The 72,089-nt window shown below is 35.1% G+C and overlaps 6 protein-coding genes and 1 pseudogene across 6 annotated transcripts in view; all 7 read left to right on the top strand.

Moving 5' to 3' along the window:
• Nucleotides 1–2,985: 2,985 nt before the first annotated feature.
• LOC115990605 lies at nucleotides 2,986–5,674 on the top strand (annotated as a pseudogene).
• Nucleotides 5,675–27,873: 22,199 nt separating this feature from the next.
• Nucleotides 27,874–28,732, top strand: LOC115993063 (germin-like protein subfamily 1 member 16). Its single transcript, XM_031117343.1, has 2 exons — nucleotides 27,874–27,997; nucleotides 28,191–28,732. Exons 1-2 carry the CDS (start codon nucleotides 27,874–27,876, stop codon nucleotides 28,730–28,732), a joined length of 666 nt encoding a protein of 221 aa, XP_030973203.1.
• A 5,688-nt stretch (nucleotides 28,733–34,420) lies between these two features.
• Nucleotides 34,421–35,112, top strand: LOC115990604 (secreted RxLR effector protein 161-like). Its single transcript, XM_031114420.1, has one exon. It carries the CDS (start codon nucleotides 34,465–34,467, stop codon nucleotides 35,110–35,112), a length of 648 nt encoding a protein of 215 aa, XP_030970280.1. The 5' UTR covers nucleotides 34,421–34,464.
• Nucleotides 35,113–46,969: 11,857 nt separating this feature from the next.
• Nucleotides 46,970–48,283, top strand: LOC115990603. Its single transcript, XM_031114419.1, has one exon. The coding sequence runs from the start codon at nucleotides 46,970–46,972 to the stop codon at nucleotides 48,281–48,283; it is 1,314 nt and encodes a 437-aa protein (XP_030970279.1).
• A 10,028-nt stretch (nucleotides 48,284–58,311) lies between these two features.
• On the top strand, nucleotides 58,312–58,827 carry LOC115990602 (germin-like protein subfamily 1 member 7). The gene has a single exon (XM_031114417.1). It carries the CDS (start codon nucleotides 58,312–58,314, stop codon nucleotides 58,825–58,827), a length of 516 nt encoding a protein of 171 aa, XP_030970277.1.
• Nucleotides 58,828–63,748: 4,921 nt separating this feature from the next.
• On the top strand, nucleotides 63,749–64,408 carry LOC115990601 (uncharacterized protein At4g02000-like). The gene has a single exon (XM_031114416.1). It carries the CDS (start codon nucleotides 63,749–63,751, stop codon nucleotides 64,406–64,408), a length of 660 nt encoding a protein of 219 aa, XP_030970276.1.
• Nucleotides 64,409–71,821: 7,413 nt separating this feature from the next.
• LOC115992152 (WD repeat-containing protein 53) overlaps nucleotides 71,822–72,089 on the top strand; it is a 6,621-nt gene continuing 6,353 nt past the window's right edge. Inside the window, exon 1 of the mRNA XM_031116228.1 lies at nucleotides 71,822–72,047. Within this exon, the coding sequence (XP_030972088.1) occupies nucleotides 71,940–72,047 (108 nt within the window). The 5' untranslated portion in view covers nucleotides 71,822–71,939. The remainder of the gene's footprint in view (nucleotides 72,048–72,089) is intronic.

Below are 72,089 nucleotides of genomic sequence, written 5' to 3'. Positions count from 1 at the left end.
CAAATTCTCGATCCATCGAGGTATTTTTGCCATCGATAGATCCTCGACAATTCCTCGACAAATTCACTTCTATCGAGATTTAGTGCTCGACAGATCTCAACAGATACTTCGATTCATCAAGATGCATTTTCCTTATATAGTCTGAGCGCGAATCAAATTTCATTTTTCACTTCTCTCTCTCGTGCTCCAAACACATTTCTTTCACTCAAATCTCACTACCCACTACATTTTCGGCCTTTATCAAGTTTAGATCACTTGGTAAGCTTCCTAAATCCCTTCATTTTCATGCATTCATGCATTTTTGACCTAGTTTTTAGGGTTTTGAAAATTTTTGGGTTTTTGAGATTTTTTGTGAACTTGTTGGGTTGGGTGTTCTTGTTTTGATATTATATGCTTATGCATTGCATTCTCATTGCATTTTAACAATGTTTCATGCATTTAGAAGTATGTTTGATATTGTTGAATGTGTGCTAGTAGGATTGGATTGGGTTTTACCCATAATGCTTTTTAAATATTATGTCATGTTTATACATTTTTCATGCATACGTCTTTCCTTTCTTTTCTATTTCCTTGTTTTTGGTTGTGATTGTGCTCTCTCTCTCTCTCTCTCTTTCTCTCTCTCTCTCTCTCTCTCTCTCTCTCTCTCTCTCTCAGATAGGCTGCGCTATGGCACCCAAAGCACGTAAATCCACTCCGGCTTGGAATCCTTTTGGTTTTGGGTCTTCTTCTTCTTCTGATCCTATTCCCCCTCTTCATGTTCAGTTCCGTGATGAGAAGGCCTGAAAGGACTTCTTGGAGAACTTTCGAAAACATGGCGTTCATCCAAAGCGCTATGTTATTCTGTCGAACTTTTCTGACACTTCTCTCCTCGTCGTCATTTGGACTCAAGGCTGGGAATCTCTATGTGAGAGACCCTTGAGGTGTCCCATCGTGTTTATATAGGAGTTTTACTCCATATACACAATATCGATAACTCTGTACCTCGGTTTGCCACTACATTTCGAGGTACACGAATAGTAGTTACCCCGGATCTTATATCCGAGGCATTACATATTCCGCAGGTAGCGCATCTTAACTGCCCTGGTTGTGAGCGTCTTAGGATTGTGTCCAAAGACGAGCTTCTATCTCACTTTTATGAGACACCTTCCATATGGGGTAGGAAGCAAAACACCCCATGCTCGGACTTTGCAAAAGGTCCGAGATTCCTTAACATGGTGATGACATTTACTCTTACTCCATTGTCTCACTATAACTCTATCATTGAGTCTCATGCTTATTTTATTTTATCTCTTCTTGAGGACCTTTCTATAGACTTTCCCTCTCACTTCATCACATCTATCCTCGATATGTATCAAGCTACGGCGACCTATGATAAGCTCATCTTTCTTTCAGCTATCACGTGGATCCTTCGCCACTTTTCCATCCCTATTCCTGATTCTCCTTATTTCACCACTATGGGTGCCATCTGTTGACACCCCATTTTGCAACCCGTATTTAACCTCACATGGAGGGTAAAAGGGTAATTTCACCTTGAAAATATGCATCTTGATTCTAGTCACTATATCCTTAATCTCACCTCAATGGTTTCCCTCAGAATATTTTGAATTTGTGAATGAAGTTAATTTTCTCAGAAACTAGACATCTGGAGCTTCAATTTGAGCATAAGAACGAGACAATTCCGATCAGAATTGAGTCAAATATGATTATTCGAAATTGGCTCTACAGGCTATTACAACAGCTACAGGAAAACCGAATTTTGACTTGCTGCTCACTCCCACCAATCTTTTCATTTAATGCACTAGATTTCCCTTAAGGCTAAAATGAGGTTTAGGTTCATGATTTTTTGTCAACCCTCATTAAATGGTCATTCATTCATATTTCCTCCACCACTACTATATAAACCTCCCATCTTTTTCATTCCAAAACACACAAAAAACCCCATCTCTTTTCCTCTCTTGAGTTCTAAGAAGTTGAGTAGTCTTGTCATATCTTGGTCTTCTTGAGACTCAAGGTATTGAGTGAGACTTACTCTTCCTCTCCTAACTCTTCTTTTTCTCCACCTTTAGGATCTCTACCAAGAGTCTCCTCCTCCACTATATGGATTTTGCATGAAGGTATAATCTCCTTCCCTAACTTGTTTTTTGTGTTGTCATGATGAGAATTTAGGATTAAAGCATGATAATAACTATTTAAATTCTCTTGAGTATGTTTGAATGTTCTTAAATGTTCTTATGTGTTCTTCACATGTTCATGCATAACACTAGTTTTAATCTTAAATTCATATCAAAAATATGAAAAACATGTTTGTTTAATAATTCTTTCAAATCCTTCAATCTAGGATATCATAATCCACACACATTCACTATAATTTATTTTTCAATCCAAATGTAATGCTTAATAAATTGAATTATGGTTTATCACATACACACACATTAAATTCAACATGTAAATTGATTGACATATTGGATGATATAATATGAATGTTGGCCACTATAGTCTAGAAGACCAATTTCACCGAGCAAGGTGGGTGTCTAACAACTTCCCACCTTATAACATAGCCTTCGAGTTTAAATCAAGGGTTAGTAGATCAAATGCTTATCTATGTAATTTTTCAATTTCCAAATTATAACTAGGAAACAAAGTCACGTACTTTATTTTAGATTGTATCTAGGACCAAAGCCATGCAATTTACCTATGATCAATGTAAATTCAATTTCAAATTAATAAAATGAGGAATTTTTCAATTATGGTTTTCTTATTTTTTGAATAATTAAATAAGTGGCGACTCCATTATAAAACTCTTAATCTAAGGGGGGAAATATAATCAGTCGAACCTCTATTTTGAGAGGCAATAACACGACTTCACCCATTCATGTGGGTTTGGCCTAACATCTTATAAAATGGGCCAGGGGCGTGGTCTCTCACACCATCAGCGCCAGTTCTATTCGACAAAGTGAGGCTCAACTTCGACTGAAGCGGCCATGAATGGAGACGATCGATCACACAGATCCTATAGCTTCTTCTTCTTTGGCTCCTTCCACCTCTGCTCTTTCTTCTTCGGCAATTGGTGTGACCTTGATGGCCATCCTGGCACAGCTTCAGTGCATGGATGCTCGCCTTGACTCTTTCACTGATGAGATGTGTCAAATGAACACCCTTGTTGGTTGTATAGCACGACAACAAGCTCGCCTTGGTGGTTTCGCTCCCTCTCCCTCTCCTTCTCCAAAGGCTTCGGCAGATAAGGATGGTGATGATGGTGATGATGAGGATGACAATGCTAGCTTTTCCAATGATGACAAGATGATGACCTCTCAGTGACTTACCCTTTGTCATTCGTGACAAAAAAGTAAGTAGTTTTGGGTTTGAGAGTAGCCTTGTACTTAGGGAAAGAGTTAGTATAGGAAATTTTTGTTAGGGGGAGTGTTTATAGATCTTGAGGGATGTAGTAAGGTTCTTCTTTACTTTTCTTTTCTTTCTTTTTTTACATTAGCCTCATGTATACTGGTCTTGTGACCATTTATTAACATACATTGTACTTATCATTTCTCATATATAAGATGATGATGTATGTTTCTTCACCTATCTTTACATGTGTTGTTTCTTTTTTCTCTTTATACACATGTTTCTTTATGTATGCAATCCTTATTTTTTGTTTCACACAAGATGCCTTGATGAGTTTTGTTCAAGTGTTTTAGAAAGACGGGTTATGAAAGTCTACCATGCCATGAACTCCCTTCTTGCAAATTTTTTCAAGAGTTTGTGTTGGGGTTAGATTTATTTTGTAATTCACCAAGTGGTTATGAGTTTAGTGATTTAAGACTTCTCTCATGATTCATTTTTTTGTTGTGGTTTTGTTACAAAATTGCCAAAGGGTGAGATTGTTAGGGACATATTTTATGTAATTGGCTAATCCTTTGACCAAATGCACTTTACTTCTAATTAGGTAGATTGAGGATGGGTTTAATACTTCAAGAAGCAGATGTTCAAGTTCAGTATTGAACCCATGCAAATCTGACCAAGAAACAAGTGAAGAATGTGCTGCTCATTAAAGCTCGACAAAAGTCTCGACAGAATTCTTTCTATCGAGAATTACTGCTGAAGCTCGACACAAGCTGTATCTATCGAGAAATATGAAATCAGGTTTTCTAGATTTGATTACACGCGTATCCTTGAGTATTTGTGTAGGGTTTCTTTTCTCATAACCCTAAACATATATAAGAATTATTTTAAGAGCCATCACAAGATGATGCAAGGTGTTGCAAAAGAATAATCCATGCATATTGTGACCAGAAACAGAATTTGCTCTAGTTCATCATATTCTCTGTAGAAACTACTGTATCTTTACGCCAAGGGTTTTGTGACCAAGGAGCTTTCTGATCTTCACTGTTGATAAACTAAAGAACTTTGCAGCCAACATCTTCCTTAAGTTAGTGTGTTAGTCACGTACTGGGATCCGTGCATCATTAGTTAGTCACATACTGGGATTTGTGCATTGAACGAAAAGATTGCCGCTATAATAGAAGTCCTATTAGGTATAGGGGTAAGAGTTCAACTATAAGTTGGTATTAGGTACTGGGATTCCTTTTACTTGTAACCACTTGTGATTGATAATAGTGGATTCTCAGGAATGGTGACCTTAAATTCACCCAGTGGGGTTTTGCTTCGATGGTTTTCCCCATTCGTAAACGAATCACATGTGCTAAATTTATTTTCTGTTGTATTTAATTATTTTGGTAATTTGTTTGTGCTACCACGCTATTGCATGTTAAATTGACTTAATTTATTAACTTGGATAATTAATTAATTAATTTGCCAAAGAGGTCAATACATTTTTGGCCTATCAAAAGGTGTTTCTTTCCTTACAACTGTGGCCATTTTGGCCTTCGCATCCTTCTTTATTTTTGCCTTTGACCCTAGTCCTTTGCAAGACTTCTTTGTCGCAATTAACGACATCAAATCTGGTGGTATGTATAGATCACACTCTCATTATGATTAGCATTAGTAGTATTATCAATCAAGTTCTTTTGAATTTATTATAAGTTCTTACATTAAAAAAATTATCCCTCACGGTTTTTTTCCCCTCACATGACATGTTATTGTACATTGTTACATAAATGTCTTATTTGTGACAATAACTAACTTTTCTTTCTTTGTATAGTATCTGTGAATGGAAAATTTTGCAAGGACCCTGCAATTGTCTCAGCGAATGATTTTTTCTTCTCTGGACTTAATATTCCTAGAAACACTAGAAACAAATTTGGATCAAATGTCATTCTTTTGAATGTTGATAAATTTCCAGGTCTCAACACTCTAGGCATATCTTTGGCTCGCCTTGACTTTGCACCATATGGCTTGAATCCTCCTCACACTCACCCTCGCGGCACTAAGCTTTTGATATTCATTGAGGGTACTCTCTTAGTTGGATTTGTTACATTTGACCCAAACAAACTTTTCACCAAAGTTCTAAACAAGGGAGATGTCTTTGTATTCCCAATTGGTCTCATTCACTTCCATTTCAACATAGGGAAGATTGATGCTCTTACCTTTTCTAGTTTCAGTAGCCAAAATCCTGGATTGATCACCCTAGCAAATGCAGTCTTTGGATCCTCCCATCAATCCTGATGTTCTCATCAAGGCCTTCCAGCTAGACAAGAATGTAGTTGAATATCTTTAAAAAGCATTTGCGCCAAACTAGAATTCTAAAAAAATCTATGGAAAAATCTATGAAATAGTGATGGTGAACCACAATAAAGTTTAAATAAAGTTGCTTTTTTTTTCTTCTTGTAATGTCATGAAATAATTATTATCAAATAAAATGGTTTCTTATGATGCCTTTTATGTGTCATGGTATCATTTGCAAGACACAGGGGCGGCGTTATGTATGATTTAGGGTGGTCATAGGACCACCCTGAACTTTGAAAATAATAATTTTTATATCTTAGAAAAATCATTTTTAAATTAATATGGGTTGTTAATAACCCTAGAAAAAAAAAAAAAAAAAAAAAAAAACTTTACCGCCCTAAAAGAAACTTGAACATCTTAAATAAAAATATAAGCCCATTAAAAATAAAATTTGACCTCTCCAAAATTTTGGTCTGTTAAAATTGAACCAAAAAATTGTGAAAAATGCTATTTTCACAATATTTTCACTACAAATCTTAGGGGGTAGGTTGTTACCGGTGAGAAAAAAACAATTTTAGTGATATGTAAATTAGAACCAATAACAATTGCCAACTAGTATTTGTTGTGAAAATTTTGTAGACATAGCATTTTTAAAAATTTGTGCAAAACAAATAAATTAGCCTAAAAGCCCAAATCAAATGTTTAATTGTGATATTTTAATTTTTTTTTTCAAAATACGTATTTTAATGCTATTTTTTATATAATAATGCATATTTTCCAATAGCTAGTTGGTTAGTGCTTACTTTAGTCTTTAGCCGAATTTATTAGATTTATGTAATACATCTTGTACCATATTCACTAAACTAATATAATGTTTCAATATTTTATTGAACATGATTAATGTAACGGGTTAATGCCTAAGTTGAATATTTTGAATGAACTTATAGTTTACCCTTTATTCTTTTGTTAGAACTATTGACAAAATTCTTATAAGGAAATAACTTTTATTGCAAAATTTATCTTCTAGGCAAATTCATATTCACTTGAATAATCTTCTTTCAGATCCTAGGCTATAAAAATATGTCTCATCTTTTCATCCTAATGATAAAGAGAAAATAAAAAGAGCATATATACAAAGATGTTCTTGTCAACCTCTTTACCATGATTTCCCTAAAAAAAGAAATTAGTGGAGCATTGCATTGATTTAATCCTGATTAGTTTAAAGAATACAAAATATTGATTGGATCATAAAAAAGGATGATACATTTTTTTTTGAATTGTTACTTATTTAGGCACAATACTAGTAATTGAATGGGAGATCAGTAGTTTAATGATTACTTGGTGGTGTGTATTGAAAAAGATGTAACTAATAGTATAAATAATGAAGCTATCATACAAAAATTTCAAATATGAAAAACTCGTAGAATGAATTTTTAAAATTTTATGTATTTGAGATATTTTTTTATGTCAGTATATTCAAGTTTTATTTTTATTAAATTTTTAAGTTTCTTAATGACTACCTTGAAAACAATTCCTAGAGCCACCACTGGCAAGGCAGTTCAATTAGTGCGTGACTAAATTTTGATTACACCTTGGATCTAGGGCATTTAAAATCACAATTAATTGTACTATGAAATTTAAACTGAACAACATTGTATAAAGAATATACAGAATTTTTCATTTTTACAATTTGCAAGCCAAATTGAGGGCTAAATAGCACCTATTCTATGTCAAAAAAAAAAAAAAAAAAATATCCTAAAGGTAACATTGAAGAAATTTTTTATAAATTTTTTTTCCTATAATTTGATAGTTACAATGTGGGAGAAGGTTTGAATCTTAGACGTCTTCATTAGAATTATTAGGAGGTTTTAGTTAAGTTACAAACTTTTAGCATTAATAAAACATTTTTGGGTGTTTAAATAGTATAAGTAAGGAGGTTTGTGTTGTATTGGTACCAAAGAAATATGGAAAAAATATTATTCAAGGTAAAAAAATGTCATACTTAAGAGTATTCACATCAGCCTCCTCAAATATTTAGCTAAACTAACTCAAAAAACTTCATTTTTTCTAGTTTAGCTATCTATGTTTTATATAGATATACATCAACCTCAATACTCTATCACTATTATTCCAATTAAATATTATCTATTTCTTTATTTTTATTCATTCACATTTACAATCCATCCCAACCACCCAACAAAACAGTATACTATAAAATAATATGGGTTCGGTTAATGTATGCCCTTAGGGTACACATCAACCATCAATTTTAGGAAAGTTTTTATGGGAAATTAAAAAAAACTAACAAACTTTTTGTCAGTTTTTTCAATTTCTCATAAAAACTTTCGTAAAATTCCTGAGGTATGTGCTGGGGGGGTACGGTAGGAGGTAGAGAGAGAGAGAGAGAGAGAGAGAGAGAGAGAGAGAGAGAGAGAGAGAGAGAGAGAGAGAGAGTAAAAAAAGAGGAAGAGAGAGCATGAGTGAAAAAAATATATATAAATAATAATGAAAGACGATATAAGGTGCCTCGATAGGTTGAAAACCGAAAGGCAATCCATACAAAATTAGAGGAATCTCACTAGGTTGAGAACCTAGGAAAAAGTTAGGGATTATACCTGAAGAAGAAGAGGACTTCCTACAAAGAAGCTTGCTTCCTTCCTATGAAAGGCATCCAAACCATTAAGGGTTTCTACCAAGATCAAGCCCACCGAGTTACCTCTCTTTAGCTCATAAACCACCATGCACATCCGGAGTTCTACACAATATGACCTTTGGACCAAGAAGTACCTTGCAAGAGCACATAAGATAAAGGCACGAAGAAAGTATGATCGTGGCCTCTCATCTATGGGAATAACCAAGTTGGAAAAGTGTGCAAAAATCAAGCTAAGGTTGAGTTTGCCAAAGACACACTACCTATTTGCCGTAGCAAGAGGGACGCCTAACACAGCTTACAGCAAAGAGGGGAGATCCCCACCTATGGTAGGGAAGACGAGATTGTCAATCTCCAGGTCACCTATGATGGCACCAAATTCTTCGATAGTGGGGCATAGTTCTACTCCATTAAAGCGGAAAATGTGCCAAGTAGGGAGCTAATAGTTGGCAGTAGCACGAAGAAAAGGCTCATCCACCCTTATTTGATGGTATGGAAAGACATAAGAAAGACCATAGGGGGCGATGGAGTCCTTGAAATCAAGACCAAGCGTCCTAATCCAAGCCAAGACATTGAGTGCAAAGTTTTTTGCCATTGAGGGACCTTAGAAAAGTGCTCCTTGAGTTGAAAATACGTTGGTAAGGGTTTTGGGACCCAAACGGTTACTTTTATACTTAATTAGGGCGGCTAGGGTTTCCTTTAATTTGTAGCCCACGAACACAAGGTCAACCTTGTGCACGCAAAGTCAAAGCTGCATATGCAGGCCCATCCCCACGTACGCACAGAGCTTGGCATAAACTCATTCTCCCCTGTTTTAAGCATGGTTTTTCCACCCCAAGGCATCCCTAGGGTTCCTATAACCTAAAGGATCATTCAAGGCATATTTCAAGCACAAGATTTCAAGCATCAAAGAAGTAATATTGTATGGAAACATACAATTAACCATATATCTTGTACATTAAGTTCTAGTGCCAATTAAAAGCATAAATGTAAAAAGATGTTCTTTAAGTACAACCCTTTGCCTCAAACTGAATTCAAATGTCTGCTAAAAGAAAAAATAAATAAATAAAAGCAATAAAAGAAAGAAATATGTTTGTTGTATGCCTATGTGTCTTGACTGCAAGTAATTAATGGTGTCGCCTCTTCCTTGGTTGGTAGCTAAGAGTCGCCTCCGAATCCTCCTCATCTCCATAATCATCATCATCATCATCACCACCACTGCTTGGGTAGGCCGCCCTTCCAAGGCCGTACAAGCTCCTTGAATAGTTGGTCACCTCTAGCTTGAGATTCCTAGCCAACCATGCCAACTCCTCATGCTCTTGGATGGTAGATTGTAGTTCGAAGAAAGAAGGGTTAAGTGATCGAAAAAAAAAAAAAAAGAAAAAAAAAAGAAAAAGAAAAAAGAGAGAGAGACAACAAGAAGGAAAAAGAACAAAGGGAAAGAAGAACTCACCGCTCGGGTGTTTGGAGGAAAATGGTAGCCCATAACTTTGGGACTACAGAGCACAGTATGCTCTCAAGCAAAGCCATTAAAGCCGTAAGCATACACCATCCAAGGGAGATGTGGAGGATCAGTTGGCTCACTAGTAGCAAGCTCCTCCTACTACAAGTTTTCCACCATTGGAAGCCATGACAAACAAGGTAAAGGACAAGGAAAAGAAGAAGAAGAGATTGAGCATATACCTGAATAGTAAGGGAAGGTATAAGGCGGGTGATGCCCTAAAGCCCGCTCCTTCGAAAGGCTAGGTAATTTTCGAAGCAATGATGGCAGTAGCTTCCAAATCTAGAGAAGCAGGAAGGGGCTGATTAGCCCATTGAGTCCAATTGAACTATAATGATACAAGGTTAGAAGAAAAGTATCATAAGGGAAACGCATGAAGAAGTATGAAAATTAGAACTGTTAAACTTACCTCATCCAAAGTTAACCCAACAAGGTGGGCCCTCACTCGAGGGAATTCCCTCGAATTTAGATTGGTGCCTGGAGTTATGAGGTCGTACCTAACAATCCACCACTGCAAAAGGAAGCACAAGTTGCAGGATAGATACAAGATGGTATAGTTTGCAAAATGGTACAGTTTGCAAGATGACAGTTTGCAAGATAATACAGTTTGCAAGACTACAAGCTACAAATGATAATACAAGAGATGGAACGAGAACTAATCTCAAGGAGTTTCCAAGGCCCCACAAGCTGCCTCAAGGTGCCCAAGCTAAGAGTGTCGAGGAAAGAGTAAAGATAGGCAAGACATGCCTACCCCCAATTGGCCCTTCGTGCATCTGCAAAGTCTTTAAAGAGGGTCAACCACCTTAAGGATACCGTTTACCCACCATTAGTGAAGATATAAGCTCCCAAAAAATGTAGACAAAAAGCCCTAGCCATCCAAACGCACTCCTCCGTAGTCCTTTATAGGAGAAGCATGAAATTCGACACCAAGTCAAAGTAACGGATGGTCTCGGTGGGGTACTTTCTCCTCAACATGTCAAGACCCAGCTGGATGCCTGACACACCATCCAAATTAATGATGGCCCCTTCAAAGCTAAATCTGGTCATGCGGTGGAAGTCATAGGGAGTCACCATCATCTCCCGCTCAGCAATATGAAAGGTATGAGTAGTATCCTACCACCTTTCGATGAGGCATTGCACCAAAGTAGGACTTGCAGACTTTTCCTGCAGAAGGCTAAGGGTAGGCTCGAAGCCCGCTTCCTGGATGTAAGCCCTGGTTTCGGAAACAAGGAGATTGTACCACTCCACCACCTTATTAGTGCTTCCTCTACCAGCATAAGGGGATGAGGACTACAAAAGAAGAAGATAACATTAGATTCTTGATTCATGTGAAAATGATAAAATATGATGTTTTCGATGCAAGAATAAAGATTAAAAAAAAAAAGGATCCAGTGATGTTTAGATTCAAAAATGATAAAAAGAGGTGTTAGGATTACATATAGAAGTAAAACAGTGGAAAAAGAAGTGAAAATGGGCAGAGTAAGGCCTCTGTCAAGCGTCTCACATATGCGGGTCAAGGCCCATGTACATAGACAAGACCTCATGCATGCAGGCCAGAACCCATGTATGTAGAGCCTCAAGAACAAACCTGTGTACACAAGAATAAAGCTGTGTACAAATAAGACCAAGCTACATACGCAAGCTTGAGCCCACGCACGCAAAAGCACAGACAGAAAGTGTCCTTCGACATTTCAAGCATATATCATCCAAAATCAATCCTAAACATGTTCCTACCCCTCCTAATGTGTCAAGTTTTCATCTAAACCCATCCCACAACAAAACTCAAGCATTTACATGGCCCAAAAACACATAAAAACAGAAGATAAAAAAGAAACTTGAAAATGAGAAAAGTTTGAAAAGCTTACAAATTCAGCCATGGGGATGTGATTCTTTGGCCGGTGTATCAATGACGAAGACTCCGTCAATCTCACTGCTCCACTCCAGCAGGTGAGGAGAAATGCATTGGAGGAAAGGACATAGGAAGTCTTCTTGGCCTTGGGTGCCATTGAAGGAGATGAAGAGAGTCTAGAGAGAAAATGAGAGAATGAGGGAGTTTTGAGAGAATGGGAGAGAATCAGATGATGTGAGGAAAAGAGAGAAGGGGGAAGTTTTTGCAGAGAAAAAAGGGGAAGTTGAAGAGTTATGAAGAATGAGAAGAGATGAGGGAGATGAAGAGAATGGAGAAGAAAAAGAAACAATTGGTAACCGTTGGGAAAAATGAAGAGATGAGAACACTCCTGATGACTAAACTACGTGTAGTTTAGGCCTCCCCACTATACTATGTGTAGTTTAGTCATGAACAGTATAAAAAATTAAAAATAAAAAAAATAAACTCAAGATTGCCCCAATTAGGCACAAAGTCACCAAGGACACCCCAGTGAGCAATAAAGGAAGCAAAGGACTCTTCCCCCAATAAAGCATGTACATCCCAAAACCATTTCCAATAGATCACATAAACTCAAGAACACTATCTCCAGTAAGGAAGCAGAAGATTCTTTCCTAGTGGATCAAGCATATCTAGAACATCATCCTCATGGAGGAGGCAGAAGATTCTTCCCCGATGAACCCAAGTATATTTAAACAATCCCAAGTGTGGAAGTAGAAGATTTTTCCCCAGTGGATCAAGTACACCTAAAGTATCCCCAATGAAGAAGCAAAAGATTCTTCCTTAAAGTCTTCAGCATACCACAAAGGAAGCAGAAGATTCTTCCCCAGTGGATCACACATCTACAAAAGTTACACTACTCCTTAGTGAATCCATTTCTACTACTCCTCAGTGAGTTTCTCATCCCCAAGTAAGTCATGAAAGAAGTAGAAGATGCCTCCCCATACATACCTATTCCTCAGTGAGTTTTCACCACCCCTAGTGGATCCAACAATCAAGATTACTCGTACACATATCCACCAGAAATTGAACATGCAAGCATGGTAAAAAAGATAGAGATAGAGAAAGAGAAAGAGACCAAGGTCAACCCGAGGTAAAAGCCTCACCAAAAAAGGTAGAGAAAGAAGTGAAGAAGACAAGAGGAACAAGTTACTCGAAGAAGTTTGAGGCAAGAGCCCCGGATGGACACCACAGAGACTATATCCTTTTATTGTTTGTTGGGTTAGCTCGAAGAGCACCCTTGTTTGTTTTTCTTTTTTTTTTTAAGTGATTCTAGGATAGTAAGTCACTTGCTATTTTCTTGCAAGTGGCAAAACTGGTTCTGGGATCTTGAACATGTCGTTGCTCATTTCCTGAGCAACAAAGGTAGGACTTTGGACATATGAATCCTATGCAGCTCTCTAGAGTTGCATCCCGCCCCACGTATGCGTGATGTGTGTCATGTGCATGGGTTAGGCCCGAGCCATACGTCAAAACAAAATGTTTTTGTCTTTTATTATTTTGATTCCATTAGTGAAACTCACGAATCAAAAGAGGGGCATCTGTAGGCACCGCATTTTGTACCCCATACGAATCGAGCCCTCGTTCCCCAATGATGCCCAAACTTTAAGGCCCAAGGCTAGTGTAGAGCCCAATCAGATATTAAATTGACTTGAGGAGAGTTAAAATAGAAAATATAACCTTTTAAAGCAAAAATCTATTTTTGGAAATAGAATGACCAAAGTGGCCACCAGCCCACGTACGTGGGAAGTAGCTTGCATATGTGGGCCAAAGCATGCGTACGCAAGCACACTCCTATGTATGCAGCTAGGGTTTCAGAGACATAAAAAAGGCAAGTTTTTTGCAATAATGGCTGAGGTTTGGAATAAATCCCACATTGTCTGAGAGCTGTTTCAAACCCCATTTTTTCCACTATATTAAGCCTTACATGGTATATTTTCAAAACACACAAAACACCCTCAAGTCAATTTTGTTTGATTGGAACCTTTTCTAGCCCCAATCCTTTTATTTTAACATTGCTAATCACTTTTTTATTCAATTGTGATAGATTTGATTGAGGGGAACGACCAAAATCAGCTTATAAAGCTTCTCATTTGACGTATTGAGTCTAACTCTTTCTTTTCATTCCTTTTTCTTTTCAGTTTTAATCTTGTTTTCTTGCTTTATTTATACGTAAATATGTTTGTTTAGGTTAGTTTTATAGTTTTCTTTATATCCTGAGCATGTTTGGTTCTTAAAATTAGGGTTTTCATTTGTGCTATATTTTTCTACTTTGCTGTTTCTAGGTTAAGGTTTCAAGCAGAGCTGCGCATGCGTGCCTCATGCATGCGTACGTGGGCCTTCTCCTGCATACACAGGTGCTTAGCCTGCATACGTAGTCTTTGGTATACGTACGTAGGCCTACCTAGAGACCCTAGTTTAGTCTTCTGCTTTTGTCTTATTTTATTTTCTTATCTCACATGTTCCTGTTTAATTTTCTTTTTATGTATGTATGTATATGATGCCTCTATTTCACATGTTTTATTGTTATTTACCTTTGATATGCTAGATTAGGGTTTCATCTCTTGTTTCTTAGTTTGATACCATGAACATGCATTCACATGCCCATGCATGATACCATAGGTGCTGAGTTGCTGCAAGGTGAATAAAGGTAAGTCATATATTCACATGAACATGCATATGTGTTGTTATGTTTTGTTTGCTGGACATGTACATGTGTTGTTGTGTTGCGTTTTGTGTTTAATTGATAAATGATGTACTTGCTGCCATGATTAAGTTGTGCCTTATATATGACATGATAGGGTTTTCACATGTTAGATGAATGCTAGGTTTGTATATGTGTGGTTTGGTTTCTTATGTTTTATAGATGGATATGTATGTGTTTTGGGATGATGATGCCATTTTGTATGCTTAGATGTATGCTAGTGAATATGTGAGTTTAGGACATAAGTGTTGAACATGATTTTATTGAGTTTAAGACATAAGACACAATGATAGGAGGCCAATGTTAGGGTTGGGCGGTCTTAGGTGCCTAACACCTTCCCAAGAATGTACCTAAACTCTGAACTCATATCTCTGGTAGTAAGATCAATGGTCCTTCCTCGAAATGACGCTATATTCATGATTCCTAGACCATTGCAAAACTAGGTGGTGACTCCTCTGTTGTGTCCACAATAGCATGAAACACTATGGTTGATAACATTCTCTTAAAAAAATAATTGAAGTAATGAAATTTTTTGTTTATCAATTGGGATTTGATACAAAAACAAAATTGAAATCTACATTTAAAAGTACCTCATGCTTGTAATGCTAAAGTTTTGTATTATGTTTATGTATGTAGTGATGATAAAGTGGTCTTAAACTCTTATATATGCATTACTTATAGTCTTTTATTAATGTTAATGTTTCTACAACTTGTTGGATTTATTAATTGTAAAAGAAAAAAAAGTTATAGTGTCGCATCTATTAATTGTAAAAGAAAAATGTTATAGTGGAATTATATTGATTCACATGAGAACTTGTTGCATCTATCAATTGTAATAGCAAAAATGTTATGGTGGAAGTATATTAGATAACATGATGTTATAAGTTTAAAACTTTAAATCACAAATTTGCAAGTTCTCTTACCACTCATTCTCAATCTCTTGTACATAGTTGTAATGTTTGAATTTCCCCCTTTATTGAAGAAAATAATATGAATTAAGAGCTTTTTGTCTAATTCTATCCGGCATGTGATCTTTATACGCTTGTTTAGAAAATTCAAATTACTTCACATGATCATTAAGGGATGCAAATGAAAATAAGATTATTGTTTGCTTAAGCTATGATAGAATGTCATGGATATTTTTTTCCGGCCTCTTTTATTGGTTCTCTCAATTTTAGTGTGTAGTAAATACTCATGCACCAAAATTAAGAAATTTTTTTAATGAAACATGGTGCAAAATTAGACCACAATTGAAATTTATATGGATTTTCTTCAGAAAAGAATAGATTTGATGTTCTTATAAAAATTTATAGTTTATAGCATGTATCTAGAAATAAAAACCAATTGCTATCGCAAAATCTGAACATCCATAAACTTAAATACACAAATATATACAACAAATAGCATTACAAAACAAAATCATTAACAAACAAAAACTAAACTTAGCTAATATAACTATTATATGGCTCGATTGAGGTGAATAATCACTGTCTTTCTTACTTTTCAAAAACCAAAAGAGAAAAAATATTACATATATGAGTTGCTATTTATCTACTCCAACTTCTATTACATCCACGTACCTAAGTGTCAAACCACAAAAACTTTCATGGATACAATAGATAAAGCTAATACAAATAAAGTTTTAAGCCAAAATAAGATTACACATCATGAATTCTCTTAATTTTTTCAACTTCTCATTTATCAACATCCCAACCAAAGAGTATAATGAATATATATACTTATATATGCACAATTGAATTGAAATGAAAGAGAACAAACAGATAATTAGAGAATAATTTTCTAACTCAGCTAATAAAGTTAGAACTGAAACAATTTGAGGACAGTCATTAAAAATTGCAAACATGGATAACAAAAAAAAAAATGAAAATAATTAGATAAAGTTGAATACTTGTTTTCAGAAAAACAATACACGGATACACAAAATTAATTTAACCAAAATACCCAAAACAAAACTAAAAAGGTAACAACCTAAAAAGTCAAAAACCTTAATCAAACCAAATCCGTTAAAGTGATACACCATTACGTTCAAATCTCCTCCAAAACTAAATGAATGCCACAATTGCAAAAACAATCAAACTCTGAAATTTTTTTATTATAGTTGATGAATTTGCTGTGGTCAAAGAAGAATTAGAAGATGTAATTGGCCTCTTTCAATTCAAAGATGTTCCACCTATAGATGCCAACCTATAGGCCCAAATGAATGAGATGTTAAACAAACAATCAAACTCAGAAAGAAAGAAAAAAAAATTATGTTCATGACTTTGATTGGATGATTGGACAAATGCAATAAAAATATTGCATAATAAAATATCTTGATTGAAGAACAACTACCAGTTGTGTGAAGAAATCGACCGTGGCAAATTCTGATGGCTAGCTAATTCCCAAAGTGCATTCATCTCTCGAGACATTTGAGTTTTCTTCAATATAGTAAATTTGGGCTGAATCTACCACTGCTTTCATTTGTTTATAAAAGCAAAACCAAGAATTAATGGGGGGTTTTAGGAGTTGAGAAGACAACCAAGTGCAAACTGCCTAAACGTCAAGGTCATTAAGTCAAAAACATTGTATTGAGATTCAAAATATTGTATTGAGATTGTTGGAGAGTAAATGTTATGTTATTTTGTTCACCATCCTTATTGCACTTCCAAGACAAATCCATAAGTGATTTATTCATAATGGACACTTGGAAGGATAATTAAGTTGTTGTCCTCACATCTAACACTACAATTAAGATTTTTTTGGAACACATGGCGTAAAATGGGACTCTAATTTTAGATTCTAATTGGATTTTCTCTAAGTTTTTGCTTTAATTATATATATAGATATATAGATTTCAAATTCTAATTAAACACATAGAAGGATAATTATGGTATGGTCTTCACATAAATCTAGACACATGGCGCAAAATTGGACTCTAATTTAAAATTCTAATTTGACTTTATCTAAGCTTTACCTATTAATATATACTAGTATGTAACACGTGCTACCGCACGGGAATGGATATATTATTAATCATGAGTTTATTCATGTTTAAAAAACTCAGTTAAGTCTAAATTCATATTATTAACTAGAAAATTTCATTAACAAAACTTAGAAGTGTGTATATATATATATATATATATATATATATTTGTTGATGAGAATGAGTGGTGGGGTAAGATAGAGTAGATGAAAGGAGGAGGGGAAGAGGAGATGATAATTAAGCACAATTTCAGTCGAGCAAGCCAGTAAACCTTATATGATATGGCTTACCAATTGGGGCTTTACTTGTAAGTGCTTATAAATAATTGGCATAAGAGTGGTTTGTGTGCATAGGTGAATTGTGCGTTGGGCATATAGGAAATGTTGTTTGTATTGTCTATCTTCTAGCTTAGATGAGTATAGTTTGATTGAATTTGTATAATTTATTTGTGGGAGCTATGTGATGTGTCATCAGTGGATGGTTTGCTTTTATTTTATTATATTGTGTGCTTCCACATGAGTATGATTCACTCTCATCACAGTGACAAAATATGCTTTGGACAAGAAAATTGTGCTTTATTATTTAGCAAGTATTGTTTGGTAGATTAGATGTAGAAATGTGGGGATTTTTAGTTAGAAATGATGGTTCTAATTTATAATTTAGCAAACTTTATTAGAAAATGCAGTTGATTCAAATTTTATGGGATGAAAATTTGAAATCTTAAAAAGGATTTTTTTTTTTTTTTTTTTGGTTTTTATATTCAATGAGACGTAACGACAAATTTTTGATAATCACAATGATAAGGTTTATCACACTTTGAATTTTCCACAATCGATAATCATTCCTTTTGGCAAACTAATATGTCAGTTATATTTGTTGTGTATGCAATACAATTTATATTTTAGGCATATTCTAGGCATATTTGTTGATAGATCAATTAGGTATTTGTCAGTTTATTATAGGCATGTAGTTTATACAATATTAAATTTTAGTAATGGCATATTACAAACCTTAATGAAACTAACACCACCTTAAATCTACCAGGTTTAAAATGGTCTAAAGGAATGTATATGACATTGATAGAGTTACTGGTTAATAAGAGAAAGCATCGTTGATAGCTCAAAAGAACTTTAATCTACTTTTAAGTAGAGTATAAGACCTTTTATATACTTAGCAGTGATTAGCAGAATCACTTACACACCTGCTAGGGAAGCCCTCAATTGGATGTAAATGCCAAAGATTGATGTACTGATCTAAATAGATAAGAATTACATAGAATGTTGTTAACAATTGTATTTGCCAATTAGTTATACGTAATAGAATTTTTTAAGAACACTAGTAACAAACACGCATAACAGAATGAACAACACATATTCATTACAAAACAAACAGCATCAAAACTAACTTCCTGAGAATAGAAACTTAAATATCAGCACAATGTTCAATAGTATACTAATTTGATCCCAACATCATCTTTAAGATTAGTTACATATAACTTTTTTTAATTCCGTTCATTTACAGTGAAGATCCAAAACTGTAACCAATCTTTTTGTAATTTTCATAATCTATAAAAATGTCTAAGTCCAGCGAGGGAATGGATGGTGGTCTATATCTGTGTCATAAGGTTTTTTTTTTTTTTTTTTCCTCCTCTATCTCTGTATCGCAGGTTTTTTTTTCCTTCCTGTATTGCAAGCCTTTGTTATGTATTTCAAGCAATTAGTTTTCTTTTTATTGAAAGAACTATAAAACAAAACGGTGCTTTAACATTGTGAAACAGTATAATTTATCGTTTTTTAATATAATCCTATGCACCATAGAACTATGTTAACCACAAAATCAAGTTACAATAGTTACAATACAACTTAAGAGATGAATGCAATAGAAAGTAAAGTACACCAAATCAAGATTAAAGCATAATTTTAACAGTTATAGCAGAAATATCAACTACAAATCAAGAAGCATGTACCTCTCAAAGTGGCTAGGATCAAAACATGTGCATATCTCTAATTTAAGCTTCTATTAAGGTTATCTCAATTGGTAACACTGTGGAAAAAATATATAGTGTCTTCCAAACTTAAGACTGTCACCATTCTTCTCTTAAGAAAAAGGAAAAGAAAGGCATGATTGTGTTTCTTTTTCTCTATTTTAAGAACATCATTGGCAAATACCCAAAACCAATTAACCCAAATACTCTAAACAAAAGCAAACCAAATGTGACACAAATATCCTAAACAAAGCAGTGATAAATCTACAATAGCACATGAGAATAAAAATATCATTGAAAACACGAAACGTGGCAGGTTTATTTGAAGTAAACAGCAAGAAATTTGAATGTCTAATAAAACCAAATGGAAGTTTAAAAACACTAAAATGATTCTATGTCCTATTTCGTATATAAGTACTCAATAAGGATAGTAATAATAGGGGAATAGTGTAAAGAAAGACTACAGGAAAAAGTAAAAAATAGTCATTAAAAGGAAGTTGATAACAATTTCTAATTTCGACAGCAAGAATCAAGATTAATTACACAAAGGTTCCTCAAATTTATTAGGCTTTGCTTCAAAATTACAGAAAGAGATAAGTACTCAAATTCATGAAACTTTCCACCCATTATTATGTAATCATCTATTCATAAAATAAATAAATAAAAGTAAATCATCTATAAGTACTCAAATCCAAGACACTAAGACATACACAATAAAAACAAATGAATAAACAAAATAAGCAAAGTTAACAACAACATTTTAAAGAAAAACCCTACCAATAAACTGAGCCTAAAAGCCTGAGCAATACAAAAATTAATAGAAACCAAGTCAAATAGAACTGGGTAATTACTGAATATTTGATTTAACCAATGTCTGTATTAGGAATTTAGAACAATAATAGTGTTTCTACCTTCTAGGCATCACAGAGGCCACTTTCTTTCGTAATATTGGTGGACTGTGTAGACTATAATTGGCAAGAAAATCAATTTGGAGCAACAAAATTCGATTCTATTAACAACACTACTATTATACTAATAGTCTTTAACCCGCTTAATGTGCAAAATTATTTAATTGATGTATTAGGTATCTCATGTGCTAGTCTAGTCACAAACATTGAAGTTAAGATTATAATTCTAGCAAGTTTATGTCAATAATGTATCGGTTTATGTCAATAATGTATTAGGTTATTCTTGCATTTCATTATTGTATTTGTAAATCATAAGCTCATAAAATAGTGGCCTTCGAAATTCTAGAAACTGTATTACAAAAAGTTACTATTGTGAAACCTATAGTTGGTACCCTCCTCATGGATCTCCATCAAAAAATACATTTGAGTAGTTTTGTATTTTAAATATTGCAAGAATTAATTAGTTAGACTTAACAGAGCAAATGACAAATATAATAAATGAGCAAGTAAAACCTAATATGTGACCCCTTCTTTTGATTCAAAATGTTGTATTGCTAAAGCACATCCTTGAGAATTCCATTACTCATCTATAGAAAATCAGCCCACTGCCTTCTTTTTATCTCTTCATTGGGTTGCTAAGCAAAATTCTCAATAAAAACTCAAGAACTAACACCAAAGGGTGGGTGCACGCACATATGAAAAATTATGTGAATTATAAAAATCAACAATTACAGTACATGAAACACTATGCTAGAGACCACAAACTAAATATACAAAACTGGCTTGAAATTGAGTAAAATCTCACAAACACAAATAAGTCAAATTGATTACAAAGCATAGTGAACAAAGATGAGAATTCCAACCTTCTATAAGGCTGCTGGAAAAAGGGTAAAAAAAAAATTAAGGCAATTCCAAATTTCCAACAATTTTAAGGACTAAGACATATATCAATAGAGAAATAATAATAAAATTAAATATCTAAAAGAAAAACAACAAAGGCTGATGGTTTTTAGACTCCTTAAACAATTGATTAAACCTAGGTAATTAGCCAAGTTGTTACTTAGTCCAATTAAACAAGTCTAGGTTATCACAATAATAAAGATCAAATCATGCAAAGCAGCGGAAAATAAATAACATAAGATATGATCACCCAGGAAACCAAATCGGTCAAAACCTGGGGAGGATCTGACCTAGCTATCCTCAAGGTAAACTTGAATCCACTATCTTGAAAGAATCGAAGTTCATACAATAAGACTTACAAGCCCCCACGCTCGACTTCTTATTGCTACCAACCAGTAGAACTTATTGACACGACCACATGCAAGCTCCGAATCCATGGACTCCTTCTTTCTTAGATTCACCATCAGCTACAAGCACACCCGCTTGTGTATTCTTTAAACTTCAATGGCAGCAACTGAATTGATCATCAAGGTGTAGAAAATATCTCCTCCTTGAAAACCCTAAGTTTGTGTAAAGGAAAGCTCCTCTAGATCTCACAAGAGATTTACACAAACCGCAAATATGAGCAATGCTAAAACGTGGCTAGGGTTTGCCTTTTACACTTAGGACAAATAAGAAACCCTAAAAACGTTTTAAAATAAATAGGGCTGAGTTGGACGAATTTGCAGAAAAGCATTCTGCCCGAGTTTCGATCGGTCGAGCCTAAGCTTCGATCGATCGAGCCAGGCCGAAAGGCACAATGCTTCCTGCTTTAACTCGATTCCAACTTTACATTGATACACAACTTTGAGCTAGCTTAAAACACTTCTAAACACATTGTTTTGATCATGGTTTGCCAACAATACACATTAGAGTTCTAAATACATAAAGTCCTAAATTTTAGAACCTAACAAAGGCAATCAAAGAAAATGCAGTTCAATTTGCAAAAACTCAGTAATTAACGTAAAAAATCCAATAATTTTACTTAAAGAAATTATAAATAACTATACGCTCAATAATAAACGTTTTTTTTTTTCTTTTTCTTTTGAGAACGATTCAACAAAACATAGATTTGCACAAAAGCATAAATCAATTCAAATTTTAGGGGCTGACCAAAAAAAGCACAAACCTAACAAAAATCTGCCAAACAAAAACAAAAATTTAATCAATACAACAATCGAACAAAACAAAACTCAAGAAATGGAAAAAATAAATGGGAGATTAGGGAAAAAGGTAACCAAACTTTAAACCATGCGGCAAAACAGTATTTAACAAAATCTTTGTTATCTATCTGTTTGTTTCTATTAAAAAAATGCAATAAATAATTCCAGTGAAACCATAATTTCACTTTGAGAGAAATCATCAATAAATCTACACTCAACAGTAATCGACAAAACATAAAGGCAAATAAAAAAAGTGCAAACCTAACATAAATCTACCAAACAAAAATAAAATCTAACCAATACAACAATCGAAGAAAACTTCACTCAATAAATTGAAAAAAAAAAAAAAAAGGAAATTAAGGTAACAGGTAGCCAAAAAATAAAAAGAAGAACCCTATAAAATTACATTCAGCAGAGGAAAAAGGATATGTGGGTAGTTTATACAATTTGAAACGGTAGTTGAATAAATAAATTAAAAAAAAAAAAAAAAAGAGCATTCTTACCTTCTGAATTGGTTGAAAAGCATTCATCATTGATCCTGAGAGATGCCTTTCAAATTTCATAGCATTCATTGAAAAAGAGGGCATGGGCTATGAAATTGAACAAAAAATGAATGACCCATTATCAAAATCATCCATAAGATAATGAAAATACTGTTGGATCATTCGCAAACTCCATCTACTCACAAAATAAATAAATAAATAATTACTTATGAATTATGATGCAGACAATGAAATTGGCATTTTTCAATTCATGATTAACTCCTATCAACTCCCTCGCTTCTATGAAGATGATATGTCATAACTCAAAAGAGAATCATAATAACAATAAAAAGCTAGTGAACTTAGCCCAAAACAACCCTTCTCTTTACTAAAACTCCAAATTTGATGTTCATAACTTTTCCTTCATTTTCTCTCAGTAACCAAACAAAGGCTATGAAATTGAACAAAAACCGAATAACCCAGCATCAAAATCAACAATAAGAAATTGTAAAAAAAAAAAATAAATAAATAAATAAATAAAAAATAAAAAAGGCGCTCTCAGACCATCCACAAAAACCCATCTACACACTAAAATAAATGAATAAATTCTCAACATTTAGATAACCAAAAAAATCTAAAGCGCATCCAAATTTGATTTTCATATCTTTCCCCTTCATTTCCACAAGAACCAAACAATTTCTAAGAAACCCAACGACCCAGAATCGAAATCATCAAGAAGAAAACGAAAAAAAGAAAAAGAAAAAAGCGATCGATTAGTAAAATACCAACTGTAACCAAACGCGGAGGTACCGTAAGTCGTTTTTGTAATGACGATCGGAATCGAAGGTCTGCGCGCACTTCTGCAAAAACCGTGGCAACTTCTCATTCAAAACTTTCGAAGGCAGCGAATCCTTCATCTTTCTGATCCCTCTGTATATACAAAATGCCAAACAATCTTACTTTTTAAAACCATTAAAAGAGCTACCCACAAAGAGAGAGAGAGAGAGAGAGAGAGAGAGGCATACCGGGGCCATGGGAGAAGAGGGTCATTGCCAGAGTTGGATTTGATGTCTAACATCAAGGAGGTGAAGAGATCAGTGTTGTTGTCATTGTTGGCTTTGGCAGAAGGGAGGTGAACCTGTAAATAGGCGTGCCTAATATTTAAAGAAGAGCAAAAGGTTTTATTTAGCCAAAATAAAAATTTAAAAAAAAAAAAAAAAAACACAACAATTAAATGTAAAACGCAGATTTCTAGAAGGGGAGGTGAACGTAGCGTTAACATGGTAAAGATGGAATAAAATTGGACTTCAATTTCAGATTTGAATTGAACAATTAGAAAGATAAATCTAGACACATGGCATAAAATTAGAACTCTAATTAGGAATTTTAATTTGAGTTTCTCTCTGTTTCACCTATTATTTTATATATATATATATATTTAATTGAATACCAGGAAGGATAATTATGGTGTGGTCCTCATAGAAATCTAGACACATAGCGCAAAATTGTACTCTAATTTGACTTTCTCTGAGCTTTGCCTATATATATATATATATATATATATTTGAACCTCTTCTTTAAAAAATGTATAATTGTGATTGATTTTAATTATTCCCGTGCATATGCACGAGACAACACACTAATTTAATTATTAAAGGGGGGGATTATTTTATTTTGGTATCTCATCATCTTTTAATTGGGAAGTCAATGATAATCAATGATTCACTTAATGCTTTCCCAATTAAAAATGCCATCTAAACTCAAATTTGAAATCATTTCTTTTAGGAAAGATCTTGTCATTAATTAACCCATAGTAGCCTTGTTCTTTATTGGTAGTTTAATTCTTAAGAGTATTTTTTCTAAATAATAATAATATGGTTATGTTCATCTAGTTTAAAATTTTCAGTATTATATTCACAATTTAATTCTTCTTTTTGAAGTCTTTTAGGAATAAGATCTGTTTTAGATCTAATTCCTTTATGAATCTTATGAGAGTGGTCCTCATATTCTTACAAATACTTTTCTATACATCCTCCACTTTTGTCTGAAGCATATGTTTCAAGTTATAGTTTATCTCATTTTTTAAGAAAATAAACTTTTAATAAATTGTCTATATTTCTTTTGATTTGTTTATCATTTTTGAATCCTTTTTTCATCTAGAAAAATTCTTTTCATTTTTAAGTTTTTTAGAAAAATAAGTTTTTTTTTTTTTTAGAGATAATTTTTATATAATTTCTTCCATAATTAAGAATTTGTATATAAAAAAAGCCATTGTAATTGTTTTTTATCTTCAATTTTTCTAAGGAAGTTATCTTATTTTATGGTATGTTTGGTAGATTGTAATAGATACTGTAATACAATAGTCATTATTATGGTTTAGTTATGTTTTTATTATAAAGAATAGTCATTTTTTATAAATAGTTATTTTTAAAAAATAAGGAATAACTATCCCTCTATAAAAGAGTTATAATAGTTATTTCTTAATAGGTGTAACAATTTCTAAAATTAATATACTTCCAAATAAATAAACTTTTCATATATACATAACAATTATGAAAATCATAAATCATAAATTTAAAAAAAAAAAAACTAATTTCTCTCTAATTTAAATATAATTGTATGAATAAGATATTTTCAAAAATATATCTTAAGTTTTATTCTAATGTTGCAACTCACAACCAAATTTATAAACCAGTTTAGTTATTCCATTTCAACACATTTTATTCCTAAAAATAAAGATTACTATTCATGTCATAATCCACATTCACTGTATCAAACTTACTTGTAGTAATAATATGTTCTAGTAGTTTCTAACCTGATTGATTTAAACTCAAGCTTAAACATTCTATATATTCCTTTTTTACCTCAATTTTCTTTGGGGAAATGATTATTCCATAATTTTGAAATCTATAACAAATAATTTTAAGATGCTTTTTATATCATCTATAGTTTTAGAGCACAAGAATACCATCAATACAGACTACACAAAAAACTTTTAGGTCTTCAAAGATTTTATCCATCAATCTTTGAAAAACTTGAGGAGCTATATTAAGTCAAAAGTGTAAAGTCCATATTTTTTGATTGATAACCATGAACAAATGTAACAGTTTAGAACTTAGTTTGTCTAGATAAATTTACATCAGATTATATTTGATCAAGACAGACCAGGTTCAAAACAATGGAAGACTCATCAAGAATGCAGAAAATAGACGGCTAGAAAACTGCATTTCGACTGCAGCTCAACAAGTCGAAATCCATTTATCTTGACCAGTCGAACTATATACATCTCGACCGATCGAGATTTGTGCATATTTGACAAACAACTTATTTTCTCAACCATTGGATCTAGGGTGTTGGTGTAACTCATACAATGTAAATACAAACCCTAAAGCACGTTTCGACATACACAAGAGAATAGTGTTTCTATACACAGATCTTGAATTCTTAGTCCTCATTCAACCAAAGCCTACGTGCATACAAAAAATCTGATGATCAAGTGAAGTTGCTGCAACCAGTTGACTACAATTATTAGCAAAATCTTTGAGTGTGGATCTTGGATCTACTAACTAAGAGGTTGTGTGCAATAAATCAAAATAGAATAGTTCGTGGATCTCGAAACTGTGTGATCACATCAGTAAGTATTACATGTGGTAGCATTAGATTTAGGGTTAAATTTTCTGTATAAATTTCTATTCTATTTTAGTAGATTTGTTGCCTTGAGGATTGATAGTTAAATCCCCCCAAATTTTTACTGTGAAACGATTTGTTTCATCAATTTCCTGAGTCATTATTTTGGTGTATTATGTGATTCATGTTTGTGTGATGATATTCAATTGAGATCTATAAGTATAATTAATCTAATTAATTACTTGGCTAAGAATTGGTTAATATTGTGAATCTTGTGACAACCGGGGCCAAAAACCTTAACACAAAGGGTTACGAGTATTACATTTGAATGTCCACCAAGTGTGCTAGATGTTGTTAATGGTCCGGACTCCTTAATTAGTTGTATTTTCCAAAATCCTAGTTACAATCAAAGATGATAAAAATCTTGATCTTTTGGTTTGGTTAACAATTACATCTTTTAAAGGAATTAAATATCCATCAAATTCTAATCTTTCATTAGGCCTCATATAGTTGATTACCATACAAGTTTTACTTTTTTTAATTTCACTATGGTTTCTTACCAGTAAAGTGGGATTAGGATTAGAGTGGAGGACGATTTGTTTCTTCTATTGATTTTTTTTTTTCAAGAAGTTGTTTATTTTGAATACCAAACTCGTGTATGTCTTGTTTAGTAAGATCGTGTGTTTGAGTCTAATAAAAAACTAGAGTCATTTAATTTTAAGCTATAGGGTTTAAATTTAAAAGGGTCATTACTAAGTCAAATACACCATAAGATAGGGTCAACATAAAGAGAACACAAAGCGAAGGGGGGGGGGGGTGATGGTGTGGGGGTGGGACAGCAAGAATATACCAGATACCTGGTAGTTATTGGTCTGTTGACTCTAGAAAACCATTAAGTCTAACTAACCACTAAAATTAAGAAGCCTTTAGTACCCACCAAGCCTTTACGCCAATAGTATTGTTATGTTGCACGTGGCAAGCTGCAGCCTACAACGTTGTAACATTTTCACTGCTGAGGACAGAATCAACATACATGGGAGCTTCAGTCATTTCAATTTTAAATATGCTATCAAGATAAGGTTTATAAAATTATATTTTAGGTTGGCATAACAACCATTATTTTTTATAGTATAAATTTTGGCCAAAGCAGCATTAAAATTACTGCTGCACAATGCCACGGAAGAGGTAGCATTTTATTTTGGTTTTAAAATATGTAACGACAAGTAGTGGTTAAAGACATATGGTTCACCTAATTAAATAAAAAAATGTGACAGAGTTGAACAATTAGCAAGCTTTTGCAAAAACAAAGACCGCTTCTCCCACTCCTCTCTATAAATAGACATTTCCATATTGCTATGTTTCTCATCCCTCACTCAACCAAGAATAGTATACCATATAAGATATATAGAGATAACCTCCTCAAATATGAAAGGTGTTTCTTTCCTTATGACTGTGGCCATTTTGGCCTTGGCATCCTCCTTTGTTTCTGCCTATGACCCTAGTCCTTTGCAAGACTTCTGTGTCGCAATTAATGACATCAAATCTGGTGGTATGTATAAAACACTCTCATTATTATTAGCAGTTAGTAGTAGTAGTATCATCCCATTTTATTTGAAATCATTATAAGTTCTACACATTAATGAAATGTGACCGACAATTATTTTTTTTCCTACATGACATGTTACTGTACATTGTTACAAAATGACTTATTTTTGACAATAACAAGCTTTTCTTTTGTGTAGTGTTTGTGAATGGAAAATTTTGCAAGGACCCAGCACAAGTCACAGCGAATGATTTTTCCTTCTCCGGACTCAATATTCCTGGTAACACTGGAAACAAAGTCGGATCAAATGTTACTCTTGTGAATGTCGATAAATTACCAGGTCTCAACACTCTAGGCATATCTTTGGCTCGCCTTGACTTTACACCTTATGGCCTGAATCCTCCTCACACTCACCCTCGTGGCACTGAGCTTTTTGTAGTCATTGAGGGTACATTCTTAGTTGGATTTGTCACATCCAACCCAAACAAACTCTTCACCAAAGTTCTAAACAAGGGAGATGTCTTTGTATTCCCAATTGGTCTCATTCACTTCCAATTCAACATAGGGGAGACTATTGGTCTTGCCTTTGCTGGTCTCAGCAGCCAAAATCCTGGGGTGATCACCATAGCAAATGCGGTCTTTGGATCTGTTCCTCCCATCAATCCTGATGTTCTCATCAAGGCCTTCCAACTAGACAAGAATGTAGTTGAATATCTTCAAAAAGCATTCACACCAAAATAGAATTTTGAAAAATCTATGAAATAGGGATGGTGAACCATTATAAAGTTTGAACAACGTTTGTTTGGTTTTCCTTATTGTAATGTCATTTGAATAATTATTATCAAATAAAATGATTTCTTATGATGGCTTTTATGTATCATTGTGTCATTTGCAAGACAATGCAATTTGTGCAGGACTAAATCCTGATTACACCTTGGATCCAAGACGTTTGAAACCACAAGTGTCTGTACTATTATATATAACTGAACAATATTGTATTTAGAATATACAGAATTTTTAATTTTCACAAATAGCGAGTCAAACTGAGGGCTCAATAGCACCTATTCTATGTCCAAAAAAAAAAAAACATTCCTAAAGGCAACGTTGAAGAAAATTTTAAAAAACTTTTATGGAGTTATTAAAAGATGTATCATTTTATTCTCTTATATAACTTGTATGGAGTTATTAATATTTAAACAAAGCACACATATATTAATTATTAAATTATTAAATTTATACATAATGAGCTAAATCCTTCTCCCACTTGTTTTTTTTTTAAAATGTTAAGTATTTTTTTTTTTAAAGAAAAAAAAAAGGGTTAAGCTAGATCCACAAAAGGTATAAATATAATTCTATAAAATAAGAATATTTTAGGAAATTTAACTTGAAAATGAGTCATTCCGCCTTCTTTTTATACTCTACCAAATTCTAGATACATATTCAAGGTTCTATTCCTAAATGGTTATCAAACTAATGAATAATAATTATTATTACATTCCAACTTAATGTATTCCTTGTAATACTCATTCTTATTCCTATGTAATCATCATTATTAAATTTAGAGTAATGCTACAGACACAAATTATTCTACAAACATTTTACAAACTGCTAGTGTGGCATGTTCCACATCAGCTTTTTAAAAACTAAAATGCCACATTAGATATTAACAAATTCTAATTAAAAAAAAAAAAACAAAAAAGAAACCCAAATCAGCTTTACTCTCTCTCTCTCTCTCTCTCTCTCTCTCTCTCTCTCTCTCTCTCTCTCTCTCTCTCTCTCTCTATATATATATATATATATATATATTATTCAACATTATTTGAAGTTTACAACTATGGATATCTTTGCTCTTTATTGATTTGAGTATTTTGGTTTTGTGATGTATGTAGAATGAAAAGGATAGAAATGTGCATATAATATTATTGGCTTGATTATTATCGGTTTGGTTGCTGAGAAAGTTGTGGGAAAGAGAAGGAAAGTCAAAGAATTGAATTGAATTGAATCTTACTGTTTGAGTTGTTTGGTTTTGTATGTCTGTGAACTGAAAAGGAGAATAACTTTATATATTGGTTAGCTAAATGGTTAGAATAGGCTCACTAATCACTATATTGAATTTTCATTTGGATTGCAGTGGGGTTGCTCATATCAGTTTTGTAGCTAAAAAATATGGAGGAATATATATAATATTGAAATTTGAATCTTATTTTAGCTGTTTTTGTTTCATAACTAAATACATAAATTAAGTACTTAATGTGGAAGCACCAAAAGCTCATGTTATGTAACATAGCAAAAATTCACTACTGCATGCTTGAAAAGACTAGATGGTTTTTCCTTAGATCCTTTTTAAATTAGAACTCATTATGTAATTTTCATCATTACATTAACAAACAAGAGAAGCTATTCTAAACTTCATTTCTCTTCTTATCATTACCCTTCTAACCCATTTGAGCAAAGTCCCATATAATGTGACTCAAAAGACACATCTTGTCTATGCATAACAAAAAAAATGAATACAAGAGTTACTGCTAGAGCCACTTGCGTTCTCCAACTTCCATGCACTTGTGGTCTTCGCCAAGGAACATTAAAATAGGCCCTCCGCTCTAGATTTGTTGAAAAAAGTATGCAAAAATCAAGCTGTATAGCCACAGTTAATGCCTTTTGCACAGTCAGGCATCTAGCTGCATGCCGTTTGGTTGCATATGGAAGAACTACAACAACCTGCCATCACATGATTTGGTTTTATAGCCAAAACCACCCCATCCACTGTTAGAATTAATTTGTAATTTTAATAAAGAAATTTCTAGATGATGGCTGTTTGTATTTCAGGTCTGTTGGTGTTCTGTGTTCCTAAGGGTCAGTTACTTGTATCTAGAACTCTAGAAGGCTCTTTCAAGTATAAATAAGTGCTATTGTACTGGTTTATGCAGATCAGAAAAAATCTGCCTAGCATTGTGCAGGAGCAGTAGCTCTGCATCACAAAAATAAAAAAGCCTTGTAATCCATTGCAATTTATCAATAAAAATTCCGCATATGCCAACAAATTTTGGTATCAGAGCCAGCCTATTCAGCCTATACAGCACTTGATTTTTCTTTGTTCACCCAGCTTTAAACCTCTCTTAAGTTAATCTCCATGGATGCCAAATCTGGAGATGTCTTGTTTTCTTATTCAACAAACCAGGTTCCTATTTTCAATGGAGAACACTATGACTACTGGAGCTCTCAATTGATGACCATTTTCATTTCCCAAGATCTATGGGATTTGATTGAAGATGGTTTCCAAGACCCACCTGGAACTGGAAATTCTTCCTGGACTGATGAAAATCAAAAGGAGTACAAGGAGAAATTGAAGAAAAATGCTACTGCCTTGAGGATCATTCATCATGGGGTAAGCAAGTCTATCTATCCTAGAATCTTTGGTGTTAAAAAGGCAAAAGATGCATGGGAGATTCTGCAAAAGGAGTTTCAAGGCTCAAAAAAAGCCATCTCCGTTAAGCTTCAAAATTTGTGGAGAGACTTTGATAATTTGACAATGAAAGAAACAGAATCTGTCAAAGATTTCAATTCAAGAGTTGCTGAGATTGTTAATCAAATCAAGAGCTATGGAGATACTATTCAAGAGCAGAAACTTGTTGAGAAGATACTCCGGAGTTTGCCTCAAAAATTTGATCATGTTGTAGCAGCAATAGAAGAATCCAAAGATCTATCAGTTCTTACCATGTATGAATTGATGGGGTCTCTTGAAGCACATGAAGGAAGGATGAGCAGATTTTCAAGCCAGCCATTGGAGCAAGCATTTCAATCAAAGCTGAATGTTTCTCATAATGAATTTTCCAAAGAAGAACAAGGGAAAAGAGGAGGCAATTACCAAAAGAAGGGTCAGTATGGAAAAGGTCGAGGCAACTTCAAAGAAGGGCAGAACAGAGGACGAGGAAGGAATGGAGAAAAATACCAACAAAAACCAGGTACCTCTAGTGGTCAATGTTTTATTTGCAAGAAACCTGGTCATGAGTCAATGGAATGTCGTTTTAGATGCACTAGATGCAAAATTCCTAATCACTCTAAAAGAGATTGCTGGTACCAAGATAAACAAGAGAAAAATGATGCCAATTTTGTAAAAGATAGTCAAGAAAATCAGTTATTTTATTCTTGCTTGAATGCTCTACATGAAACACAAGATACATGGTTCCTGGATAGTGGATGCAGTAGTCATATGACAATGAATTCCAAGTCTTTTGTGGAACTTGATCGAAGCTATACTTCTGTAGTAAAGCTTGGAGATGGGAAGCTAAAGAAAGTTGAAGGAAAAGGAACCATTGCTGTCCACACTGAAGAAGGTAACCAAAAATTTATTCATGATGTTCTTTATGTGCCAAGCTTATCACAAAACCTTCTTAGTGTTGGTCAATTGCTTAGAAAAGGTTATTCTTTATACTTTGATGATGGTGTGTGTACTGTGTATGATAAGAAAAACAAATTGACAGTGGCAAAGGTTGGAATGTCACAAAATAATTTTTTCCCTCTAAGCATGCCATTACATGAGAAAATTGCTTTGAAAAGTGAGGCTGTTGATGAGTCTCATCTTTGGCATCTAAGATATGGCCATTTGAACTATCAAGGCCTTCAATTGTTGAAGCAAAGAAATATGGTAGTTGGTCTTCCTTCAATTCAAAAAAATGACAACGTTTGTGAAGGCTGTATATATGGCAAGATGCATCGTCTTCCATTTCCAAAGACAGCTTGGAGAGCTCGTGCTCCTTTAGAGCTTGTGCATGCAGACATATGTGGGCCAACTAGAACTCCATCACTGAGCAACAAAAGATATTTTCTTTTGTTTGTTGATGATTATACAAGGATGATGTGGATTTATTTTCTTGATCAAAAGTCAGAAGCATTCTCATTTTTTCTTCAGTTTAAAGCTCTTGTTGAAAGGCAAAGTGGTCATCAAATGAAGATCTTGAGAACTGACCGTGGTGGGGAGTTTATCTATAAGCCATTTATGCAATATTGTAAAGAAAATGGCATTCAAAGGCAGCTCACAGTTCGAAGAACTCCTCAACAAAACGAAGTAGCTGAACGGAAGAATCGAACAATTGAAGAAATGGCTAGAAGCATGCTCAAGGGCAACGGATTACCCAACATGCTATGGGCAGAAGCTGTCAACACAGCAGCATATATTCTCAATCGCTCTCCAACAAAAGCAGTTAGAAACAAGACTCCATTTGAAGCCTGGCATAAGCAAAAACCTATGGTGAATCAGCTTAAAGTCTTTGGCTGCATAGCATATGCTCATATTCCCTCAGAAGAAAGAGAGAAGTTTGATGAAAAGGGGGAAAAGTATATCTTCATTGGCTATAGTGATGAGTCTAAGGGATTTCGCCTTTTGAATCCCAAGACAAACAAGTTGGTGATTGCAAGAGATGTTATTTTTGATGAGTTGCCAGCATGGCAATGGGAGGAAAATGTCCAAGAAAGCAAAAACTTGGAAGTTCCTGCTTCTCTTGATTTTCAAGACAAGTCTAATTCACTTCCAAGCATGAATTTTGAAGAAGCCCCAAGAGCAACATCATCTCCAAGTAGATCTTCAAGCACGGTCTTGCCAGATGCAGATACTTATGATTCAGACAGCCCTCCAAGGAAGTTTCGCTCATTGTCAGATATATATCAATCTTGTGAATTTGCATTATTTGCTAGTGAGCCACAAACCTTTGAAGATGTTGCAAAGGAGAATGTGTGGGCAAAAGCCATGGATGAAGAAATTGCTAGCATTGAGAAGAATCAGACATGGGAGCTTGTGGACCTGCCTCATGGAAGAGATGTGATTGGCTTAGAATGGATTTACAAAACTAAGTACAATGAAGATGGCTCAATTCAAAAGCATAAGGCACGTTTGGTTGCAAAAGGCTATTCGCAACAGCCTGGAGTAGATTTCCATGAAACATTTGCACCCGTTGTTCGCATGGAAACTATTAGAACTTTCTTAGCTCTTGCTGCACAAATGGAGCTTGAAGTATTTCAGCTTGATGTTAAGTCAGCATTTTTAAATGGTGACTTAGAAGAAGAAGTGTACGTAGAGCAACCGAAGGGATACATGAAGAAAGGCAAAGAAGACAAAGTCTATCGACTTTGTAAGGCATTGTATGGCCTAAAGCAAGCTCCAAGAGCTTGGAATAGCAAAATTGACAGCTACTTTCGCCAAAATGGTTTTCAAAGAAGCATATGTGAGCCATCACTTTATGTCAAGCGTGAAGGTAATAGAGATTTTCTGGTAATTTGCTTATATGTTGATGATTTGATCTATATGGGCACAAATAGGAAGATGGTTGAGGATTTTAAAAAGGCCATGATGAAAGAATTTGAGATGACTGATTTGGGTTTAATGAAATACTTTCTTGGTTTTCAAGTGCGACAGTCCACAAGTGAAGTTTTTTATTTGCCAAGAAAAGTACATTGAAGATTTGCTTAAAAAATTTCACATGGCAGCATGTAAACCAGTGTCCACACCTATGTCTTCTAATGAGAAATTGCAGCAAGAAGATGCAGCGGAAAAGGCAGATGCAAAGACGTATCGAAGCCTTGTTGGTTCCTTGATTTATCTCACAAATACAAGGCCAGATATTGTTCATTCAATCAGCCTTATATCAAGGTTCATGAATCAGCCTAGCAAGCTGCATTATGCAGCAGCAAAAAGAATTCTTCGCTACCTGCAAGGCACCAAGAAGCAAGGCATTTTGTACAAAAAGGAGAATGGCAACAATCTTGTTGGTTTCACTGACAGTGATTGGGCTGGATCACTTGATGACAGAAAAAGCACGTCTGGCTACATCTTTTGCTTGGGATCAAATGTGATTGCTTGGAGTTCAAAGAAGCAAAAGACAGTTGCCTTATCTTCAGCAGAAGCTGAATATATTGCAGCAACTGATGCAGCATGTGAAGCTATTTGGCTAAGGAGATTACTTTCAGATTTGCAACAAAAAATTGAAGAACCTACTGTTATTTGCTGTGACAATATGTCAGCTATTGCAATGACTAAGAATCCTGTTTTTCATGCAAGGACAAAGCACATTGAGCTTAGGCACCATTTTATTCGAGACTTGGTTGATGAAGGTGAAATCCAACTGTAATTTGTCAGTACCAATGATCAGCCAGCAGATGTTCTCACCAAAGCAGCTACAGTTGACAAATTGGAGTGGTTCAAGAAGCAATTAAAGATTACAAATTAAGAGGGGGTGTTAGAATTAATTTGTAATTTTAATAAAGAAATTTCTAGATGATGGCTGTTTGTATTTCAGGTCTGTTGGTGTTCTGTGTTCCTAAGGGTCAGTTACTTGTATCTAGAAGTCTAGAAGGCTCTTTCAAGTATAAATAAGTGCTATTGTACTGGTTTATGCAGATCAGAAAAAATCTGCCTAGCATTGTGCAGGAGCAGTAGCTCTGCATCACAAAATAAAAAAGCCTTGTAATCCATTGCAATTTATCAATAAAAATTCCGCATATGCCAACATCCACACCATCTCTGCTAGTGTCCCTCAATTGTCAGCAACATCCACAACGCTCCACAACTTGACAAACTTGCCTTGGTACTTTCTTGCAGTTACTCTGATCTGCCAATTGTGCAATAGAGACTTGTGCATACCTGCAAAACAAAGCATTATCACTTCTTAAGCAGACTCTTTTTTTCACCCTTAAACATCAATCTATAAAAATTTGTATCCTCCATCCATTGAGCCAACCACTGGTTCAAAGAGCAAGAAGAAAATAACTAGGTTCTAAGGCTCAAATGTAATCCAAAAATTCCAAACAAAATAGCATGAGCACTGCAAGGGTAAAAGATCCAAGCTTTCCTCCTACCTCATTGCATAAGACACACTTACTATCACTCACTATGTTTCATTTCACTATTTTTGATTTTATGAGTAAGTCCTCATGCATTCCACACATGTCTCCATTTAAGAGCTATGACCCTCATATTAGATTTTCTATACACATGACTAGTTTTAGAATCATGAAACTAATCAAGCACTTCTTGTATGTCTATGATAACTAACTTGACTATCAAAATAGTTGTTTCTTAATAATGCATCAGCATGCTTATAAACAATATGAATCTCCCACTTGCAAGACTTAAAATATGAATTAAACAAATCTGAGCAAACATTTAATTTACATTTGTAAACCCAGAAAATCTCGACATTATTCACAAGCTCAAAATACAAAAAAATTCTTTGGCTGCCTAAACACATTCCATCCACATGTTTATATAATCCATGGGATTGTCTCAAGGCCATAAATATTGCAATACTCTACATCAAATTTAAATTTGCATATGAATCAATTAAATAAATAAAAACAAATTTCAATACTGAAACAGAGTATATGCCGTTTGTCATTACCGGGAGGGAGCCAGATGGTTTGGAGAAACCATGCTCATGGCGGCACTAGCAGCGATGGGATTGCAACATTGTTCTCAGCCATGGTTCCGGGGGCTTCTGCAACAAATCTTATTTGGGGTTAGAGACAAAAGAGGCAAGGAGAGAAGTTTGAGGCGAGATGCAGTGAAGTTTTGTGTCGTTCCGACTAGGGATGGCCATACCCATTGGGTAATGGATATCCAACCCTACCCAATCTAATTATTCTGGGTAATACCCAGTTCTTAATGGGTAGAAGGTAATTGGGTAGGGTTTGGATATTATCCAAATATTTTGGGTAGGGTTTGGATATTACCCATTTACCCATTATTATCCATTTAACTAATTAGATCTAACTCAAACCCAATTCAATCAAATTATTATGGGTAAACCTCAACCCACCCAATCACCCAATAATCAAAATTATCAAATTACCCCTAAAACTTGAAAATGACCAAATTATTCCTAAAATCCTCTAAAATTGCCAAAATGCATTCTAAACCTAGAAAATGACCAAAATACCCCTGAAATCTAAAAATTTCCAAAATATCCCAAAAACATAAAAAAAAATGACCAAAACATCCCCGAAACCTAAAAAATGACCAAAATACCCTTGAAAACTAAAAAATACCAAAATACCCCATAAACCTAAAAAATGACCAAAAAATCACCAAAACCTAAAAATTACCAAAATACCCTAAACATATAAAATGACAAGAATACCCCCCGAAACCTATAAAATAACCGAAATATCCCCCTAAATCTGAAAAATGATCAAAATACTCCTGAAACCTATAAAATTACCAAAATACCCCGAGACTTATAAAATGACAAAAATGCCCCTAAAACCTATAAGATGATAAAAATACACCCAACCCTAAAAAATGACTAAAATAACCTCGAAACCCAAAAAAAAGACCAAAAGATCCCAAAACCTAAAAAATGACCGAAATACCCCCAAAGCTTAAAAAATAACCAAAATACCTCCAAAACCTAAAAAATGACCAAAATACCCGTGACACATAAAAATTACCCCTAAAACCTTGAAATTACCAAAATACCTCCGAAACCTATATAATTACCAAAATACCACGAAACCTATAAAATAACAAAATGCCCCTAAAATTTATAAGATGATAAAAATACACCCAACCCTATAAAATGAATAAAATAACCTCAAAACGTAAAAAATGACCAAAATATCCCAAAACCTAAAAATGACCGAAATACCCTCAAAACTTAAAAAATAACCTAAATGCCCCCAAAACCTAAAAAATGATCAAAATACCCCTAAAACATAGAAAATTACTCTGAAACCTTGAAATTACCAAAATACCTCCGAAACCTATAAAATTACCAAAATAGCCAGAAAAAATATAAAAATTTCCAAAATACCCCTAAAACCTAAAAAATGACAAAAATGCCCCCGTAATCTAAAAAATGATTGAAATACTCTTAGAATCTGAAAAATGACCAAAATAACCCCAAGACCTAAAAAATTACCAAAATTCCCTCAAAACCTACAAAATGACTAAAATATTCTTAGAACCTTTAATCTTGACAAAAATATCCTCAAAACATCCAAAATACCCCAAATCTCTATTTTGGTAATTTAAGAGGTTACAAATGTATTTTGGTCATCTTACAGGTTTAGGGGTATTTTAGTCACTTTAAAGGTTTCAAGAATGTTTTAGTCATTTTAGATATTTTCTGGGGGTATTTGTTTGTTTTAGAGGTTTAGGGCTATTTTGGTCGATTTATAGGTTTCGAGGTATTTTTGGTAATTTTAGAGGTTTCGGGATATTTTTGGTCATTTTAGAGGTTTGGGGTTATTTTTGGTCATTTTAGAGGTTTTGGGCGTATTTGGTCATTTCACAGGTTTAGGGCGTATTTTGGTCATTTTATAGGTTTGAGGGTATTTCGAACATTTAGTAAGTGTTTTATAGGAGTGTTTTAGTAAGTTTTCAAGTTTCGGGGATATTTAGGTCATTTATTAGGTTTCAGGGATATTTTGGTCATTTTTTAGGTTTAAGGGTTATTTCGGTCATTTTTTAAGTTTTAGGGGTATTATGGCAATTTTTAAGTTTCAAGGGTATTTCAGTCAGTTTTTAGGTTTTGGAGGTATTTTTATCATTTTTTAAGTTTAAGAGGTATTTTGGTAATTTTTTGTTTCGGAGGTATTTCAGTCAAATTTTAGGTTTCAAGGGTATTTTGGTCATTTTTTAGGTTTAGGGGATATTTTGATAATTTTTGGGTTTCAAGGGTATTTTGGACATTTTTTAGGTTTTGTGGGTATTTAGCCATTTTTTAGGTTTCGGGGGTATTTTGGTCATTTTATAGGTTTAGGGGAGTATTAGGTAATTTAAAGTGGTTTTTGAGCATATTTGGTGATTATGGGGGGTATTTTGGTCATTTTAGAGATATCATGGGTATTTTGCTCATTTTAGAGATTTTGAGATATTTTGGTCATTTTAGTGATTTTTGAGCATAATTGGTGATTTTAGAGATATTAGGGGTATTTTGGTTATTTTAGAGGTTTCATGGGCATTTTGCCCATTTTAGAGATTTTGAGGATATTTGGTCTTTTTAGTGGTTTTTGAGCATATTTGGTGATTTTATAAAATTTGGGTTTGGGTAAGGTATGGATATCCATGGGTAAACAAACTGGGTAATAATTGGATATGGATATGAATTGGGTAAGGTAATTGGGTATCCATGGATAAATTAATTGGGTTGGGTATGGGTATACCCTACCCATATCCTACCCATGGTCATCCCTAGTTCCGACGTGAGGCAGAGATGCAGCACCGTCGTCCGTCGTGAGGCAAGGAGGCAAGTGGCACCGTCCGTCGTGAGGCAGAGAGGGAATATTTTGTGTTTGGGATGTTTTAGGTTTAGGACAGAGAGTAAAGCTGATTTGGGTTTCTTTTTTTCTTTTTTAATTAGAATTTGTTAACATAGGCATTTTAGTTTTTAAAAAGCTTATACGAAGCATGTCATTATCAGCAGTCTATAAAATGTTTGCATAATAGTTTGTATTTATAACATTACTCTAAATTTATACTCATTCTTATTCATATGCTGTTAAAAACTCAAGTTCCATTGAAGTTTTTGTATCAATTGATGATTATTGATGTAGGAGGTACACTTGAGTAATGCAAAGTTTAACTTACATGTTAAGGCACTATTGAAATCAGGATTTTGGTTCGGGGGCAAAACTAAGTTAAATTATTGAAGACAAAATTAATTCTAAAAATTATTTAGGATTAAAAAAATTACTTAATTTATTAAACTAATTACTTGATTAATATATAAAATATACTATAAATATAAGTTATAATTTTTTTTTATATGCACTTGGTTCAATTTTTTTTTTTTTTTTTTTTAGCCTAATTTTAGTGTTAACATAATCATTCATATGTGATAGTTTTTAGACCCCTTAAAACAATTGATTTAACCTAGATAATTAGCCAAGTTGTTACTTAGTCCAATTTAACAAATCTAGGTTATCACAATTACAGAGATCATATCATGCAAAGTAGCAGAAAGATAAATAACACAAAGATATGATAACTCAAGAAAACCAAACCAGTAAAAAACCTAGGGAGGATTTAACTTAGCTATCCTCAAGGTAAAAAGAAAATCCACTAGAAAGAATCGAAGTTCATACAATAAGACTTACTAGCCCCCACGCTTGACTTCTTATTGCTACCAACCAGTAGAACTTACTGACACGACCACATGCAAGCTCCGAATCCACAGACTCCTTCTTTCTTGGATTCACCACCAGATACAAGCACACCCGTTTGTGTTTTCTTTAAGCTTCAATGGCAGCAACCAAGTTGATCATCAAGGTGTAGATAATATCTCCTCCTTGAAAACCCTAAGTTTGTGTAAAGGAAAACTCCTCTAGATCTCACAAGAGATTTACACAAATCGCAATATGAGCAAAATTAAAACGTGACTAGGGTTTGCCTTTTATACTTGGACATATTAGAAAACCCTAAAATGTTTTAAACAATTAGGGCTGAGTTGGAAATCTGCAGAAAAAAAATATTCTGTCCGAGCTTCGATCGATCGAGCCTAAGCTCGATCGATCGAGCCAAGCCGAAATGCATTAATCTTTTTTGCATTAGCTCGATTCCAACTTTACATAAACTACACAACTTTGAGCAAGACTAAAACACTCCTAAACACATTGTTTTGATCATGATTTGCCAACAATACATATTAGAGTTCTAAATATATAAATACCTAAGTCTTTAGAACCTAACAGTATGCTTGAACTATTTCATAATTTAAGTCAACCATAAATATATAATATATATATATATATATATATATATATATATATATAATTTCAAAGTTTTATATATAAAAAGTTGACTCTCTCTCTCTCTCTCTCTCTCTCTCTCTCTCTCTCTCTCTCTCTCTCTCTCTCTCTCTCTCTCTCTCTCTCTCTCTCTCATGTGAGGAAATAAAATGATGGGCTATATGGTGAACAAAACAATATCTTTTGTGTTTAATTTGTCACAAGTATAATACTATAGTGTTTTTTTCTTTTTTAGATTTTTTTCATAATATGTTTTTACAAATATTTTATTATTATCCCCAAAAACACTTTTCTCTCTTATTAGAGCCAAAATTTCCTAATTAGGGATGACAATTAAGCCTTCACCCTTCCTTACTCCTTGCTCCAACTTGTCCTAGTTGGGTTCCCTTTCCCAAAAGAGGACGAGATGGAGATACAGCACTCCGCACATCATCAAATTCAAACTTTTGAAGATTTTTATTTTTAACTTTTATGTTTAGTTAATTTTTTCAATAAATATTTTTCATATCTCTTACACAAGATTTTGTAATCGGTTAGTCCTTTTTTTAAATAAAATTTGGTGTAATTCCTTAAGTGCAAACTGCAATACATCAAATTTTTAAACTATATTCAAATACATAACTGCATTATTATTATTATTATTATAGGAATATTAGGCCCAATAGAATGTATTAGGCCGAGGGCCCAGTCCGAGGACACCTCATAAGCCCAAGGATGGATAGACATGGGATAGAGGTCAACACTGATAAATAAAGGAAGGAATTTAGGCCTTATGTTCTATACGAGTGATCCGAGGATGAATGCTTCCTCGGCTAGATAAAGCCAAGGTCAGAAGATGCGATCAGACATCAAGAGCAACGTTCCGGACAATTCCACTGATGAGGATAAGTATCCAGAAGAAACAAAACAAAGGGAGGCCATGAAATATCTAAAAGGAAAGCTACTACCTCCGCATTAAATGCTCTGTAGCTAACTCTCTGGCTGCATTAATGAAGAAGTGATACCTGAACAGTATCTTTCAGCCTTACAGCTACTCCTCAAAGACTTCAAGAAGGGGCTGATGAGACAAGGATCAACACCAGTAATCTAGTCTACACGTGGAGGAAAAAGATGAAGGAGGAAGATAGTATAAAATAGAAAAAAGACCCTGATGACGATAAGTATGCAATCAGAAGATGCGATCAGACATCAAGAGTAACGTTCCAGACAGTTCCACTGATAAGGATAAGTATCCAGTAGAAACAAAACAAAGGGAGACCATGAAATATCTAAAGGAAAAGCTACTACCTCTGCATTAAATGCTCTGTAGCTAACTCTCTGGCTGCATTAATGAAGAAATGATACCTGAACAGTGTCTTTCAGCCTTACAGCTACTCCTCAAAGACTTCAAGAAGGGGCTGATAAGACAAGGATCAACACCAGTAATCTAGTCTACACGTGGAGGAAAAAGATGAAGGAGGAAGATAGTATAAAATAGAAAAGAGACCCTGATGAGGATAAGTATGTGATCAGAAGATGCGATCAGACATCAAGAGCAACGTTCCGGACAGTTCCACTGATAAGGATAAGTATCCAGAAGAAACAAAATAAAGGGAGGCCATGAAATATCTAAAGAGAAAGCTGTTACCTTCGCATTAAATGCTTTGTAGCTAACTCTCCGGCTGCATTAATGAAGAAGTGATACCTGAATAGTATCTTTCAGCCTTACAGCTACTCCTCAAAGACTTCAAGAAGGGGCTGATGAGACGAGGATCAACACCAGTAATCTAGTCTACACGTGGAGGAAAAAGATGAAGGAGGAAGATAGTATAAAATAGAAAAAAGACCCTGATGAGAATAAGTATGCGATCAGAAGATGCGATCAGACATCAAGAGCAATGTTCTGGACAGTTCCACTGATAAGGATAAGTACCTAGAAGAAACAAAACAAAGGGAGGCCATGAAATATCTAAAGGGAAAGCTGCTACTTCCGCATTAAATCTCTGTAGCTAACTCTCTGGCTGCATTAATGAAGAAGTGATACCTGAACAGTATCTTTCAGCCTTATAGCTACTCCTCAAAGACTTCAAGAAGAGGCTGATGAGGCGAGGATCAACACCAGTAATCTAGTCTACACGTGGAGGAAAAAGATGAAGGAGGAAGATAATATAAAATAGAAAAGAGACCCTAAGGGGAGGGGATCGAGAAATTAAGAAAAAAACACTGTAGCAATCAAGAATTGAAACTTGTAATCAAACTTGAGAGAAATATATAAGAACTGATCTACTCAAACTGTGCCGAGGATGATTTTCTTTAGATTAAACCAATCTATCTTCATTTTCCTATCATCAAAGTCTACTTTACTTGTTGTTTGATTCATTAAAACCCAGTTTTCCAATCCACTCTCTACAAATTCATTGTACTGGGCTTTTTGGGCCTAAGTTCATTTATCCTTTGGGCTAGGGATTCAAATTGCATCCTTATTATTATTATTATTATTATTACCACAACATGATAGTTGGGGTGGGGGAATCTGAACTTTGAATCTCTCCATTAGAAACACTATGAGGTGCCATTGAGCTACAAACCTATTTTCATTAAATTTTAATTGTCTTTAGAAGGGAAAATAGCGTTTATGTTTCATTAGTCAACATCATCTTGTGTTGAATTTAATTTGGGAACATATTGTACTACACTCAAGTTTTTTCCAAACATTAGGGACCAATAGTGTATTTTGATTTTTTTTTTTTTTTAACTTATTATTAATTTGGTTAGTCTCAATCTTAAAATTACAGCTTTGCCCTATCTACAACTTTGAAATAAAAGTCTTTGGTGGTACCAATAGGTGGCTTGAACTAAAAGTCATTTTGGTGACACCATTTGCTACAAGTCTTATATTCAAAAATTCCATGATTATTGACCAAATATGACTCATTTAAGGTCTCGTCATCTTTTATTCCTTCTGAATTTCATTTCGAATCTAAATTCAAATTTAATCTACAGAATAGATCTTTTATGGCATGTTTGGAAGTTTAGAGAGGGAGGAGAGTAGAGGGGAGTAGAGGGGAGGAGAGTAGTGGGGAAGAGAGTAGAGGGGAATGGTTCCCCTCCACCTTGTTTGAATGCTTTTAAAATTAGTAAGGGGGAAGGGAGTAATTAGCCCTTCCCCTTGTTTGGATGTTTTAAAAATTAGGATGGAGAAAAGAGGAAATGATTAAAATAGAAAAATTTACCCCTATTTGAAAATGGACTTGCAACATTGGTCTATTATTAATTTAGAAAGGATAAATTGGGAAATTTATCTAATCAATAATTTATCTACTCTATTCTCCCTCCAAATCTCTCCAATTTGAGAGAATTAAAAATGAGGGGTTAGAGGTTGTTGAAACCCCTCCAAACCCCTCTAAACTCCTCCCCCTCCTTCCTTAAAAAACTTCCAAACAAGGTAATTGAATTACTCTCCCTCCCTCTACTCTACTCTCCCTCCTTTTTTAAACTTCCAAACAGACTATTAGAATCAATCGCTCAACCCATTTAGAAAGGACAATATGAATTTATTATCTCATCAACTTATCTCCTTCCCACATAACAAATTAATTTCAAATTCCGAATTTGGGAAGTCAATTATAATCAATGATTCACTTAATGCTTTCTCAATCAAAGATGCCATCTAAACTCAAATTTGAAAATCTTTCCTTTAAGAAAGATATTGTCATTAATTAGCTCATAAATATGCCTTGTTCTGTATTGGTAGTTTAACTCATAATGGCATGTTTGGAAGTTTAGAGAGGGAGGAAAGTAGAGGAGAGTAGAGGGGAGAAGAGTAGTAGGGAGGAAAGTAGAGGAGAATGGTTATCCTCTATCTTGTTTGGATGTTTTTAAAATTAGTAAGAGGAAAGGGAGTTCTCTTGTTTGGATGTTTTAAAAATTAAGATGGAGAGGAGAGAAAATGATTTAAATAGACAAATTTACCCCTATTTAAAAATGGACTTGCAATATTGGTCTATGATTAATTTATTAGTTATGTAAAGTCTTGAACCTGATTTTCATTTGTCCAAATCTTAGAATATGTTAGTGAATTTTTTTCAAATAAAATTTTCGGTAAGGCCTTGTGGTAGCTAAAATTGTACGAAAAGAAAAATAAATTGGAGCTTATAAATCTTAGATTCATTATCATTTGTGACTACTTGACCTAATACAACTATGTATCTTGTTCTAAATGAAAGCTCCTTATTAGTGGACAAAACTGAAGAAGAAAAAAAAAGAAAAAAAAGTGGTTTCCTCTATTTTCTCAGCAACCAAACAGAGGCCAAGTAATGAGAAATGGCACGTAAACACAAAAATCAAGCATTGAACTTGATGAAACCAAAAATACAATAAAACTACCTGAAAGTTTGAAAATGAGCTAGGGTTTTGGAGAGCAATACGTCGTTGTTGTTGTCCTCGCCGTCATCGTCGGCATCGTCGAAAGATAGCTCGCCTACTTCTTTGGCTTTGGAAGGCTTTTCGGAGAGCTCCATGTTGGGATTCAAATTCGTAGGCTCTGACGCCATGGCTTTTGCCCTAGCTAGTGAGATTCATTTTTTTTTTTTCATTCACCTTAAGCTTTGGACATAGCGGAGAGAGGAATAGAGCTTCCATTGACAAAGATCAAGTGCTTACATGGCTAGACTCAAAGAAACCAAACTCAATGCTCTATGTTCGTTTTGGCAGCCTGTATAATTTTTCAAAGTCACAGCTTTTAGAGATTGGGTTAGACCTTGAATCTTCAAAGGCTTCATTCATTTGGGTAATCAGAGATAGCTACGGAAATGGGTCTTTGCCAGAAGGTTTTGAAGAGAGAGTTTAATTTTTTCAAGAAACAACCAAAGATTATTTATATAATTAGTTTGTAATTTTGTTAATTTAGAAAGGGTAAATTGGGAAATTCATTTGTTCAATAATTTATCTACTCTACTTTCCCTCCAAATCTCTCCAATTTGGGAGAATTAAAATGAAGGGTTAGAGATAGTTAAAACTCCTCCAAACCCCTCTCCCTCATTCCTTAAAAAACCTCCAAACAAGGTAATTGAATTACTCTCTCCCTCTCTACTCTACTCCCCCTCCTTTTTTAAACTTCCAAACAGGCCATAAGAGTTTTTCTTTTTCTTTTTTTTTAATAAAAATTATAATAATATAATTTCATTCGTTTGATTTAAAATTTTCAGAATTATATTTACAAATTAATTATTCTTTTTGAAGCCTTTTAGGAATAAGATTTGAAATCCTCTATGGGTCTTACTGTAGTGATCCTCATATTTTTACAAATACTTTTCTATTACATCCTCCACTTTTTCTGAAGCATTTGAGTATTAGTTTAAAACATTTTTTTGGAAAATAAACTTTTGATAAATCATTTATATCTCTTTTGATTTGTTTATCATTTCTGAGTCCTTTTTCATGCAGACAAATTCTTTTTCCTTTTTAAGTTTTTCAAAAAGAGACGTTTCTTTTTTAGAGAGATTTTATATGTAATTTCTTCCATAGTTAAGAATTTGTATTGAAATAAACTTTGTAATTGTTTTTTTATCTTCAATTTTTCTAAGGAAACTATCTTATTTTAGTTTTGAAATCTGTCACAAAACAATTTTAAGATGCTTTTTATATCTTCTGTTGTTTTAGAGCACAAGAATATTATAGACTACACAAAAATCTCTTAGGTCTTTAAAGATTTTATCCATCAATCTTTGAAAACCTCGAGGAGTTATATTAAGTCCAAAAGGGAATTACATTCCGATGATAATGTAAGTGTGTTAAATGTGGTTAATGATCTAGACTTCTCAGTTAACTGTATTTGCCAAAATCCTGACTCACAATCAAAGATGCCAAAAATATTTAATCCTTTGGTTTGGTTGACAAAGACATCTTTTCATGGAAATAAATGTCCATCAAACTAAAATTGTTCATTAAGTCTCTTATAGTTGATTACCATACGAGTTTTTCCTCTTTTAATTTCACTATGGTTTCTTACCATAAAAGCAAGATTAGAGTGGGGACTGTTTGTTTCTTCTATTAATTTTTTTTTATCAAGAAGTTCTTTAATGCGAATATCAAACTCGTCTATATCTTATACAGTTAGAGTATTACAAACGTGCCTCTCGTGCTCTCTGGAGTGGGTGGAGGCGTGTTCCAGTCTTGCTTCTTTGCAAGTGTTTGGTAGTTCCCTTGTGGGACTAGTGTTTTCCTCTGTTTCACCTTTTGCTTTGTAGTCGTTAGTTCAGGATGGCTGAGGAATTAGAGGAGCTTTGGAAAAAATTGACGTTTACTGAAGAGGAAGAAGAAGGCATTAATCTTAGCGGTGAAAGCACAAAAATAGCAAGAGAGATAGGGAAGAACTGTCTGGTTATGAAGATCCTCACTCAAAGGAGTATTAACCTTGAAGCTTTGAGAAAGACAATGAGAATGCTATGGCGACCAAACAGAGCAGTCCAAATCTCTGAAATTGATGAGGAATTATTCTTAGTGGAGTTTGGTGATACTAAAGACAAGAAAAAGGTCTTGGAAATGTGCCCATGGAGTTTTGAAAAGAATCTGGTGTTGCTTCAAGAATTCGAAGGGGAGTTGGTGCCCAAGGAAATCAACTTGAAATGGTCTCCTTTTTGGGTCCAAATCCACAATCTGCCTCTGAAAAGCATGACAAAAGAAACCGGATGGGAGATAGGCAGTAAGGTAGGTAGAGTCATAGATGTTGATGTTCCAGAGAAAGGTGTTTGTTGGGGCAAATATCTCAGAGTCAGAGTGCAGTTCGATACAACAAAGAAATTGATCCGAGCCAAGAAAGTCAAGATTGAAGATGACGAACCACGATTGGTCTTCTTTAGATACGAGAGGCTCCCAAATTTCTGCTATCGGTGCGGAATAATCGGGCACGGTGATAAAGAATGCCCAGAACGATCCACCAGTGACAATGGCATGATGGAGGTGAATCAGTATGGAGCTTGGCTCCGTGGTGAACCTGGAAGGAAAAGCAACATGGACAATGGGAAATCAGGCACCTGGTTTCAAACTGAATTTCCCCTTTCCGGCAAGGGAGGTGGCCAGAGAGACAATGAGGTGACTGATCCTCACGCGCCACACGTCACTAAATCTCCATTTTCCCAGGCTGCAGAGGCTTCAGTTCAAATTGGGGATCTGACACCCATGTGTACCACAGCAGTGCCCTCTTCTTACGCCAACAAAAACGTGAGTGCACAAAAGCCTGACACAGCTTCCTCTGAAAGAAATTCATTGGAACTCGACCAAAGGGACGGGAAGAGTCAGACAGGAAATTTGAAAAGTCTGGACGTGACCAAACCAAAGCAGAAAGTAATGACTAAGTTGGAGAACAATGGTACCAAGGAGCAAAGTCAAACCAACGGTTTGGAGGATGAGGGCCCAATTGCTATGATTTATGAAACCGAAATGGGCTGGGTTCCTGAGACTAAGGGGCCCAATAGTGTTTATTGGAGAAGAATAAAAAGGGAGAAAGTCAACAACAGCCCAAAGCCCAAACAAAAGTCTTGTGGGAAAAAAAGATCTGTACCCAACCCCCTCTAGGAAATTGATCCAAATGCTCCAATATCTAAAAAGGCAAAAGGGAAAGAATCAGTTGGGAAGAAATACGAAAGAAAAGAAAATGCGGATGGCGGCAAGGTGGAGGCTGTGGTGCAGCCCCACCGAGCTCAATGACGACCCTTGTATGGAACTGCCGAGGGCTTGGGAACCCTCGGTCAGTTCGTGCTCTCAAGGATTTATTGAGAGATGAAGATCCCATGCTTGTCTTCTTGATAGAGACGAAGGCTAGCATATCCTCCATGGAGAAGTATAAATACAGGTTGGGCTTCCAAAATGGATTAATAGTTCCTAGTGATGGAAAAAGTGGTGGCTTGGCTCTCTTATGGAAGCAACAAGCTGATGTTTCAGTTAAGAGTTATTCCAACTCTCACATTGATGCTGTGGTGGGAGACCCAAGTACGAACAAAATCTGGCGTGCAACCAGCTTCTACGGCCACCCAGATGCTAGCCAACGCCATAAGTCTTGGCAGCTTCTGAATACTTTACACTCCCGCTTGAATCTACCTTGGGTGGTGTTTGGTGACTTCAATGAAATCACTAATTTGGAAGAAAAATCTGGTTGGGCAGAGAGAGACGCCAACCAAATGAGGGCTTTTTGCAATTCTCTTGTAACCTGCGGCTTACGTGATTTGGGGTTCATTGGGCAACGTTTTACTTTTTGCAATGGTAGGCATGGTGATCATCGCACCCTCATCCGACTCGATAGAGTTGTCACAAATGATCAGTGGTTGGAGTTGTTCCAGCAACCTAGAGTCCAGCACAAATCCATATCCACATCGGACCACTGTCTTTTAATTCTATACCCACTTTCAAAGCCACGGGCTCGCCGCAGGAAAACTAGATTTCGTTTCGAATCAATGTGGACTAGGGATGGAGGATGTCGTGATGTGGTGGAGATGGCTTGGTCATCAACAGGAGTCTCGAGGGGGAACAGATCAATCCAAGACAGAATCAAAGAGTGCCAATTGCAATTACAGTGGTGGAATCGAAATGTTTTTGGGCATGTAACAAAGAAACTCAAAGAGAAGCAAGAAAAGCTACAAAGTCTGGAAAATCAAAACACTCTCCATGAAAATGCCCACCAGATTTCCTCCCTTAGGAAAGAAATTAATGAGCTGCTGGACCGCGAAGATGAGATGTGGAATCAAAGATCGCGAACTCTATGGATTAAGCATGGGGACAGAAATACCAAGTTCTTCCATGCTATGGCAAGTCAGCGGCAAAGGATAAACAAGATAAATGGGCTTGAAGATGCTAATGGAGTGTGGCAGGACAGCGATGAGGCTATCCAGGACATTATCAGCAACTACTTCTCCTCCATCTACAGTTCCGATCAGCCTTCTCACTTTTCTCCAGTTATTGATGCGGTGGAAACAAAAGTTACTACTGAGATGAATGATAGCCTACTACAAGACTTTCAACCTGAAGAGGTCCATGCAGCATTACAGCAAATGCACCCAATTAAATCTCCCGGCCCGAACGGTATGCCACCAATTTTCTTTCAAAAGTATTGGAATATTGTGGGTCAAAATGTCTCTGATTGTATTCTTAATATTCTAAATACTGGGGTGATGCCTTTAGAAATGAATGAAACTCACATTTGCCTAATTCCTAAAACTAAAAACCCACAAAAAATTACTGACTACCGTCCCATTAGTTTGTACAATGTGACTTATAGAATCCTAGCCAAAGTGCTTGCAAACCGCCTAAAAAAGGTTCTGCCTAATGTCATAAGTGAGTCTCAAAGTGCATCGGTGCCCGGTAGACTCATCACAAACAATGTATTAGTAGCCTTTGAAACAATGCACCATATAAATCAGAGGCGGAAAGGGAAAGAAGGTTTAATGGCAATAAAGTTAGATATGAGCAAAGCCTTTGATAGGGTTGAATGGAAATGTTTAGAATTAATTATGCAAAAACTTGGCTTCCATGACAGATGGATCTCTATCATCATGATGTGCATTTCAACTGTATCATACTCTGTCCTCTTGAATGGGGAACCCAAAGGTGTTATATATCCATCAAGGGGCATCCGCCAAGGAGACCCTTTAAGCCCTTTTTTGTTTTTGTTGTGTGCAGAAGGGCTCTCTGCAATGCTTAAGAGAGAAGAGAGATTGGGAAGCATAAGAGGTATCGCTGTATGCCGAAGAGCTCCGAAACTTTCACATCTATTTTTTGCTGATGATAGCATAATTTTTTGTAGAGCCAAGATGGCTGAATGCAACAAAATCTGGGATGTTCTCCTTGATTATGAAGCAGCCTCGGGTCAAAAAATCAACAAAGAAAAAACCTCTCTCTTTTTCAGCAAGAATACTAATGATGCAACCCAAGAGGAAATCAAAGATCTCTTTGGCGCTCAAATCATTAGGCAGCATCAAAGGTACCTAGGTCTGCCTTCATTAGTGGGCAAGGGCAAAAAGAAAGCATTCAACCGTATCAAAGACCAATTAGGCAGAAAGATTGCGGGGTGGAAAGGGAAGCTTTTATCAAAGGCAGGCAAAGAAACTCTTATTAAGGCGGTTGCCCAAGCGACTCCCACTTATACTATGAGTTGCTTCAAACTCTCGGATTCACTTTGCCAAGAGTTAAGTTCTATGATTAGCAATTTTTGGTGGGGTCAAAAGGCAAATGAGAGGAAAATTTCATGGGTTGCTTGGGACAAAATGTGCAATCCAAAGGCTGTTGGGGGTTTGGGGTTTAGAGATCTAAAGGCGTTCAACTTAGCCCTTCTTGCTAAGCAGGGCTGGCGCCTTCTCCTAAACACCAATTCTTTGCTCCATCAAGTTTTCAAAGCAAAATATTTTGCGGAGGGGTCTTTCTTAGATGCTCAACTTGGTTCGAAGCCGTCCTTTGCTTGGAGGAGCATTTTGGCTGCTCAGAGTGTTTTGATCGATGGCTTAAGATGGTCTATTGGGGATGGCAAATCTGTTCACATCTGGAATGACAAATGGCTTCCAACTCCAGAAACTTTTAAAGTAATGAGCCCAAGAAGATTCATTGATGGCAGGGAACATGTCTCTGCTCTTATTGATAGAGAGAAGGGCTGCTGGAGATCTGAGCTAATTAAGGAACTTTTTCTGCCCCATGAAGCCAATTCAATCTTAGCCATCCCTCTTACCCAGATGCAAGTTCCCGACTCAATGGTGTGGACTGCAACAGCAAATGGGGTTTTCTTTGTCCGTAGTGCCTACCATGTTAGTCGTAAGGCTCTTATGCTAAAGGGGGGAGGTGAATGTTCTGATAACTCCAAGATGAAGCTTATCTGGAAGACTGTTTGGAAGTTGAAATGTCCAAACAAAATCAAAAACTTCATTTGGCGGGCGTGCAAAGGCATCTTACCAACTAATGTCAATTTAAGAAAGCGTAAAATCCCAGCTCCTATTAACTGTGATATTTGCGGTGGGGTTGAATCAGCTGGGCATGTTTTTTGGAGCTGTGAGGTTGCTGCTGCTGTGTGGGAAATGTCAAATTTAAAAATTCCAAGAATTGAGTTCATTCCCCAAGGCTTTCTTGATCTGTTTTGGCTGGTAATGGAGGCTAAACCAGCGCAGGACCTGGATGCTTTTGCGACAACAGCTTGGTTCTTATGGAATAACAGAAATTTTGTTAGACATGGAGGTCAATGCAAGCCAGCCTTCAAAATTCTTGAAGACTCCAAGCAGTACCTTGAAGAGTTTCGTGGGGTCTCTGAGCTTCCACTACCTAGGCAACCTCGCCCCCTTAAGTCTTGGTGCCCCCCACAGATTGGTTGGTACAAGGTAAACATTGATGGAGCTGTTTTCAAAGACATTGGCCATTGTGGTATTGGTGTGGTTGTGCGAAATGACAAAGGCTTAATAATGGGAGCTCTTTGCAAGAACTTTCCTTTTCCCCTTGGTGCGTTAGAAGTGGAGGCAAAGGCAGTAGAAGTTGGTGTTATTTTTGCGTGGGAATTGGGTCTTAGAGAGATCATTTTGGAAGGCGACTCTCAGGTTGTAATTCAAGCTATATCCGACCCAAGTCTTGCCCCAACCTCAGTTCAGCGGCTGATTGTGGGAGTCAAATCAGGCTTGGCAAGTTTCAGTTCGTCGAAAGTTGTTTTTACCCACAGGGAATGTAACAATGCTGCTCATCTTTTAGCTAGGCATGCTAGGCAAATTTCAGATTGTACCATTTGGGTGGAAGACACTCCCCCTATGATTGTTTCTCAAATCCTTAGTGATGTATCTGGTTTGGGTTTTAGCCCTGTTTAATGAAATGCTAAACCTTTTCCTATCAAAAAAAAAAAAAAAAACTCGTCTATATCTTGTTTGGTAAGATCATAAGTATGATCACTAAAATAAAATAAAATAAAAATAAAAATCTTTTAATTTTAAGCCACAGAAACGAGGGTTTAAATTTAAAAGTGTCTTCCAGATATGAGAAATGAGGTTTTATCTGTAAACAGTAAAGAATCCTCATATCTAAACTAAGTAAATCATAACATATATAGGGTCAACGTAAAGAGAACACAAGGGGAAGAAACAGCAAGAATATACCAGATACCAGGTAGTTGTTGGTCACTTGGTCCTTAAAAAAGCCATTAAATCTAACTATGTAACCATTAAGAAGTCTTTAGTACCCATCAGTTAAGATCATGTCAATAAGATATGTTACATTAAACCATTTGAGAAATTACGCCAAGTAATGTTACGTACGTTGCATATCGCAAGCTGAAGCATTTCACTAATGAGGACGGAGTCAACATATGAAGTCACAGTGGTGGAACATTTCACTAACGAGGACAGAGTAGACATATGTAGGAGCTTAGTCATTTCATATCTATTTTTTATTTTTATTATTATTATTATTATTTATAACTTTATAGTTGGGAGGAGAGATTTGAATTTTGGATGTTTACATAGAAAACATCACAAAGTGCTAACAATTTTTTATTTTATTTTATTTTTTTATTTTATAAGAAACAAAGCAAATGTCAATCAATTAAGCTACAAGCCTACAAGGCTTAATTTTGGCTGCTTTTAATTTTAAATATGTTGAGACATATTATGGCCCAAGTGGCCCAAATCAATTGTAATTCTATGTATTTGTAGAATATTGATCTTAGGTTAGTTTATGGTTCGCCTAGGGTTAGTTAAGTATTTTCTAACCTATATTGTGGCCATCAAGGGCTTTCTTATTGCGGACGCAGGCGGTAAAGTTGAACCATATAAACATTTGTATGTGCTCTATCTTTTATGATTCTGCTCATCATTCAATTATCACACATAATCACATAACAACTTCCAAACTATCAAGATAAAGTTTATTTTTGAGTTGGCCAAATCAACCTTATTTTTTACGTTAATGTTTATTGCACACATTTGTACACAACCTTAAAAATACGTGTTTTCATTTTAGTTATAATTTCAAAATTGTGAAATTAAGATTTTACAATTTAACTGAAATTATGTTTTAAAAACACTATTTTAATTGAAGTGACATACACACTTACCGACACTTACCGGTATGAAATAATCAACGCTCTATCTATTTATTTTTTTATAGTACATGATTGGGCCAAAGTAATATTAAAACTGCACAATGCCATTCAAGAGGGTCATATTTGATTGGTTTTAAAATACATATATGTACGACAAGTGGTATTTAAAGAAAATTGGCTCACCTATTACATTAAAAAATGTGACAAAGGGTTGAACATTTAGCAAGTTTGTGAAAAAACATAGACCGCTTCACTGATTCATCACTATAAATAGACATTTCCATTTGCTATGTTTCTCATCCCTCACTGATGCAAGAATAGTATACCATAAGATAGAGATAACCTCCTCAAATATAATGCAAGGTGTTTCTTTTCTTGCAACTGTGGCCCTTTTGACCTTTACATCCTCCTTTGCTTCTGCCTATGACCCTAGTCCTCTGCAAGACTTCTGTCGCAATTAACGATGTCAAATCCGCTGGTATGTAATGTATACACTCTCATTATTAGTATTATCATAAAGTTCTTTTGAAATCATTATAGGTTTTACCTATTAATGAAACTAACTTGTAACTCCATGCATATGCATTACTAATATACTTAAAAGATATACATTAAGATGTATAATATAATTCTTATATATATAATTTAAATGTTATTGATAGTCATTCTTTCATATATATATATATATATATATATTTAACTCTTTAAAAAGTCTTGTAAGAATATTGCTAGATAGTAAATGTAAATTGTCCATTTTTTTATTAAAAAAATTTAAATTTTTGTATGTTCATGAATTCTAGATTCTTTAGTTTTTGTACGCAATAACTCACTTGGATGGATATTTATGATGTGATCCTACATTTGACTCCAAAGTTAAGAAATAAAATTCTCTCTAAAAATAAATAATTTAAGACACATGGCGTAAAATTAAACTTCAATTGTAGAATTTAATTGGATTTTCCCTAAACTTTACCTATTAATATATAATGTACTTAAGATGAGTATAGTTTGATAGAATGAGTATAATTGATTTCTGGGAGGTATGTGATGTGTGATCGGTGGATGGTTTCCTTTTATTTTTTTATTATTATTGTGTGGTTCCACATGAGTATGGTTCAGTGTCATCACAGTGACATAAAATATGCTTTGGACAAGAAAGATTGTGCTTTCTTATTTAGTAGGTATTGTTTCGTAGATTAAATGTATAAATTCAGAGATTTTAAGTTACAAATGATGGTTCTAGTTTATGATTTAGCAAACTTTATTAGAAAATGCAGATGATTCAAATTTTATGGTTCTAGCCTATAACCCTATGCATATGCATGGATATACTTAAAAAATACACATTGAGGTGCATAGTATAATTCCTATATATATAATTTAAATACTATTGATATATAGTTATTCTTATTTTTTGTTAACTCTTTAAAAAATCTTGTAAGAATATTATTAGGTAGAAAATGTAAATTGTCCATATTGTTTTTTTTTTAAAAATTATTAATTCTTAATTTTTGATATTGTGAAGCACTTTTTTTTTTTTTTCCTTTTTTTGCTTGCTTATTTTAATGTTTTTTAATTATTATTTATATATAATCAAAAAAAATTTTACAAAAAGAAAGGAAAACGTTTACTCACCTTTTCTTAGGAGTGTGTGATTTGTTTTGTTAACGGAGACTCTGATTTTTTGATCTTCATCATACCACTAAAAAAAAAAAAAAAACGATTGCACAAATTGCAGCCCAAATTGGGGAAAACATAAGAATATGAAAGCAAGGGAGATAGAGAGAAACTACCTTCAATGCCTTTAAAACTCAGAGAAAAAGATTATGCATTTGAGAAATAGACGAAAGTTAAATGTGAAGATCTTGCGAAGTGAAAGTTTGTGTTAGTTTTAACTTTAAGTGTGGAGGCGTAGAATTTTTTTTTTTTTTTTTTTTTTTTGTGTGGAAAATGTGGCGAATGTTTCTGGAAGGTTGTATGTTTATGCTTATATGAACAATGAAATAGGATGGTAGGGATTTTTATAGTGTGCAAGTTAAATGTTTGCTTAGGTGAATGAACTTGATTATGTGGTTTTCTAACTTCCGTGTTGGTGTTAATGCATGCACAAAAATTTAAAATTTTAATAAGATACATTGCAAAATTAACTATCCAATTTAGAATTTAAATTATATTTTCTCTCAGTTTTGATTTTAATAAATTATATATATATATATATATATATATTCCTTTGGCCACAAAAATTAGAAGGATTTTAAGTGATTGGGATGATAAAAAAACCAAAAAAAAAAAAACAACAACAACGTGAAGAGCCAAGAGACAGAGAGAGTCATTAAAGACTCCTACGTGATTTGAGGAAATTTGTATATTTATGTATGGTGCGGTCTTCACTTGACACCTAAATTTAGAAAAATATATTGGGACACATGGCTTAAAATTAGAACTCTAATTTGGAATTCTATATTTGAATTTAATTGAAAAATCTAATGTAATGTACTTAAGATATTGTACATAAATTTTACCCTATTTAAAAATATTTTAAAAAATCCTTACCATCATCTAATTGATGAAAAATGTTGACATATATAGTAAATGAAATTCATGAAGCCAAGGTCACTTTGACGACTGAAAGTATGAAGAAATATTTTACTGTATAAGAATGGGTTTGAAATAAGAGTAAAGGTGGAAGACCAAATTTTTAATTTTTTAGCATAGAACTAAGGCTTCCTTTTTACTATTAAGTACAAACGAAAAATTGCATTTTATTGCTTAGTGACAATAGTTGTATGTGTATTGTTACTAATTAATCGCTTGTATTGTTATTTTAAGTATTCAAACAAAAGTACCAAACATAAGTTCTAAGGCATACCATGTTTGTGAAGGACTCCCTTCTGGGGTAAGAAATGAGACCCAATATTGCCCAATACTTTGTCCATTAACCCAAGCTTCCCCTTTTCCCATAGAACCAAGGTTTAATGCAACAGGGTCATTTCCTTTGGGTGCATCAAATTGGGTCTATAAAGACAATCCATGAAGATAAGGTTAGTGCTAATTAAGTATACAGAAATAGTTCAGGCAAGAATAATTAGCATGACAAAGCATTAGCAGAATTTATACCTTGTACCATGTGAGTCTTTGATGATTAGAATTTCCAAACCTTCTCCATTGAATATTACTTGACCCTTGTTCTGTGTGAATATTTAATTTCTCTCCTGACAGGCACAGCCCAACCTCCATGAAATTATTGCATGGAATTAGCTAGTTCGAGATCATAATCTCATTAGTTATAAACTTTGTAGATGAAAAATGGGTTATGACAATCTTTGAGTGAGCACTTGATATGAAAGAATAATATGAAAATATAATTTGTGGATAAATAAAGCATTACAGATTGAAAATACAAATATAGATATAAGAAATGAACCTGGTATCCCCATGTATAGTCTGTGAAATCTTCGGCATCATTTTTGTTTGGTATCCTTACTCTACGTAATCCAGTAACTCTTCTCTCAAGAAATGATCCTGAGTCCTTCATGCCACAAATAAAAAGTAACTCAATACAATTTTTGAACTCGAAAGCATATATATAAGATAAATGTTACAGAATATACACTGATGGGGATGAAACAATAAAGGCATGACTAGATGCAATTTTCTGAAAAAATGGAATCTAACGAAAACTTAATTCTCCTCATTCATGTGGTTGAATGCTTCTGGAAGGTTGTATGTTTATGCTTATATGAACAATGAATGGGATGGTAGGGATTTTTATAGTGTGCAAGTTAAATGTTTTTGCTTAGGTGAATGAACTTGATTATTGTGGTTTTCTAACTTCCGTGTTAGGTCTTAATGCATGCACAAAAATTTTAAATTTTAGATAAGATACATGATGCAAAATTAATTATCCAATTTAGAATTTAAATTATATTTTCTCTCAGTTTTGATTTTATAAATATATATATATATATATATATATATATATATAATTCCTTTGGCACAAAAATTTAGAAAGGATTTTAGAGTGATTGGGATTGATGTGAAAAAACAAAAAAACAAAAACAAAAAAACAAAACAAACGTGAAAAGCCAAGAGACGAGAGAGTCATTAAAGACTCCTACGTGATTTGAGGAAATTTGTGTATGTATGTATGATGTGGTCTTCACTTGACACCTAAATTTAGAAAAATATATTGGGACACATGGCTCAAAATTTGACTCTAATTTCATATTGAAATTGGTGTGATCCTCACATAAATCTAGACACATGTCACACAATTAGAGTTCTAATTTAGAATTGCAATCTAGACACGTGGCACAAAATTAGAGTTCTAATTTGAAATTGCAATTTGAGTTTCTCTTTACTTCACCTATTATTTTATATATAGATATATATATATATAGATTATGCTCAACCATTACAACATCTACATTAGATTTTATTTATATATTTTTTCTCCTAAATGACATGTTAGTGTTACTATCCATTGTTACAATAACAAACTTTTCTTTGTGTAGTGTTTGTGAACGGAAAATTTTGCAAGGATCCTACAATGGTCATAGCAAATGATTTTTTCTTCTCTGGACTCAGTAAACCTGCAGACACTGCAAACAAAGCAAACAAAGTTGGATCAAATGTCACTCTTGTAAATGTCGATATATTAGCAGGTCTCAACACTCTAGGCATATCTTTGGTTCGCCTTGACTTTGAAGCATACGGCTTAAATCCTCCTCACATTCACCCTCGTGGCACTGAACTTTTGGTAGTCATGGAGGGCACTCTCTTAGTTGGATTTGTCACATCCAACCCAAGCAAACTTTTTACTAAAGTTCTAGACAAGGGAGACGTCTTTGTATTCCCAATTGGACTCATTCACTTCCAATTCAACATAGGGAAGACCAATGCTGTTGCCTTTGCTGGTCTTAACAGCCAGAATCCTAGGTTGATCACTATTGCAAATGCGGTCTTTGGATCTAAACCTCCCATCAATCCTGATGTTCTCATCAAGGCCTTCCAACTAGACAAGGGTGTAGTTGAATATCTTGAAAAAGAATTCATGTCAAACTAGAACTCTAAAAAATATATGTAATAGGGACGGTGAACCATTATATAGTTTGAATAAAGTTTGTCCTGATTTCCCTTTTGTAATGTCAGAGAAGTAGTATTATCAAATAAAATGGTTTTTTATGATGGCTTTTTTGTGTCATGGTATCATAGCAAGACAGTGCTAGTGTAATAAGAATAGACAGAATTTTGGTAATGGTAAAGCTTTTCATATTGCCGCACGTTAATGGGCAACCAAAATAGTTGATACAAAATAGTTATATAAAAAATGAATTTACACCTGTTAAGGCAGTTGCGGAACCTAGATTTTGATTTAGGGGGCAAGATTAAGATAAATTATTTAATGCAAAACTAATTCCAAAAAAAAAATTAATTAAAATTAGAAATACAATTTAATTATTAAAAAAATATTTGATTAAATTAGAAATTATAATGTAAATATAAGTTATATTTTTTGTTATCCGTACTTGGCTCAATTAATTTTTTAAAACTAGCATTAAATTTATTATAATCATTATTACACTTAAACTACTTCATAGTTTAAGCTGACTATAAATATATATTTCAAACAAGCGTTTGTGTATATGTGTATGTGTGTATATATATACGTGTGTGTGTATGGACCCAAAAGATGGCCCAAGCCCACCTAGAATAGTACTACCCAGTACTTTAAGCCCAATACAATAAATTTGTAAGAGAGTGGGCTTTCCAAGTCAATTGCGATGCTAAATAAGATCCAAACTCGAAATGAAAAGGTTTAAAGCTTTTAATACGAACAGATGAAGCACAAATTCAGTATAAACACTTCCTCAGGCTCATCCGAGGATGGATTGTTCACAAACAATCAAACTCAATCTCTCTACAGTGTGATACTTAGTTCTTTTTCTCTTAAGTTCGTAAAAATGCCCATCCCCTTTTCTAGAGGGGACCATTTTCTTATATAGTCTTTTCTATGGCATCTCAGCCCTCCACCTGTACGTCTTAGGAGAATAAATTGGATGCTTGCCCCATCAAGACCCTTCTGGAGGTGGTAGAGAGTGTTGAGAGTTGTGAAATCACAATTCAGGTGATGGTTACCTTCTACAGATATTTCCTCTCTTCTCTATTTGAACATCTCTGATGGCTTCCATAGTGTTCTGCTTTTGGGTGCTGGTGGATAGCTGGGACATCCCGAGGTGCTACAGCTCTTTGGGCTCCTCAGACAGTGGGTCCGCCTGTATCCCATCCTCGGACCTCTATTCGCATATTTAGCCTGAACTAGCATTGTCTTCAAGTCTAACTTCCTTGAACTCAGCCTACATGTTAGGCTTTGATTAGTGCTTGAATGAGCCTTTGCCTTTCCTCACACTGGACCTATGAGCTTTATTTTTTGGTTTAGATCCCTCCCTCCCATAATATGCGTGCAAAAAGAATACAGTAATGCTTTTTTTGTATAATCAAGTCTAACTTAATACATTTTGAGACTTAAGGCGATAAATTTTTGGTTTTTTTATATTTAAATATTTTTTGATCTTCATTTTTATTTGAAATTTTCAGTAAAGATTTTCATCTCTCTTATGTAAAAAACTTTTATTGGTTATATTTTTTTGGGTAAAATTTTTTGATGCAATTCCTTAAATATAGTGCATACAATTCTTCAATTAAATTCAAACAAACATATAGTTGTTTAGGATTCAATTGTCATTTTGATCAATGCTTCACTGTGTTAAGAAAGCTTGGAATAGCAAGACGAACAAGACTACTACAGCATGGGTAGACTAGTCGAATCCTAGAAGTCCTTTCTTTTTGGATAAGAAAATGTTGATTTTATAAATCAAGAGATTTGGTTTACATCTGAAGATACTTCAATGGCTATTACTGGTAGAGTGTCCTCCATCCATGTTACAAAATCCTTAATAAAATGAGCATACTTGGCCAGCCCGTTGGCTGTTGTATTTCCTTCCCTACATGTATGGCTGAAAGCAGTTTGGCAAAAGAAGTGAAGTTGCCTTAGTGTCCCTATAGCCACACTCTCGATACTTGAAGGTGGCTCTGTCAGTCCTTGTAGAGCTGAGTAGACCACCATCAAGTCACTTTCAAACATTGCCTCCTAAATGCCAATATCCTTAGCAAAGATCACAACAGCTTCGACAACCTTTGCTTCAATCTCTAGTGGACCCAAAGGGTATTGTAGCCTTTTACTCATTGCTGCCACCACTAGCCCATGATCATCCCTTACTATTATGTCTATATCAGACCGCCCTTATTTCCTAAAAGTTGCCTCATTTGTGTTCACCTAATACCACCCACGTAGGGGTGGATTCCACCTAGCTCTTACCGAAGGCCCTTCCTCTCAAGCTGTTGGGATGTGCTGGGCTGTCTTATACTCCTCTAGAAGAGTAATGGCTTTCATGTATATCTTTGCATGTGTTTGTTTCCTCATGCCTCACCTCATTCTTATTTTTCCATATATACCAAGCAATCGTTAGTATGACCCCAAGCAAGCCAGAATTAGTAATGGGGTTCATGAAAATGTTCTAGAGAATATCTGTAAACTCTCTTTGCCCCTCAACCATATGGCACAACTTACTAAAGCTCCACACCTCCCTTGCCTTTTTGCATTCACATAGAACATGTATGACAGAGTCGATTCCAGCAGCACATTCTTCACAAATTGGGTCTTCAAGTACTTGTCTATAATATAGGTTCATTTTGTTGGAATAATATTTTGACATGCTCTCCAACCAAAATTTCTGACCTTATTTGGGACCTGTGCCTTCCAAATTGTCCTCCAAAATCTTCTCATCCCTGACGGGTCTGAGCTTTCTCCTCCATTTCTGCTTCCTTTTCTAGCCAAGTGATATGCACTCTTCACACTAAATTTCCCATTAGCAACCGCTGTCCATACTAGTTTATCCTCTAGTAGTGTTGTGCTTAAGGGGATGCTCAAAATGGAGTCTACTTCATGTTCTAGGAAAATATTCTGAACTAAATGAGCTTTCCATTCTCCATTATCTACATCAATGATTGCACATACCTTTGCATCATTTGGGAGGATCTTTGGTGGTAAAACAATCCGGTATGTGGTTAGGCTAGTAGTCCATTTGTCCCTCCAAATTTGAATATTATGGCCACTTCCTACTTGCTATCTAACCCCATTTCTGATTAGTGATAGCAATGCCCAAGTACTTCTCCAAGCAAAGGATGAATGGTGGCCTTTTTTAGCATGGATGAAGTCTTTCTTGGGAAAATATTTATTCTTATATATTCTATAGATGAGAGAGTTTTTCCCTTGTTGTAGCCTTCATCCTTGTTTGGCCAATAGAGCAAGGTTAAAAGCCCTTAGGTCTCTGAATCCCAGTCCCCCCATCATTTTTGGCTCACTCAATTTGTCCCATTTCATCCATGCCATCTTCCTTTCAAACCCTTTCTATCCCCATCAGAAATTCCGCACCATACTTGTCATCTCGTCACACAAGCTATTAGGTAGTAAGAAGTAACTCATAGTATGAGTTGGAATGGCCTATGCTACGGCTTTGATAAGTGTCTCCTTACTTGTGTTGGATAAGAGCTTCTCCTTCCACCTAGATAGTTTGTTGGTCAGTCTCTCTTTTAGCTGCTGAAAAGTATTTCTTTTTTTTATCTCCCTACTAGGGATGGTAAACATAGATACTTCTCGTGTTGCTTTATAATTTCTGCACCAAAGAGTTGCTTGATTCTCTCTTGAATATCTGCCTGTGTATTCCTACTACAAAATAGTAAGGTCTTATCTCAATTGAGTTGCTGACCTGTTGACATTTCATAAATTTGGAGGAGTCTCAATAATTCTTCACATTCCTCTATGGTAGCTTGGCAAAATGATAGGTTGTCATATGCAAAGAATAGATGAGATAAGTGTGGTCCCTTTCAGCAGATTGCAATACCATGTATCCGCTTCTCCACTATGGCATTTTTGATCAACATTGATAGTCCTTCTGCACACAACAAAAACAAGTAGGGAGAGAGAGGATCCCTCTGGCATAATCCCTTAGTCGAAGTTATATGCCCTTGAGGGACCCCATTAATACGAATAGAGTAAGTAACTAATGATAGGTACTGCATAATAATATTAATCCACTTGGAGTGAAACCCATTTTTATCATTAATTGTTCTAGGCCAGTCCACTCAACTCTATCATAAACTTTACTCATATCAAGCTTTAAAGCCATCTCCCCCCTCAAACCACCCCTTTTCTGACTAATATGGTTCATGACTTCAAAGGTTACAAGGATATTATTAGTTATTAGTTATAAGCCTATTAGACATGAATGCACTCTAGTTTTCACCAATGATGGTTGGTAGGACTACTTTCAGTCTATTAGCTAGGACTTTTGAGGCAATTCTAGATATGACATTAGAAAGGCTGATAGGTCAGTATTCAGGAATTTTCTTGGGGCTCTTAACTTTAGGGATGAGGATTATATGTGTTTCATTAAACTTTGGTGGAGAAGCTAAGCCTACTCTATAGGTTGTTAGAATAACAACTTTTGAAGGATATAACAACTTTTGAAGGATACAACAACATAATAATTGAAGGTTATACTTTGAATGTTCTTAAGCCTCTATCCAATTTTGAAGTGACAACCCACTAGAGCATTAAAGCAATTACAAAGGATATTTTGAGTCTATGTAGTACCTTTGTAATTTTTCCTTTTCTTTTATGTATATAAGCGATAATGTTCATGCTCATTTATTAGCTGAATTGGTCTATTTTTATGACTGGACTAGGCTAGTTCCCATCTCTCATCTCCTCCCCCTGATTTATCAGGTATTGGACCGAGATGGACTCAAGCTCTCTCCTTTTTGTTTTCCCCCTATGTGGTTTGATTAAAAAAAAAATACACTTATTCAACAAAAGAAAAAGAAAGTGTAATCAGGTGGTAGATTAGGATGAAAAAAACCTTGACATGCAAAGGGGTTTTTGGAGTCACTATGCCTTTGGCTTTATTCTGGACTACCGAAAGTTCTCAATTGCGTATCTACAACAACTTATCAGCAGTGCATGGCGACTCCGAGGAGTGGCTACTGTAGTAGGTAGAGATTCCTTTTTCTACTTGATCCATTTTGAAAAGGCTGAAGATTTAGAGGTTATGTGTGCTAAAGGTCCGTGGGCTGTTGATGGTGCCCTTCTAGTCTTGGAGAAATGGAGGCCTAATCTGGTGGTGAACAAACTTCATCTTAATCATGTGTCTATTTGGGTTCAACTACATGGATTACCCCTTGAATATCAGTACCCGGAATTGGCTGAGCAGATGGGTCAGTTGATAGGTTTTGTTGAAAGGGTAGATTGGGAGGATCGTCTTCCTAGAAATATTAGGTTCTTGCGTGTCCGTGTGCGATTGGATCCGTGGATGCCAATTATTTCTGGTTTTGTACTTCGCCTAGATGATGGGTCTCGAACTTGGATTCAATGCCGTTATGAAAGGGTACATAAATTATGTACCAGGTGTGGTTTGATTGGTCACAGCAGAAGGCAGTGCAATGTGAGCATGGATGAGGTGAAGAGGTGCTTGATTCGTCAAAGGCAACGTTTGCAGCGGATCTTTCATGTGCAGTATGGTTTTTAGTCTATGGAACCTCACTTCCACAATGAGCTGAGGGCCTTCTACAATAGACGGAGGCATTGGACAACTCAGGTTCGTGGTGACAACATGCAACCTAATAATCATGATCACCCTCATCATCCTGACCCAAATCCTATTCATCATTCACATGATGGTGGTAACAACATGCAAGCTCATAACCCTGGTCACTTGCATCATCCTGAATCAAATACTACTCTTCAACCACCAACTGTTTGTCCTCTGTCCCATGGTGAGAATATACAGGTTTCCTCTGAACCACTTAATCTTGTCATGGCCCAACACCAGCAGACTGGCCATGCAAATCTCTCCTCCGCCATTTTTACTCTCAATTTAGGTAATACCCCTGTAAATTCCACTACCTCATCCACTGATAATACTCCATTACACCCAACCAACACCACGGACCTGAATCTGGTTCCAGAAGAGACATTGCATGGTTCGATTAACGAAGAAGCTGGACTCAATTATCCCCTTAGGGAGACTTGGATAGAGGGTACAGGCCCATTTATCACAACTGGGGAATTGAGAGTTCAAACAGGTGTGAACTCAGATACAGACAATGATTCTGAAACGGTGAGGATGTTTAATCTGGATATGCTGAATGAAGGTTGTCCTGAGTGGGTACGTAGCGATGCATAGGATGCGGGACAAATTCCTGAAGTTACTGCCCCTATTGCTCAACCTGTAGCTAACAGAGTGGACAGAGATACTAGTTCTGGGCCGCGGGATAAAAGAGTTTCTGAGGCAGGCCCATCACAGACTATGAGCCTTGATACTGGCCTTAACACCTTTTTTGGTTCTGAGGGACATGGGCTAGGCCCAGGTCCACCTTCACCTGCCTCTATTAACTCTGATCCTAGTTATCTATCAAGTCTGCATTGTGATGTGTTGCCAGAGACAACCTATGCTGCTAGGAAGAGGTTCGGACCTGATTTGGGGAGGCTAGGAAGGAACATTAGACAGAGGTTACTCTGTGGTTTTCTCCAAAAAGAAGTTACCAATGACTCTTCTCTGCTTAAATCAATTCCTAATTCCTTGTCTCATGTACCTCCTGATGATGAATTGCTCCTTGAATATCCAAATGGGTGTTGGGAAGCTGGCCCCAAGCAGCTTCCCCAACAGCCATGAGGATTATGAGTTGGAACTGTAGAGGTCTAGGCAAATCCTCTGCAGTTCTTAAGTGTCAGAAAAAAGCCCAGGAGTTGAAACCTGACATTTTGTTTCTTATGGAGACTAGGTTAATTATAGGCAAAGGCAAACAAATTTGGGATAAGTGTGGGTTTTCTGATGGGTGGGAGGTTCCAAGAGTAGGGTTTGGTGGGGGGCTGATACTGGCTTGGATGCCTAGGAAGAGTCTTGTTGTAGAATTTGCATCTGAACATCTCATCCATTTTAATTTACTAGACAATAAACGGAATCCTCTTTCAATCACCTTTGTTTATGGACATCCTAATCATGCCAAAAGAGACCTTGTATGGCAACAGCTTAAATCTTTGAAAGATCATTCACATCCAAATTGGCTCTGTATTGGGGATTTTAATCAAGTCCTAAACTCTCAGGATAAACTGTCCTTCAATCAGGGCAACATTGTTGGTGCTAATTTGTTGCAACAGATGATAGATGATCTTCATTTGTGTAACTTAATGGCCACGGGGCAGAAATATACATGGATAAATAATAGAGATGATGAGGATCTAGTAATGGAAAGGTTGGATAGGGCCTTTGCCACAGTTGAATGGGTCAATATGTATCCTTTACACTCTTTAAGGAACCTTCCTATCATTCATTCTGATCATGAACCTATTATCTTGGATTTGGAGGTTCGTGGTCCTTATAGGAAAAGACCCTTTAGGTTCAAGCACATGTGGATTTCACATCCTACTTGTCATGATTTGATTAAGCAGTCTTGGAATTTTAATTCTTCTGGTTCTAGAGCTGCACAGCTTCGAAACAAATTATCTAATGTGAGAAAGAGTATTCTAGAGTGGAATAAACAAGTTTTTAGTAGAGTGGAAACTGAGATTCAAGAGAAACAAGCTCAGCTGCAAGTTCTCCAGAATTCTATCAGTTCTGTTGAGGATGCTAAAGCCGAAAAAACCCTTAGAATGGAGATTGAAACCCTGTTAGATAGAGAGGAGCTGATGTGGGCCCAAAAGGCAAGGACTAAGTGGTTCCTTCAAGGGGATAGGAACACTAAATTTTTCCAAACAGTGGTTAAACAGAGACGAGCTAGAAGTAGGATCCTTCACATCAAGAATGATCAGGGCATTTTCACTGATAAGCTTGAAGAGATTGAGACCGCACTAAATGATCACTTTAAAAAAAATTTTGAGGCTACAAATAACATTAGTGTGGAGGAACTAGTTGATGAGCTCCAAGGTTTACCTATTCCTACTTTATCTGCCCAGGATTGTTCTTATCTTATTAGACCAGTTTCAAGTGTGGAAATTGAAGACACTGTGTTCCAATTAGGACCTCACAAAGCTCCTGGACCTGATGGTATCCCTGCCTTCTTCTATCAAGAGTATTGGCCAACTGTCAAGCTAGATGTGATCAATACTGTCCAAGCCTTTTTCCATTCTGGCTCACTTTTCAGACCGCTTAACCATACTTTCATTACCCTTATTCCTAAGGTCAATTACCCTGAAGAGGTTACTCATTTCCGGCCTATTAGTCTTTGCAATGTCTTATATAAGATTATTTCCAAAATTCTTGTTAATAGGCTAAAACCACTTATGGATAAGCTCATTACTACCTTTCAAAATGCTTTCATTAAAGGAAGAAACATTTCTGACAATATTCTTATAGCACATGAAATCATGTATGACCTTAGGAGGAAGAGAGGGAAGAAATTCGGTTTTGGGGCTTTGAAAATAGATATGACCAAAGCTTATGATAAAGTTAGATGGAATTTTCTGAAGGCAGTGCTTGTGGTGATGAAGTTTGACTCAAAATGGATTAATTGGATTATGAAGTGTGTCACCTCTATGCAATTTACCTTACTCATTAATGGTCACATGTCTAAGTCTTTCACACCAACTCAAGGGTTGAGGCAAGGGGACCCTCTATCCCCTTACTTGTTTCTTTTTTGTGCTAATATCCTCTCCATCTCCCTTACACAAGCTGAAACCTTAAACAAGTTAAAAGGGGTTAAAGTTGGAAGGAATGACATTTCTTTTACCCATCTGTTGTTTGCTGATGACTCCCTTCTGTTCTTCAAGAAGGATAAGCACTATGTTGACACCTTGCTGAAAATTTTGGATTGGTATTGTAGGGTATCTGGGCAGTCTATCAATCCCCTCAAATCTGATTTATTTTGCTCACCTAATATGCCTATGGAAGACCAGGAAGCCTTGGCTAGAAAGCTGAAAGTTAATCTGGTGCATACTCCTACCAAGTACCTCGGCCTCAACTTTAAGTTTAAGGGTAACAAAATAGCTGATTTTCACTTCTTGGTTGAAAAACTCCAGTCCAAATTGCAGGGTTGGAAGGCGAGGTTATTATCATAAGCAGGAAGAACAACTCTTATCTCCTCTGTGCTTCAATCTTTACCTTTATACACATTCTCTTGTTTTAAGGTTCCTGATCAGGTGTGTAATGAGATGGATACCATTATTAGAGCCTTTTGGTGGGGGCATGGGCAAGGTGAGAAAAAACTTCACCTTTTGAATTGGGGAAAAATCTGTCAACCTAGGAGGAAGGGAGGTCTTGGTATTAAAAAGTTTGGTCCCATGAACCATGTTATGCTTGCAAAGCAATATTGGAAGTTGTACCAAAATCCTAACTCTTTGCTGGCAAGAACTTTTAAAGCTAAATACTACCCACATTGTTCTTTACAAGAATACACTCCAAAGTCTCATCATTCTTGGTGTTGGAAGAACATTGTTAAGCAAGGTGATTCTAGACTTAGGGAGGGGCAGTGGAGAGTTGGTAATGGTTTCAATATCCCTCTTACTCATCAAAACTGGTTTCCTAGTGCTTATGGTACTTTGCATCATCCTGAAATACAAACTGGTACAGTGGGGGATCTTATTGACCACAATTCCAAAACTTGGAAAGCTGATTTGGTCCGGACCTTATACCCCTTTCCTTTGAGCAAACAAATCCTTCAAATTCCTTTACCTAAAGCTCATGATGTGCAAGACCAGTTGCTTTGGAAGTTTTCCAATGAGGCTAACAGTAACTATGGAGTCAAAAGAGCCTATGAGATTCTTATACAAGATTCCCTTTCTTCTGGAAATATTCATGGAGACAAAAATGTGTGGAATCTGATTTGGGGAGTCAAAGTTCCTTTGAAAATCAATACTTTTGTTTGGAAACTTATCCAGGACAGATTACCCACTCTTAGTAATCTAAACAACGGAGGCATCTCAACCCAAACAACATGTCCCCTCTGTAATTCTGATGTTGAATCTTCAACTCATCTCTTTCTCCTTTGCCCATTTACTAGAGCTTGTTGGCACGGATCAACCTTGGTTGTACATGTTATTGACTTTAGGAGTTTAAGTGTCCAGCATTGGCTTTCAACAATCCTCATGAAGTTCAAATCCAAGGAGTCTTCTTCTATGGCTTACTTACAAGCAATTTTTACAACCCTTTGGCATATTTGGTTACACAGGAACTGAGTGCTATATGATGGGTTACAACCTAATCCTATGTGCGTGATTTTAATCTCTCAATCTATGGCTTGCGGGTACAAAGAGGCTTTCCTTGATCAACCAAGACACACTTGTTAGCCAAGAAGATATCAACCAGAACACTACTCATCCTCAGGGCAGTGGCAGTTGATCGTTAAGCTTGCTGGAGCCAGGAGCAAGAAGCCAAATCGCTGGTCTTCAGCTTATGAAGCTATTACTAGGCAGGGAGATAGCTTGTTTTATGGTGTTAATAGTAGTGTAGCTGATACAACATGTGGGGTGCTGTTGGATGCTATGGTGGAAGCTGCTCTCAAAGCAAAAACTCATGGTTTCCAGTATGTTTTGTTTCTAGGCACCAGCAGACAGTTAGTCCATCTAATTCAGCATAGGAAGACCACAAACCGGCTGCAACAGATTCGGCTTGCTGATTTAGACTTTTTGAACCATAATGGGTTTTGTTGTGATGTGTACTTAGTGCCTAAACTTGTTGTAAATTCTGTTTGGGCAGTTGCTAACTTGGCATGTCAAATGCCTCTAAACTGTAGCTGGTTTAATCCAGCTGTTGTGTAGTCTGTTGGTTTGTTTTTCTCCCCTGTGTGGTATCAAGAAAAAAAAAAGGATGAAAAAAAAAGTAAGTTCCCAATTTCTTAATAATCTTTATCAATTTGGACCTCTTAATCTTAAAATTTCAGCTGTTTTAACTATATTTGAGCTTAGAAATAAAAGTTCTTAATGATATCAGAGCAATTATTGTGTAGACTAGAAACATTGCTCCCTCCTCTCATACAAGGGATGTGCCCCATCGTGGGTCACATACATAGACATGGCAAAAATCGCTGGTCTTCAGCTTATGAAGCTATTACTAGGCAGGGAGATAGCTTGTTTTATGGTGTTAATAGTAGTGTAGCTAATACAACATGTGGGGCGCTGTTGGATGCTATGGTGGAAGCTGCTCTCAAAGCAAAAAATCATGGTTTCCAGTATGTTTTGTTTCTAGGCACCAGCAGACAGTTAGTCCATCTAATTCAGCATAGGAAGACCACAAACCGGCTGCAACAGATTCGACTTGCTGATTTAGACTTTTTGAACCATAATGGGTTTTGCTGTGATGTGTACTTAGTGCCTAAACTTGTTGTAAATTCTGTTTGGGCAGTTGCTAACTTGGCATGTCAAATGCCTCTGAACTGTAGCTGGTTTAATCCAGTTGTTGTGTAGTCTGTTGGTTTGTTTTTCTCCCCTGTGTGGTATCAAAAAAAAAAAAAAAAAAAGGATGAAAAAAAAAGTAAGTTCCCAATTTCTTAATAATCTTTATCAATTTGGACCTCTTAATCTTAAAATTTCAGCTGTCTTAACTATATTTGAGCTTAGAAATAAAAGTTCTTAATGATATCAGAGCAATTATTGTGTAGACTAGAAACATTGCTCCCTCCTCTCATACAAGGGATGTGCCCCATCGTGGGTCACATACATAGACATGGCAAAAATGGTCAGAATTTTCTGACTCGACCTGACTCGAAAAATACCTGACCTGAACCCAATTTTTTTAACCCGAAACAAAATTGGGTTGACCTGTGACCCAACCTGTGTTTTTTTGCGGGTTAATCCGACTCGACCCGAATCATTTTTAATTTTTATTTTTATTTTTATTTTTTTTGTAAAAGAAAATAATGAAATTAAGAGATAATATTGGTTTAATTGTTTGTTGTGAACTTTAAGGAAACAATTGAGATATTTACATAACTGCATGCAAATTAATTGAAAGATGAATGATTGAGCATTCTATAATGAGTAAAGATTTTTAGATATCAAATAGCAAAATACATGTCAAGATAATCTGGTTACAGTACAGTTAAAAATATAGATTTAAAATTGTATACATATGTGACAAGCATTCACTAGTGTGAAAATTCACAGCCAAAGTATCAAATTAACGTAAATTATGAATGTTTAGACCTATTTTTTAACAATTTATATCCAAAATAAACGGTTTTTCAAAGTAAATTATGATATTTCCTAGAGTATATGTTGCTTAACAATGATATAATATTCATAACAGAGATCATGTATAAATAATTAAACAATCAAACTTTAATGTATATCTCAAATTGAAATAGAGTGCCAACCATAATTGACAATAGATTATAAAATTAATTTTCAAGATTGTAAATTTCTTATATTTTTTTATTCTTTGTCAAATAAATTATCCAATAAGTCATTTGTAATTTTGTTTTATATTTTGGGATGTTGATATTATGTAGAAATAAAACTTTTGTATTCGTTTACTTATCTTTGTGTTATTTTGTTTTAGATAGTAATGTTAGGATTTGTATAATTTTAAAATTATTGAATAAGTAATAATAAGTGTAGTTCATTCTTGATATAAGTAATGAATTCAAAGTAATGCATTTTACATCAAGTAATTTATTACATGACTTTCCAAATGGCAAATATATGTTTTGTTTATAAAAAAATTCATGTGAAAAATACAGATCAACCCGAGCCGCAACCCGATTGACTTAAATCCATTTTTTACCCTTTTAAAATAACCCATTTGACCTACAACTCAATTGACTCGACTAACCCATTTTGCCATGCCTACATACATGCCTATTCATGCCAACGCTCTTCCCAATAAATTTCGGGTGACACACTAACACCAATAGGTGGCTTGAGTACATGTCATTTTGTTGACAGCTGACACCATTTGCTAGTTGCTACAGTCGTTTATACCCATCCCCAAAAAAATAAAATAATAAAAAATAAAAAATCTGGGTCTTTGACAAATGGGTAACCCGAACCGAACCCACCAGCATCAGGCAGAGGCAGTGTAACTTTAGGAAGAGAGAAACCCAGAGAGTAACAGAGACAGAATTGAGATGACGACGACGGAGACAAACCCCAGAAAGCTTAGGGGTCACAAGGCCACTGCCACCTGTTGCATTGCCTCACGTAACCGCCCTGGCTTCGTCGCCACTTCTGCCGAGGTAAAACACACACACTCTCTCTCTCCAAAAAAAAAAAAAAAG

This window comes from Quercus lobata, chromosome 5 (genome assembly GCF_001633185.2).
Source record: "Quercus lobata isolate SW786 chromosome 5, ValleyOak3.0 Primary Assembly, whole genome shotgun sequence".
Taxonomy (NCBI): Eukaryota; Viridiplantae; Streptophyta; class Magnoliopsida; order Fagales; family Fagaceae; genus Quercus; species Quercus lobata.
The sequence above is the reverse complement of the archived record's forward strand: the minus strand, read 5'-3'. Positions and strand labels throughout refer to the sequence as shown.

Coding starts and splice junctions, on each gene's coding strand:
- LOC115993063 (XM_031117343.1), top strand. CDS start 27,874: ATGAAAGGTGTTTCTTTCCTTATGACTGTGGCCATTTTGGCCTTGGCA. Junction 27,998..28,190: donor TAATGACATCAAATCTGGTG/GTATGTATAAAA, acceptor TCTTTTGTGTAG/TGTTTGTGAATGGAAAATTT.
- LOC115990604 (XM_031114420.1), top strand. CDS start 34,465: ATGGCAGCATGTAAACCAGTGTCCACACCTATGTCTTCTAATGAGAAA.
- LOC115990603 (XM_031114419.1), top strand. CDS start 46,970: ATGGCTGAGGAATTAGAGGAGCTTTGGAAAAAATTGACGTTTACTGAA.
- LOC115990602 (XM_031114417.1), top strand. CDS start 58,312: ATGGTCATAGCAAATGATTTTTTCTTCTCTGGACTCAGTAAACCTGCA.
- LOC115990601 (XM_031114416.1), top strand. CDS start 63,749: ATGCAAAGGGGTTTTTGGAGTCACTATGCCTTTGGCTTTATTCTGGAC.